The following is a 72,089-nucleotide window of genomic DNA, read 5'->3' on the forward strand; positions in this document are numbered from 1 at the left end:
GTTTAAACCCGGATCGGAACCAAAAGTCTCATAAATTGACTTTTTCTTTGACTCTCAATTCTGATCCGTGCATGCATGTTTGAGATCTGACTTAGAGCTTATTTTGGACCATTTTTATATATGTACAACTCTCTGAGATTTTACAACTTGGTTCAATACTCATCCGATGCATATGCATGTTTCCGATTTATGTTAAAAGTTGACTATTATGCCTTTTTTACTATAAAACGTGATTTTTAAAAAGTGAAAGAGTAGAAACGTTTGTTACTGATTTATAAACATGCACTTAAAATTTTATATCAGTTTGAGGTCTAGATTAAAAGTTATGCTCAATGTTAAGTAAACGGCGTTATATAATATTTTGGGATTTTTTGAAGATTTTTATTTAATATTTTGGGATTTTTGAAAGCTTTATGTTAAGTAAACGACGTAATTAGCGTATAGCCCATTTAAACCCACTTTTTGATATAAAACTTTTTACCCACTGATGTTATATAATATTTTGGGATTTTTGAAGATTTTTATTTAATTTTTGGCTGATCATATCATAGGTCTCTAAGTTTAATTCGGTAAATACCGAATTTACCCTTTTCGGCCATAAAATGAGTTCTGCAATTCCTTTTGACCCCAAACCTTTTTCTACTGATTTTATTTGTTAAATAGAATATTTTGAGCCTTCTGGAATTATAAAAATCTCATCCTTCTTTTAAAAACCCGGAAATGGCTCCAAATCGGCTTTTTAAGCGTTTTTAACGCATAGTATGCACTATAAGCACATTAGACACATAAGGTTAATACCTACTGATGTTTTTAGTACATTTTTATATAATAACAGTAAGCACAAGTTTTTGAACTCAGGTTTCCAGTTTTTACCATTTAAGCCCTTGTGAAATTACCAAAATACTCCTAAGGGGCATAGTTTGGTTTTAAATGATAAGTTTCACATACGGGTCATAACCAACTGTTATAACATATTAAATTAAGTGTATTTGCTGTATAAATCAGACCTGTAACTCAGATCACAAATTTAACTCTTTTATAATCTTTTAAATGACCAAAATGCCCTTATAAGGCATAAGTTGAGTTTAAATTCATTCGGGGCATAGTAGAACATAACTTACTGATATTATGACATATTTAGAGCATATTATCTCAGGGAACTTTCATATGACTCTTATGGTTACCCGTAACGCTCTTTGAACGTTCGGTTCGGTTTATGTAACTAGTTTGCATAAATTGACCGAAACGGGTCAAACATTATCATTTTTGTCTCAAAATCCAGAATGTATTTAGCATACCCATATTATACAAGTATCCAAACTTGTCGGGTCTAAATCACTTTCTATCCGGTCTTCGCTTAATCGTGCCTTTGAACCGTATCGTCTGTTAAACTAACCGGTCTAAGCTTAGGCTTAAATAAAGATCCGTTAGGAATCTAATAGGTTATTATAAACCTTTGTTCCAGAATAGAAGAACCAGTAAAAGCTACCTTCACTTGCTAGTTGTGATTTATACTTACCAAGGTAAATACTTTTAACTTATTTTCCCTATACGGGCTTGGGTTACGGTATATAGAATACCGCTTGATCGAGCATCAAATCTTACATCCTTGGGTGGTTAATTGAATAATTTGATCGGCTCGTTTAAACAGTCTTGTTTACTTTAAGCCTTTGGGGGATTAATGACCATGTCCGGATATCCTTGGCATCATCTTACAAGATGGCCACGACCAGAGCACGAGGTGTAGGCGCACACCTGTCAGTGTATAACTCATTATTGTGGTGTGTCTATTGATCTTTAACCCGGACAAGATCCGGGCTACTGAACGCACAAGTAACATGTAATTCGTTCACAAGATTATTATAAATAATTATCCCAAGTTATAAAAAAAATGTTTTGTGCCTTGAGCGTTCAAGTCAATTTTCAACCTTTTCAAAATGAGTCAGTTAAATTGTATTTACCAGTGTAAACTGACGTATTTTCCCAAAAGGTTAAGTGCAGGTACTACACGTAATAGGCTGGCTGTCTTCTAGAGCGTCCACAATAAGTCTCGCAAGCTTGGATGACAATAAATCTGTTGAACAATATCTTATTTTATTTTGATCCGCCTGTGGATCCATTTCAACTATTAGTGATATTTAATATTACACTCTATTAAAGTTGAAATGAATCTATCTTTGCTTCCGCTGTGCATTTATATATATTGTGTTGTTTGTCTATGATGATGCCAACTACGTCACTATACTCCCCACCGGGCCCACCGGTGATACGTGGAAATTAGGGGTGTGACAGGTTGGTATCAGAGCCAACTCTGAGTGAATTAAACACTAGCCTTTTGTGTTTAATCTCAGTTACACAATTGCACATTCCTCGATTCTCGAGTCTAGACAAAGAACTTAGGAAATATCCAAAATTTGTTTTATTTTCTAATTTTGTCTTATATATATTTTGTTGTGTCACTTGTTTGATTTTTGACAGGTTCACAAAATGCCGCCACGTATGAGAGGAAGAGGAAGGGGACAAGGAGCATATGTAGCCCCAAACGACCATGAAGCCGGACCTTCGCACAGGCGAACCCCTTCAGGCTCCCATAACACAGATGCTCAAAATCTGTGGAGGTCTTTTATGCCCTTTTTACAACTTGGTTCAATACTCATCCGATGCATATGCATGTTTCCGATTTATGTTAAAAGTTGACTATTATGCCCTTTTTACTATAAAACGTGATTTTTGAAAAAGTGAAAGAGTAGAAACGTTTGTTACTGATTTATAAACATGCACTTAAAATTTTATATTAGTTTGAGGTCTAGATTAAAAGTTATGCTCAATGTCGTAATTTGAAAGCTTTATGTTAAGTAAACGGCGTAATTAGCGTATAGCCCATTTAAACCCACTTTTTGATATAAAACTTTTTACCCACTGATGTTATATAATATTTTGGGATTTTTGAAGATTTTTATTTAATTCTTGGCTGATCATATCATAGGTCTCTAAGTTTAATTCGGTAAATACCGAATTTACCCTTTTCGGCCATAAAATGAGTTCTGCAATTCCTTTTGACCCCAAACCTTTTTCTACTGATTTTATTTGTTAAATAGAATTTTTTGAGCCTTCTGGAATTATAAAAATCTCAGCCTTCTTTTAAAAACCCGGAAATGGCTCAAAATCGGCTTTTTAAGCGTTTTTAACGCATAGTATGCACTATAAGCACATTAGACACATAAGGTTAATACCTACTGATGTTTTTAGTACATTTTTATATAATAACAGTAAGCACAAGTTTTTGAACTCAGGTTTCCAGTTTTGACCAATTAAGCCCTTGTGAAATTACCAAAATACCCCTAAGGGGCATAGTTTGGTTTTAAATGATAAGTTTCACATACGGGTCATAACCAACTGTTATAACATATTAAATTAAGTGTATTTGCTGTATAAATCAGACCTGTAACTCAGATGACAAATTTATCTCTATTATAATCTTTTAAATGACCAAAATGCCCTTATAAGGCATAAGTTGAGTTTAAATTCATTCGGGGCATAATAGAACATAACTTACTGATATTATGACATATTTAGAGCATATTATCTCAGGGAACTTGCATATGACTCTTATGGTTACCCGTAACGCTCTTTGAACGTTCGGTTCGGTTTATGTAACTAGTTTGCATAAATTGACCGAAACGGGTCAAACATTATCATTTTTGTCTCAAAATCCAGAATGTATTTAGCATACCCATATTATACAAGTATCCAAACTTGTCGGGTCTAAATCACTTTCTATCCGGTCTTCGCTTAATCGTGCCTTTGAACCATATCGTCTGTTAAACTAACCGGTCTAAGCTTAGGCTTAAATAAAGATCCGTTAGGAATCTAATAGGTTATTATAAACCTTTGTTCCAGAATAGAAGAACCAGTAAAAGCTACCTTCACTTGCTAGTTGTGATTTATACTTACCAAGGTAAATACTTTTAACTTATTTTCCCTATACGGGCTTGGGTTACGGTATATAGAATACCGCTTGATTGAGCATCAAATCTTACATCCTTGGGTGGTTAATTGAATAATTTGATCGGCTCGTTTAAACAGTCTTGTTTACTTTAAGCCTTTGGGGGATTAATGACCATGTCCCGGATATCCTTGGCATCATCTTACGAGATGGCCACGACCAGAGCACGAGGTGTAGGCGCACACCTGTCAGTGTATAACTCATTATTGTGGTGTGTCTATTGATCTTTAACCCGGACAAGATCCGGGCTACTGAACGCACAAGTAACATGTAATTCGTTCACAAGATTATTATAAATAATTATCCCAAGTTATAAAAAAAATGTTTTGTGCCTTGAGCATTCAAATCAATTTTCAACCTTTTCAAAATGAGTCAGTTAAATTGTATTTACCAGTGTAAACTGACGTATTTTCCCAAAAGGTTAAGTGCAGGTACTACACGTAATAGGCTGGCTGTCTTCTAGAGCGTCCACAATAAGTCTCGCAAGCTTGGATGACAATAAATCTGTTGAACAATATCTTATTTTATTTTGATCCGCCTGTGGATCCGTTTCAACTATTAGTGATATTTAATATTACACTCTATTAAAGTTGAAATGAATCTATCTTTGCTTCCGCTGTGCATTTATATATATTGTGTTGTTTGTCTATGATGATGCCAACTACGTCACTATACTCCCCATCGGGCCCACCGGTGATACGTGGAAATTAGGGGTGTGACAACAGCAGTGATGATGAGGAAGAAAAACACATTAACATTGCAAAATCTCATCTATCTCCTGAAAGTTTTCATTTCTATTTTGCAGATCGATTGGAGAAACTGAAGGAGAAACGAGCTGCAAAAGAGCAACAAGAAATGAAGACTGGAAGTGTTGATCAAAATGAAAAAGTTGAAAGTGTTGTTGAGGAGATTGAAGAGACTGAGCAGGTGACTGAAGCAGAAAAGGTGACTGAAACTAAGAAAGTTATTGAAGTTGAAAAGATTGTAGAAGTCACCAAGCCTTGCACAAAGTGTTTGGAATCATGCAAAGAATGTGCAGCCAAAGACGAAATGATAGCTGAATATGAGAAGAAGAAAGAGCAGTTGTTGTTCAACCTCAACTATGTAAAAGAATCTTATGATGTCTTGAACAAAACTGTAACAGGTCTTCAAAAGACAAATTCTGAAAGAGAACAAGCATTAACAATGATGAATGCTGTTATGATGACAAAGCCGAAAGCTATCAACTTCTACATCGAAGAAAGTGCAAAATGGAAGCAAGAGTTGGAAGCTGAAAAGATTGAAAATGAGAGAATCAGAAGATTATTGCAGAGTTATTCTAGTTCTGATTATCTTATTGATCGAATTTACCCAACTATTGCAGGTATGGAAGCTTTTCAAGATGAGAAGTTAAAGAAGAAGGATACTGGTAAGCAACCGACTGTTAGCAATAACAAGTGTCCGCCTCCGATCTGGGAAGGATATTCTCCTAGAAAACCAAATGAGGAGCAACTTGAAAAAGCAGTCAATATAAAGCTAAAAACCGACACAACTGATGAATTACCAGAAAACATTGACGTCACGTTTACCTCGTCTGACACTGATCATGAGTCTGAGTTAATCAAAAAGGTGGTCGATCAGGTGTTGGATACTGATGAGGAGTCTGAGTCAAAGTCTGAATCTGGAGGGTCAAATTCGTCGGTCAATGGTCCAAAGTCGTCGGTCAAAAGGGCTTATAGTAAAGAGTTTTTGATATCCAAATCAAATTTGAATGATGAAACATTCGAAGTAGTTTATACTTTGAATGATTCTGACAAATTATATTACAACAAAGAGTTTCCTATAATGAGTGTTAAAACAGAATTGATTAACAAGACTTTCAAACTGAGGAAGAACAGAAGAAACCGTTCTGGAAACAATCGAACCAGGAGTTTCTTGCTGAGAAGAGAAGGAATGGAACTGGAGTATTTCATCCAAGAGAGACTCGAACCTGTTACAAATGCAATGAAGTTGGTCACATTGCATGGAACTATCCGAAAAATGCAAAGACAAAACAGGGAGTTTCTGAAAAACTCAAAGAGAAAGTTGTTGATGTTGAACCACCAACTGAAAACTTCAAAATTTTTGAAAATTCCATTCATGAAGTTGGTGAGTGTTCAAAGAAAAATGTTTACAAAAAGAAAGCCAAAGACAACCAAGTGTGGGTTGTTAAAAAGGTTGATGAGAAAGTCGGCGATCAATCTGGTTCCACAAAGCCAGATGAGCCACAGGTTGAGGTAAAAGATTCAGTGAATGATGATGATTTTCCATCACTGAAGTTTGAAGAAGTTAAGCAAAAAGTTGGTAAAGTTGAGATCTCGGATCAGTTTTACTCCGAGAAAAATGAATTTGATGTCGAGAAAACATTCAATGGGAATGTTAAGAAATTTTTTGGAAAAATGCTTAATGGGAAAACAAAGGGGGTTAAAGATTTTTATGCAACTAAAAAGGCAACATATAACCCTACTGAGCAAGAATTGAAAACCCTCAAGTCTGAAAAGACTTGGGTGGAAATTCTCTTCCCTTAAAGTCTTAGGACTATGCCGGAGATCCCAAGTTTGTAATCGTGGATCAGGAATCGGCATCATTTTAGTTTTTGAATAGATTGCTTGAAAGAGTTTAAATGAGTTTAAATTTTACAGGTTAAAGGACTACGCCGGAGCTTCCAGGTTGGTAAGTGAGAAGCAGGAATCGGCATTTTTCAATTAGTAAATGATCTAGTGTAGATGTTCTATTCCTACACTGGATGTTGGTGATGGTATTTGTACAATTGGTACAGGGGGTGCATACTTGCATATGGTAAATCAGGGACATTAATTTGTACTTGATCTACTACAATTGATTGTGAACAATATGATGAACCATACCCCTAATTTTCTAGTGATCCTACAAGTGGTAAAAACAAACTTATTTTCCGGAAAAATCATTTTGATTAAAACAAACTTTAGTGTTTTGAAATCTAAATGAGAAAATAGTTTGTTGAAAGGGGAGTTCTGATTGTTTATGCCTAGTGGATGGCGAATTGATGCGATTCGATATCGGTTGTCAACTTTCTGTATAGTTTTGTTTTTCAATTGGGTCAAGAGTCTAGTTTGTTTTCAAATTTTCCTTTTTAATGTGTTTGCATTTTAGGGGGAGTAGAAAATTTTCAGAAAATCCAAAAACATTATAAAATCAAAAATTGAGTTTTGTTGTGAAAAGAGGAAATGATAGTATATCAGTGGACTGTCACAACATGCTAAAGAAATGGAATGTAAAAATGTGATAAACAATCTCACTGTGGATATGCAAGTAGGTTTTTGCACATTTAGTAGATTGTGACGAGATGTAAACCTAAAAATTCAAACTTGCTTATTCTGTGGGTAACAACTTCTTGGAGATATAGGTAACCCCTGAAATATTGTTTGAAAGGTCCCTTATTCTGAGATACTAGGTCTTTATGCTCAGTGATATCTGGGGTATTATCCCGAGACTTCTGTTGTATGGAAATACTGACCTAGTCCCTGGATAATGCTTTCTGCAATTGCTTTGAAATACAAGCTCGCCCTCAGCAAATTGATGAAACAATAAAATTGATAGTCATTGCTGTTGTAACAAAAGATCCTCTAAAGGGGACACACCAAAAGTCGAAGCCGTCATCTCTCTGCGTATACGGAAGTATCGACCTGAGCTCTCACTGTCACACCCCAACCGATGGCGGAATCATCGGGGCGCGGCACTAGGCGAATCAGATTGCTCAAGAGAATCCATAACAACTATATTGCGATAATATTTATTACATTTGTCATCCCATACTAACAAACAATACGATCACATAAGTTATCACAGATTTCTTGTCCTCTCGAACAATTCAAATCCGACAACCTAGATTTTATATGAGTTTCTAGACTTCCTAGCTTGATTTGATGTAAACTTCGGCTAAACCTGCAACATACGTTAAAACTTTGTCAATACAAAAGTATTGGCGAGTATACAGGTTTGATATGTGTAGTATGATAGATTAAAAGTGCTGCGAATTTCCACATGCATAAACGTAATACACGACATATATACTCACAAAACTGATACTACCAGCTAAGTCCTCGATGCTCGACTCTTGATGGCATAACTAGACCCCGTCGGGCGAAATAGTACTATACTAGTCTTGGTGGGACGTCACGAGTATAAGTCCTAGCATACATGCAACTAGCATCACGTATATCTATGCAAACAGTTATTCGCAAGTGATAAATAGTCCAATTAAATCATTCGTTTGATAAGTTTGGTTTTTATGGAACGTATGTTACACCCAAATTCGATAAAAGGGGTCAAGTATACTCACAGCGCGTTTTCGGTTAGGTTTGCGGAACCGGTGCCGGAGAATGTCCTGATTTCAGATAATTTATGTGAGTGATAGATTACTATGCGTGAAACGGCATCGATTTGCGTGAAATCGGGCGAAATTGGGTTAAAATTGGACGAAATGCTGAAATTGGGCTGGCCCAGTCGAACAGGCCACTCGATCGAATGGGCCTGTTCGATCGATTGGGCCTGTTCGATCGAATGGGCCTGTTCGATCGAATGGGCCTGTTCGATCGAATGGGCCTGTTCGATCGATTGGGCCTGTTCGATCGAATGGGCCTGTTCGATCGAATGGGCCTGTTCGATCGAATGGGCCTGTTCGATCGAATGGGCCTGTTCGATCGAATGGGCCTGTTCGATCGATTGGGCCATTCTGTTCGGCTGTTTTCGATGATTTTTCGAGCGTTTTTCGGCGTTTTGGGTTAGGACGTTACGATGAGGTGTTAAGCAACTGAAATCCCGTCAATTCCGACCTGTTTTAACGGCCGGGAATCACCCCGTTCGTCGGAACTGGTCGTTTTTGTCGGTTTTTCCGTGTTTAACTCGAAATCGATCATTTTATCACTAGATCTGATGTAAAAACCTTGATTTTACTTAGGAAATGCCCTGGATCTGAGTTGTTCTTGATGATATGAGGTCAACACTTGAAGTTCATAAGAACTTTGTGATGGGATCTATCCGAACAACCCAAATCCGTGGCCTTTTGATTAGAAAAACATTGATTTGGTTGAGATCCATGAAGAATCGTATGTAAATCATCCGAATCTGAGTTGTTCTTCATGGGATGACATCACCTTTGAAGAACTTTGTGGTGACATCACCTTAGAACACCCCAAATCCGTTGGTTTTACGGTTAAAAATAGAGATTTGAAAGATAGAAAGATGAAGGATTGCATTTGGATCAAGAAAGTACAAGATTCGGGTTGAAAACTTACAAGAATCGGAAGAAATCGAGAGATTTGAGGGCTGGAACGTCTTGGTCGGTTAGGAGCAGCAACACAAGTGTTTGGGAGTGAATGGAGGGGTATTTATAGGCAAGGAAGGAGAAAGGAAGGCAAAACAGCAGTTGGATCGGTTGGCCCAGTCGATCGGCTGGCCTAGTCGATCGGCTGGCCCAGTCGATCGGCTGGCCCAGTCGATCGGCTGGCCCAGTCGATCGGCTGGCCCAGTCGATCGGCTGGCCCAGTCGATCGGCTGGCCCAGTCGATCGGCTGGCCCAGTCGATCGGACTGGCCTATCTGATTGGGCCGGTCTGACCAATTGGACTAGTCTGATCGAATTGATCCGTTCGGAAGCCTTTTGATCCCGTTTTTGGTGCGATTTCGACGGTTTGGGCCATATTTTCATATATTCATATAATTATTAAATTATTTATTATTATTAATCACAAAAGGGCCGTATATACGTATTTATGTATCCAATTCTCAGTGCGGTGATCGAGTTACGCGTGCCTTTGAGTGCGTTCTTCGATGTGATGTGCCACAATGATTATCGGGGCACCACTTACTCATGTTGCCATCATCGTCATGACGGTTAGAGTCATAGTACTCACCCGATAACCCTCGTTAGCGTTAATTACTCACATTTTGACACCTCACGCTCATCGAGAAGGGTAGATTAGGCCTTTACTCGACATCATCGTGAGTGTTATGCAAAATAGGTTTGTAATAGCGATAGAATATGCATAATTATTCGATTGTACTTCGATTTAGCGATATAATTGATATAGTTACATTATGATCCGAATCTCCGGTGCTAGGCGTAACGAGTGTATCGAATAGTAACAACGCACGAAGGTGCGGGTTGTTACAGTATCCCCTCCTTTAGGAAATTTCGTCCCGAAATTAATCCAATAGTAGGGTCGTAAGAGTTGATGCGATTGAGAGTAGAGATTATTAGTGTCTAGATAACGAGCGATCGATTAAGATTTGACGAGTGAGAACGGAGAGAAGATACGATTCGATTAGTTAAAAGTGATAACACACACAAAAAGCAATTCCATAGCGTTTTAAACTTACCAATACTCGATTAATCTTCGAAGTTATTTAGGAAAATCTCCTCATGGCGCGGCGTTGACTGTATCGATGTCCACCCCAGCGCTATGGGGAGGGTTTTTGTTAGTTGATAATAGGTTTTGAGTTTTACATTTTAAAAGAATCAGGTGGCAAAATAAGTTTTAAGAAAAAAAAACTTTCCTACAACGTGGGTTCGAGCAGAACTCGACGGCCGAACCCTCGTTCTCGGGAAGATTCCTGTCGGTCATTGCAAAGGTTTTTAAGAAAAGAATTGGACTTATGAAATTTTCATTGGGCACGGAGCCAAACTGATTCAATGTTTTCTCCATGTTGTAAGGAATTTCATTTGTCCAACGATTTTAGTAAAAATTTTATAAAAATAGGTTTTCCTTAATATTATGGAAAAATAATTTACATCGGGCCCCGCATGGCACCTTCCCACAAAAGTTCGTTAATATGGTTAAAACACTTATATATAGGAAGTACCAGCGGCGTATCCACCATGCCTTACCCATATTAACTCTGTTTCATGAGGCAGTGTCATGCGTGCCGATAAGACACAGATAGAATTCCGATTCCCTTGATCCTAGTGATGAGGTGCTAGACCGAGTTTTGAATAGAAATAAGTTGGATGCAAACCAAGCGTAGGCAGCGGGTGCGAGTAGTTTGGTCACACAAACGCTGATATGGTATGCTTGGTTGGACAACGAATGACACGATTTTGATTCGAGTAAATGAGATTTCGATTTGATTCCACACGAAGTTCGCATGGCACGTTTCCACAAGACTTGCTAATATGACAAACACCATGTTTCCATATTAGTTTTATCTTGTGAAGCAATGTCATGCACCCTAACATTACACCACCTGCGATGACTTCCAAGTAACATTCGAACATCGATAGACAATAGATTTCAATAGGTTGATAAGCGACGATTGTTGCGTTGCGGGTGATAGACGATTGATTGAACTGATTACTCCACGAATAGTACTACGGCTAGCCCACACGGCCTTTTTCCACAAAGTCAACTAATATGGTCAAAACATCACCATGTTTCAACCTTGTTAGTTTCGTCTCGTGAAGCGAGGTCTTGTGCGCTAACATGACACGTAGAATGCGTGCATTGATAAGTAATAGCGAACCATGATAAGAGTATCGAGTTGGTGGATTAGGTGCGAGGCGCGTTAAGAGTGGAAGGCGGCGAGTGATTGTCGATACTCGTCTAGCGAATCCACAATAGGCGATCCACACCAGCTGATAGAGGTTCACACAATTGACAACAACTAGCGTTAGAGATTTCTAGACAAACACATGATGCGATTGCGATTTCGAGCCACTTGTCGACTGATTTGATTGCGAGATTGCTCCGGCAAAACTGCGATTAAGTTGCGTTCTAGACTTTACGACCAGTCTCGCGTTGCTTCAATTGCTCTTCGGGGTGAACTTACCTAAGTCCATCGATGTGGCAATTCGTGCACGCGGACTTACGAGAAGCCTCGCAGTGATGCGGTTTAGCTTTGTTACGCCTTGTGATTGATGGTAGAGTGTCAAATTAACCATAATAGTATAATAGGTCTAATAACGTCCAACTCCACATGGCACTTTCTTCACGAAGTTTCGGTAGTATGGTAAAGCGTACCCCCGCGTCACCCCTACTACTTATGCCCCGTGCTTTGGTGTCACACTTTGTTGACACGGCCTTGACCGTGCTTTTAAACGTTATGGCACCATTAGAACTTCACTACGATCTCCGTGCACTGACCAAGATAATCCCGTGTGCACCCGTGATTAGTTGTCCCTTGCACGTATACCGTAGCTCATTCTAAGAGTGTTATAGGGATAAAATACATAATATAGTACATAGTGCTAGCGTTTAGATAGTGCTCGATTATAAGAGTAATAGAATCCACACACGATGACATATGAAATAAGTTCCAGAAATGATAGCGATAAGTCGGATTATTACAACACATTAGGATCAAAATAACGTTGTTGTGGATACTTGCGGAGACGGCGGTTGCTGATGACTTCCTTCCAGGTTACGGTCTTGTACGGCACTGCGACGTATAATGCCCATACCAGTTGCAATTTGCGCAATAGCGACATTTTGCTTCTAGCGGGTGATGATACGTGCATGTGAAACACAGGGGATGAGATCCATTGTAAGCTCGCTTTGACTGAACTGGAACTGATCGGAGAGGTTCGGGTTGCGGCAGTCCAGTTGTTGAAGAGTCTGGGCTCACGGTCTTTCGTTTGTGGCTAGGTTGGGCTTCCTGAGTTGATGCAGTGTCGTCTTCGGATTCGCCTGATGATTTGACGGAGACATTGTCGGAGCAATCCTTAGAAGAATCCTCCGAGGAGCTGTCAGATGAACCACCGACCGATTCTCCAGAGGAATCGTCGGATGAGTGGATGATGATTGCTTGATGAGCTCGTGTGACAGGCTTCTTGGAGAAGAATCCGTCCACGACTCGTTTGCTGTTGAGCTCTGCGGCTAGACGGTAGGCTTCTTCGATGGTAGTAGGTTTTGCAGCTTCGACAAAATCACCCACACACTCTGGTAAGCCACGAATATACTTCGCGATAGCTTTCTTCGGAGTGTCGACTTGACTTGGGCAGATTATGCTGAGCTGTTTGAACCTTGCTGTATAGCTCGCATTGTCACCTTTGGTTTGCTTGATTTCCCAAAATTCGTTCTCTAGCTTCTGGACTTCGTGAGGGGGACAATATTCTTCCTTCATGAGTTCCTTCAGCTCGCCCCATGAGAGGGCGTAAGCTGCGGAGATCCCACGTTTGTTGCGTTCGGCGGTCCACCAATCGAGTGCTCGTGATTGGAATACTCCGGTGGCGCAAGTAGTTTGAAGGTCCTCGGGGCACCCACTCTGACGAAGGGTAACCTCGATGGCATCGAACCACTGGAGTAATTGAGAAACACCTCCTTCACCCGTGAAAGGCATTGGATCACAGGCTTTGAAGTGTTTGTAGAGGAATGCAGATTCCGTCTTGGCGTCTTCCAGGGCTCGAGAGTGGCTTCGAGAGTGCACTTGCGCGACAATTTGAGGAATCAGCTTGACCACTTCCTTGGTCACAATTGAGGCAATCCTCTTATCGGCGCGTCGCTGGGCTCTTCTCCTAGCTACTCGTCTCGAGATCGAGTTGTTGGAAGGCATCTAGACAGAAGGATTCGGAATGAGATTCGATCATAATGATTTCTGAACTTTTGATGCGATTTGATTCGATCAAAACTCGGTATAGAATTTAATTAAACACATAGGAGCCACATAGGAAAATTCTAGATTCCTAAACTCTCACATAATTGATTCGTTTTGTATTTAATACATATAGATATAGTTGTAGGTCACACATAGATATTGATTCAGAATTCGCGAGGACGCGATAAGAGAAATAGCGTAAGCGAATTCGAGTACTTAGGCGTTTGTTTTGTTGCGATCATTCGGTCTTTGTTTTAGATTGCGATGGCTGTGCAGGTTGTGCGCTTTGTAAATCGAGGTTCGTAAATTCGATAAATCGAGAAATCGGTAAATCGTAAAGCTTAAGTTTGAAAACTCATAGACGTAAACCATACACGTAAAATTTAGATGGAATGCCTTGGGTGTTTAGGCGTTGACTACCCAAGTAACCCGACTATAACCAACAGGTTCGGGCATACGCGTTGACCTAGAGGACTCGCGCTTCCACTGGGATGCAGCTCCTAACATTCGTCTCTCTAGTCTTCGCACAGCCTGAGTCATTGTTATGGTCGTGTCCCTGGTGAGAACTTTTGTAAACCATTTTATAGAGTGGAATAGTTGATTAAGGTATGGGTTTCACCCCTGGCTTAGCAACTTCGTTCCCATTTGTGGTTGTGCTCATCGAATAAATCCGAGAGTTCCACCAGAATTTCGAAATGGAGACCTTTTGTCGAGATGTGGATGTCACTCCTAGCTCAACAAAGAGTTCTCGTGCTAGAAGAATACGCTGAGTGAGTGATCCTATCGAGAGTTACTGGTTTTCACACCTGGTCTCGACTAGATCACTCGGTTTTGTTATGCGTGTAGTTTTGAAAACATGTGTATTGTGTCAGCCTTAGGAAAGGCTAAGTAACCTTCTAGCCTTAGGAAAGGCTCTTTGTGTGAAGCTGTAGTATGCGGTGTTCACACAATAGTTGTAACTTTTCAACAAATTCGATCGAGAGTAGCAAGTCGGCCCAAACAAACCCTAACGAGTTCGTAAGAGTCGGCCTGTGGGTACTTAGACTATAGACTAGGTCACTTTCATGAGACATCGACCCGGACTAGGTCGAGTCTCAAACTTTGCCTAATTCCCTATAGTTATGGCTCTGATACCAATCTGTCACACCCCAACCGATGGCGGAATCATCGGGGCGCGGCACTAGGCGAATCAGATTGCTCAAGAGAATCCATAACAACTATATTGCGATAATATTTATTACATTTGTCATCCCATACTAACAAACAATACGATCACATAAGTTATCACAGATTTCTTGTCCTCTCGAACAATTCAAATCCGACAACCTAGATTTTAGATGAGTTTCTAGACTTCCTAGCTTGATTTGATGTAAACTTCGGCTAAACCTGCAACATACGTTAAAACTTTGTCAATACAAAAGTATTGGCGAGTATACAGGTTTGATATGTGTAGTATGATAGATTAAAAGTGCTGCGAATTTCCACATGCATAAACGTAATACACGACATATATACTCACAAAACTGATACTACCAGCTAAGTCCTCGATGCTCGACTCTTGATGGCATAACTAGACCCCGTCGGGCGAAATAGTACTATACTAGTCTTGGTGGGACGTCACGAGTATAAGTCCTAGCATACATGCAACTAGCATCACGTATATCTATGCAAACAGTTATTCGCAAGTGATAAATAGTCCAATTAAATCATTCGTTTGATAAGTTTGGTTTTTATGGAACGTATGTTACACCCAAATTCGATAAAAGGGGTCAAGTATACTCACAGCGCGTTTTCGGTTAGGTTTGCGGAACCGGTGCCGGAGAATGTCCTGATTTCAGATAATTTATGTGAGTGATAGATTACTATGCGTGAAACGGCATCGATTTGCGTGAAATCGGGCGAAATTGGGTTAAAATTGGACGAAATGCTGAAATTGGGCTGGCCCAGTCGAACAGGCCACTCGATCGAATGGGCCTGTTCGATCGATTGGGCCTGTTCGATCGAATGGGCCTGTTCGATCGAATGGGCCTGTTCGATCGAATGGGCCTGTTCGATCGATTGGGCCTGTTCGATCGAATGGGCCTGTTCGATCGAATGGGCCTGTTCGATCGAATGGGCCTGTTCGATCGAATGGGCCTGTTCGATCGAATGGGCCTGTTCGATCGATTGGGCCATTCTGTTCGGCTGTTTTCGATGATTTTTCGAGCGTTTTTCGGCGTTTTGGGTTAGGACGTTACGATGAGGTGTTAAGCAACTGAAATCCCGTCAATTCCGACCTGTTTTAACGGCCGGGAATCACCCCGTTCGTCGGAACTGGTCGTTTTTGTCGGTTTTTCCGTGTTTAACTCGAAATCGATCATTTTATCACTAGATCTGATGTAAAAACCTTGATTTTACTTAGGAAATGCCCTGGATCTGAGTTGTTCTTGATGATATGAGGTCAACACTTGAAGTTCATAAGAACTTTGTGATGGGATCTATCCGAACAACCCAAATCCGTGGCCTTTTGATTAGAAAAACATTGATTTGGTTGAGATCCATGAAGAATCGTATGTAAATCATCCGAATCTGAGTTGTTCTTCATGGGATGACATCACCTTTGAAGAACTTTGTGGTGACATCACCTTAGAACACCCCAAATCCGTTGGTTTTACGGTTAAAAATAGAGATTTGAAAGATAGAAAGATGAAGGATTGCATTTGGATCAAGAAAGTACAAGATTCGGGTTGAAAACTTACAAGAATCGGAAGAAATCGAGAGATTTGAGGGCTGGAACGTCTTGGTCGGTTAGGAGCAGCAACACAAGTGTTTGGGAGTGAATGGAGGGGTATTTATAGGCAAGGAAGGAGAAAGGAAGGCAAAACAGCAGTTGGATCGGTTGGCCCAGTCGATCGGCTGGCCTAGTCGATCGGCTGGCCCAGTCGATCGGCTGGCCCAGTCGATCGGCTGGCCCAGTCGATCGGCTGGCCCAGTCGATCGGCTGGCCCAGTCGATCGGCTGGCCCAGTCGATCGGCTGGCCCAGTCGATCGGACTGGCCTATCTGATTGGGCCGGTCTGACCAATTGGACTAGTCTGATCGAATTGATCCGTTCGGAAGCCTTTTGATCCCGTTTTTGGTGCGATTTCGACGGTTTGGGCCATATTTTCATATATTCATATAATTATTAAATTATTTATTATTATTAATCACAAAAGGGCCGTATATACGTATTTATGTATCCAATTCTCAGTGCGGTGATCGAGTTACGCGTGCCTTTGAGTGCGTTCTTCGATGTGATGTGCCACAATGATTATCGGGGCACCACTTACTCATGTTGCCATCATCGTCATGACGGTTAGAGTCATAGTACTCACCCGATAACCCTCGTTAGCGTTAATTACTCACATTTTGACACCTCACGCTCATCGAGAAGGGTAGATTAGGCCTTTACTCGACATCATCGTGAGTGTTATGCAAAATAGGTTTGTAATAGCGATAGAATATGCATAATTATTCGATTGTACTTCGATTTAGCGATATAATTGATATAGTTACATTATGATCCGAATCTCCGGTGCTAGGCGTAACGAGTGTATCGAATAGTACCAACGCACGAAGGTGCGGGTTGTTACACTCACGGCCCTCGCAACTAACCCCTTTACAGATATCATATGTGGTATACTCACCTGTAAGACTGAATATTGTGATCTGGATACGGGAGTATATTCAAGTAGTGGGACACACGGATAAGTTCAAGTCATTAAGACATTAATATTGTATCTCGGATCAGTTGAACTTTGTGTGAAAATTTAAGTGGACAAATATACTGACAATCTAGGTGAACTGTTTAGAACTTAAAATGAAATCAAGCTTAACGGTGTTGATGACATGTCTCAAAAACTGATATGATCCTCTTACACAAACTCACAAAAATATTGTCTGTAATATTTCTTTACTGCATTTCTCTTATTTCAAAATCCAAAAAGATTTTAGTGTGTTTTAGCATAAATTTTTGAAAATTCAAAAAGATTTTCGACAACTGATATTGAAAAGCTGATTTTCAAAATTCCGAGTGCTAAACATGATGAACAAAATTTGAGGGGGAGTGTGTATTTTGAAATTAAATGTTTTCAAAATCTAATCCTTCAATTGGTTCATCAAAATCTTTGATTGTTCTGAGGAAGTGTCAGTGTTGGTGCATACCTCAATAGTTCAAATGTTTGAATATATGAAAATTTACTTTGAGGTAGCGGTTTTGCAGATTACCTGAGCTAGTCGAAAACCAAGTGACGATGTTGAAAGCAAGGCTGTATGCTAGTCTGAGCCAGATAAATCGATCCTAATGCCGGAAGAGAGCCAGATTTCGATCTTGGATCAATTCTCTAAAGAGCCAGGTTTCCGATTCCTATGGACTCTGAAGACAAAGTGTGAAAGCCAGACAATGATCCTGAAGCAAATGATGCTGAAGAACTAACTGAATGCCAACACATTGTTAAGGGGAGTCTGAAGATGTGAAAGAGAAGAGAGAGTGAAGCCCAGAGACTGATCAAGGCTGAAGTTTGTCAAGACTCGACACGTGCGACTCGTCAACATCTGAGGGGGAGTCTGTTAGTGCATGCATCTGTCGACTTCGTCTTGTATCGAGTCTTAGATTACATTGTATAGATCAGGGCGCGTTTTACGAGAAAACAACATGTTTAGAGTGTTGAATAGTCTGATTTCGCTCATAGTAGTGATTTCGCTCCTAATGATCTTTGGGTGATTTCGGGCGAAATCAGAAGTGTCTGATTTCGGGCGAAATAGTGTCTAGTGGTTGTTTCGAGCGAAATCACAAACCCTATATATAGTGTTCTCATGAGCAAAATCAGTAACGATTGTCTTGTATTCCATACCGAAGTGATGCCGGTGTGAAGACTCAGTGTAATTGCTGTCAAATCAATACAATCAGTAGTTTAAGTGGAGAATCAGCTGTATCTATGTCTATTTCTTGTTTTCCGCACCTGAAATAGATCAGAACCTCTCTGAACGACTCATTCGGGTCAGCCGCACCGATCCTACATTTGAAACATAAACCAACCTAATTAACTCTAAGATTAGTTTCATGTTTCTTCATTGGCGCCCATCGATTTTTACAATCACTTTCATCTTCTTTTTCTGAGTTTTTGCTGTTCTCTTGATCATGGATGGTCAAGGGATAATTCCTGACTTCGGTTTCGGCACGAACTCCAACGTAGGATTGGGGGAGGACAATCACAATGTCCAAGTCCAACCTGTTGAGGAGATAGGTGAAGTCGAAAAACAAACACTGAGAGACCTCGCGCGAGCATCACTCGCATCACTCCAATGGGAACCCCAGGAAGTAATGTTGCTGGTCCTTCAAACCCAGCTCCAAACCCGAACATTTCAGTGCTACTAGGGCTACCAGAAGGCGAAACTTTAGCCTCTTGTTACGCCAAACAAATTGCTACCATAAATGCTGTGTACCGGTCTTTGAGCGCAAAACAAGCAATTCTGCAAGCTGAACGATCCTTGGTTACACCTCCGGGTCCAAGCCAGGAGGCGCGCCAGACACCCCCGCAGCAGAATATCCAAGGAAGACCCAACAGACCTCCTCCCCTGAGAAGGCCAAGCGTGCATGACACGCGCGACACACACGGGGAGACAGACAGTTATTATGACCATCCGTCAAACGTTCAAAGGGGTCCAGTTCATAGCCGGCTCGAGTCGCGCAACATGAAAAACGAGTGGGATGACATAGACCCAAATGATCCAACTTGGCAAGATGACGAAGGGTCTTAAGTCTTCACCCGTTTGCAGAAGAATGATGAATATTACAAGCCGAGGCAGCGCATCGCATACAGCGAAGAAGCGGAACAAGACTTCAGCCTCGCCTATAGACCAGCTGAAGCTGCAGAACATTCGAAGTTCATTCCAAAAATTGCTCTAGCCCCGCTATCAAAGGAGAAATTGCCTACAACAGTGGGAAAGTTCAATGGTCTAACTGATCCTGACGATCATGTCCGAGTATTCACAAGCGTTGGTTGTATGGGAAGATGGAACATGCCAATGTGGTGCCATCTGTTTATCCAGACTTTCACAGGGGCTGCTCGCGCCTGGTTCAACAGCCTTCCCCCTAGAAAGATCACGTCATGGGTCGACTTCAGAACCCAATTTGTAAATCATTTCAGCCAGCAAAGACGTTACCAGCGTGACACAACGGAGGTAACAGACATCTGGCGCAGAGGCAACGAGGGGCTAGAAGATTTCATCACTCGCTTCAACAAGGAGTGTTTAGAGATAGGTGGTGTAAATGAACAATTGATGCGCGCTCACTTCAAGAAAGATATTCGCTGTGATAGCCTCATCAGGACTACCACGGGAAAGGACGGTATGACCAAGGAGTGGGACAAACTCATGGAAGTCACGAAGATAGTAGCACAAACTAAAGAGTCATTGGCCGGTACCAAAAAACTCTTATACTGAAGATCGTTTTTCCAAAGAAAGCGCGCGTGATAGCAAACAGGAGAAACAAAAACAAGAACCCTGGATGGAAAGCAAAGCAAACCAGTCCAACGGTTACGATGAAAGGCCTCGCTTCAGAGAGGATGCGTGAGACACAATCGATCGCATTGGTTATCGAAAAGTAGTCAGGAACGAGAATCGAGAAAAGCACTGGACTCCGCTCATCAAGACACCGAAAGAGGTGCTCATGACGGAGAACCATGACTTCAAGGCACCAAAGCCTATGACGAACAAGAAGGGGCAAGATCCAAACCTGTACTGCGATTTTCACAAGGATACAGGCCATCTGACAAATGACTGTATCAGTCTAAAGCAAGAGATCGAGAAAGCGCTGAAGAGCGGAAAATTCAGCCATCTGGAAAAAAACGTGCGCAAGAAGACGCGCCAGATTCAGAGGAATGATGATGGAAACCAAAAGAAGGTTAGACGCTTGGAGACGCACATGGTCAATGGACCAAGATACAGCGCGAGAGACAAGGGCAAACGCCCATTCGAACCAGCATGTCAAGAACAACAAGTCATCTTCCCGTTAGTGCGCGGAGGACCACGCACCACGCTCCCCGTTGTCATTACCGGCATCATAGGCCACTATGAAACAGAATACATCTCTATCGATCCCGGGAGTATAGCTGATATCATCTATGAACAATGCTTCAATCAGTTCGATGATGAAGATAAAGCGCGCCTTGAGCCTGTCGATTATCCTCTTTCAGGATTCTGCAATGAGATGGTCTTCCTACTAAGCCAAATCAGTTTCTCCGTCACGCTATCTGACGGGAAACATTCAAGAACTATAAACGTCAACTTCATGGTGATGCCAGTCAAATCAAGGCATGAAGTTTTAATTGGAGAGACACCCAAGGAGAATTGAACATGGTAACCTCCACACCCCACTCAGCCATTGGCTTTCCAACAGACACGGGGGTGGCGATTATCTATGCAAAGAAGGAAGTGATGGTAGCTGAGGATGCGCGACTAGTCAAAGCGCCAAAAATTTCAACAACTGAACAAGAAAAATGGGTATTGAACCGCAAGTACCCAGAATAAACGGTGACGATAGGCCATGCAATCTCACCAAATATCAGAACGCACCTCAAGCAGTTACTGTTCAGAAACATGGACATCTTCGCCTGGACTCCGGCCGACATGACCGGTGTCCCGCGTGACGTTACTGAACACTGTCTGAACACTTATCCCTCCGTCGAACCGAAAGTCCAAAGAAGGTGCAACCTAGGGGCGGATAAGACTAAAGCGATGAATGAGCAAGTTTGCGAGCTGCTAAAAGCGGGAATTCTAAGGGAGGTGTGCTATCAAAGTTGGGTTGCAAACCCTATTATGGTCGAGAAGTCTAATGGAGGATGGCGCACGTGTGTTGAGTATACTGATCTCAATAAGGCCTGTCCCAAGGATTGTTATTCACTGCCTGAGACCGACAAGAAGATAGACTCTCTCGCGCCATACATGTGGAAATGTTTCTTGGATTGCTACAAAGGGTATCATCAAGTTCAGATGGCCCTAGAAGATGAAGATATGACAGCGTTCCGCACAGACATTAGAATCTTCTGTTACACAAAGATGCCCTTCGGGCTCAAGAATGCTGGCGCAACATACCAGCGATTGATGGATACGATCTTTGCTGAAAATATCAGGAAGCATATCGAGGTTTACATTGATGATCTTGTGATCAAGAGTCCCGAGGAGGACCAAATGTTAAAGGACATAGAGAAGACATTCAACTCTCTGAGAAGCGTGAACATGAAACTGAACCCAGCAAAATGTTCTTTTGGTATGGAGGAAGGCAAGTTCTTGGGCTTCGTGGTTACAAATGGCGGCTTCAAAGTCAATCCTGAAAAGGTTCAAGCCATAGAGCGGATGCCGTCACCGCGCACGATCAATGAGATGCAAAGATTGGCCGACCGCCTAGCCGCGCTTAATCGATTTCTATCAAATCACGCTGCAAAATCGTACCCTTTTATCAGTACTTTGCGCAACTGTGTGAAAAAGCAAGAATTCAAATGGACGCCAGAAGCAGAAGCTGCCTTCCAACAAATGAAGGAGTGTTTGATCAAGCTCCCTACTCTAACCGCGCCATTTGAAAAAGAACCACTCATTCTGTACTTGTCTTCTTCGGATAAGGCAGTTGGGTCGGTATTACTGGTGGAGAGAGACGGAGTTCAGACTCCTATTTACTATGTTAGTAGGGTGCTTACAGATCCAGAAACAAGATATTCAACCATGGAAAAATTAGTGCTTGCGCTGCTACACGCCTCTAGGAGGCTGCACAGATATTTTACAGGGCATGTAATCACAGTACTCACTAACTTCCATATCGAAACAATTTTGCAAAAGCCAGAGACATCAGGTCGCTTGGCAAAGTGGGCAATTGAGCTCGGGGGTCACAACATTCTGTATAAGCCGCGCCCAGCCATTAAAGGACAGGTACTAGCGGACTTCATCACAGAAGTCCCAGAGGATAAGATCAAAGATTGTGAAGTTGTTGACACTCCCATAAAAAAACACATCCGATGGATTATGGCTGCTATAAACGGACGGGGCCTCACACGAAGATGGCGCTGGAGCTGGATTGCGCCTTGTTAGCCCTGAGAAGCACGAGTTTACATACGCCATCAAGTTGGATTTCAAGAATACCAATAATGAGGCTGAATATGAAGCATTCTTGGCAGGACTGCGCCTGGCCATCAAAATGGGAGCTCAAAACTTACAAGCACACGTCGACTCTCTGCTGATCGCAAGTCAAATCAACGGGTTATATGATGCGAAAGGCGAAGTTATGGCTTTGTACTTAGAGAAAGCAAAGGAGTTGCTTCAGCAGTTCAAATCATACAAAGTTGTTCATATTAATAGGTCTGAGAACAAGCCAGCAGACGCACTAAACAAGCACGCTTCAACAGCATTCCAACATCTCGCCAAGGATGTTAGAATCGAAGTCTTAAAAAACCCATCTGTTTTGTTGCGACAAGTGAATGTAATCGAGATAGGACCACTGTCCTGGATGACTCCTATCATTCAATATCTTCAAGAAGGAATTCTCCATGAAAACAAAGCAGAAGCTAGGAAGATATAGAACAAGGCGTTGTTCTATGAGATGAATGGTGGAATCTTGTACTGAAGATCCTTCTTGGGGCCGCTTCTGCGCTGTGTGGACCCCTAGGATGCGAGTTACCTGATCATGGAGATTCATGAAGGCATATGACGCATTCATGCGAGCCCGCGCATGGTTGTCGCGAAGATAATGAATGCTGGTTACTATTGGCCAGGAATGCACGTCGACGCTTTAAAGGAATTGCGCAAATGCGACTCCTGTCAAAGGCACGCCCTGAAATCCCTACGCCCAAAAAACGATCTTATCACTGTGTCCACTGCCTGGCCCTTCCAGCAGTGGGGGATTGATATGGTGGGACCCTTCCCTGAGGCTCCCGGAGCAGTGAAGTTCCTAATTGTTGCCGTTGATTATTTCACCAAGTGGGTGGAGGCCAAAGCACTCGCTTCAACTACTGCAATGATGGTTCGCATGTTCATATGGGAACACATTATTTGTAGATTTGGTCTCCCACTCAAGATTGTAACCGATAACGGCACCAATTTTGCTTCTGAAGATCTTCAAGAATGGATGAAAGAGATGAATATCGAGCACACTTTCTCTTCCGTTGCGCACCCTCAGGGCAACGGCCAAGTAGAAAGTGTTAACAAGAGTATCGTTGAATGGACAAAAGCCCGTTTGGGCACTAAGAGAAGAGGCTGGGTAGACGAGCTCCCGAGCATCTTGTGGGCTCATCGAACCATGCCGAAAACGAGCACTGGCGAAACCCCCTTTAGCTTAGTCTACGGCTCAGAGGAGGTTATCTCAGCTGAAATTGGCCTGCCCTCACCGCGCTTGACAGCGGTCAACAAAATCGATAACGAGGCAGAGCGCCGTCTAGATTTAGACCTACTCGAAGAGAGGCGTGAAATAGCGCGAATCAAAGAGGCCAAGTATAAGACACAGTTGGAGAGGTACTACAATGCAAGAGTGCGCATTTGTACCTTCATTCCCGGAGAGTACGTCTTCAGAGACAATGAAGCCTCCAATGTCGAACGCCCCGGGAAACTAGCACCCGAGTGGGAAGGCCCATACTTGATACATGAGGTGCTAGGAAAAGGGGCATACAAGCTGCGGACACGGGATGGATACATCATCCCGTGCACGTGGAACGCGCAACAATTGTGCAAGTGTTACATGTGACTACTCTCGGCCATGCGCCTTTATCCACTTATGTTAGCCACGCGCCTTTTTAATTACCTATGTCGGTTATACGCCCTTTATTTTATTTCCATGATGTAAGTTGGCCTAAGCGCCTGTTTCCTAGCTAATGAAAGCATTGTTTATGCCTTATGTTTTTTCTCATCATGACTTCTACATTACAAATGCATGTTAAACTTTTGATTTGCACGAAAACACTTTAGTAAATTACGAGCTCTTGAGTTATGCCTCCAAGGTCCTCCGCGAACATAGCACGAGACCTGGCAGTTACACTCATACAAGAGCCACACTTACATTTATTCGCGCTAACTTAACCAAAGTTTCTAACAACAATGCAATAATTGTAACTTCACAAACAGAAAGCAAACATAAGTATTATATCCAAAAAAGCGCGATTGCGCAATGATTACATAATATAGTAGCAAAACATCACCAGTTCGATTCAGGAAAGCGCGACCGCACGATAAGTTACATCTAACATCTAAGCAAAAAATACAAGGCACAAAGCCTGTCAACATTATCAGCTATTCATAACCATCACCGCCATCGCCATCGCCGCCACCACCAGCTGCTTCTTCTTCATCAGATAACTCCACAGTCTGTGGAGGGTCTAGGATGGTCTTTAGCCGCTGACACCAGTTGTCATGCTTCAGCGTTTCTGCGACCAAATCCATCACAGGCAGTGACAGATGGTCATAAACCTCTTTAGTGCGGGCTAATGCAGTATCAGCCTGATCGGTCACTGAACAATGACTAACATCAAACTCCTGTCCGAATGCTTCTTCAACATGTTGTGCACACTCTAGATAACCTCCGCAGTGCCCAACTGCGCGGGAGGCATCTATGAGAGCGGCAACAGCCGCATCCAGCTCAGAAGCATTCAGAATGGAGTTAGCCATCTACAAAAAAAAAAGAGAACGGATAAGAACCAAGACAACACAAATAAAACCCAACTAAAAGAGTAATTGTTCTGTGCTACGTTGAGGGCAGAGCTGTTGATATCCCGCGCCTCTTCGACCCTCTGTTTGGCCTACTCAGCAGTAGCAGCCTTTACTCTCTCGGCCTCCAAATCAATCTCCAAGGACTCACTCTTGTCAGTTTGTTCACGCAATCTGCGCTTTAACTCTGTAATTCCACGTCCTTGGCATGAAAGTCCTTGTCCCTGCTGCCGACCTGTGCCTTTAACTCAGCCTGTGAGGGATGAGATAATAACTTAGTCATATTTTCCAAGTAAGAAACAACAAAGAAGAAAGGGCTAAAGATTGTTGAACCTCAATGCGCTCTTTGTCAGCTTCAATGTCTTCAACCTTCTTCGTTAATGTAGCATTTTGAGCTTTAAGGTCGGTAATCTTGGCGCGAGATGCATACAGGCACTGATTGTCCTTCTTACATACTTCTTTCCAATCAGCGCGCTCTTTCGACAAGAGCTCTTCCGCAGCACGTAGCTTGCCCCTAAGGCCCTCGTGGCCCCACTCCTCTGATTTCTTATCAGACTCGAACTTAGTTTTCTCTTCGGCAAACACAACCTTAGCCTTCTGAAAGTCCTTAACTTGCCTCACAAGGCGCTCACGGTACTTTTCCCATTCAGCCCGCTCTTTAACCATCGTACGCTACTCGCGCACGATTTGGTGGTTAGCGGCGCGGGTGTTGGCTTCCCCAACAACATAAGCATGGTATAGCCCATTGTGAGGTCGCGCCCTTTGCCGGTTGACCTCACTGAGGGGGAAGGAGTTCAGGAACCGATCGCGACATGGGGCAAACTCCAAGAATGTGTCCTTCCGTTTTAAACCCCAGTGAGCTTGATGCGGAGCATCACCACAAGCCTCCTCGGTGTAAGTTTTGTAATAAATATCGCCTACAGTATCCTTAGGACCGATAGGAGTCTGTGGCATGGACCCTCCAGCACCACCAGCTGCGCCTGCACCACCTGCAGCAGTGGTAGTTTTTTTATGCGCAGCAGCAGCTGACCCCCCAGTAGTAGAAGTCACTTGAACAGTCTGGGTGGGGGCATCAACCTGCGCAAGCTTGGTTGGCTTCACAATCTCGGGTCCCTTACCTCGAGCAGTTTCTTTCTTTTTCTCATTAAGGGGCTGGTCAAGCCCCGTAATATGGACGACCTCCGGACCCTGCGCCTTCTCATGGGCAGTAGTAGCAGCGGCCCCGATCTCCTTCTATTTATCGCCCTCAAGCTTTTCCACAACCTTCTCCTTCTCTTTCTTTTTTTCCTTATCAACAGGCTTCTCAGCCGCCTTCTTTTTCTCCTTCTCAGCCTCCAACCCAGCAGACTTAAAGGGCTTGATCACAACCCTGGTTCTCTTCTGCGCCGGTTCTTGGGGGTCTTTAAACTCAACACCTTTCTTTTCAGGGGTCGTCTTCTTGGCCTCTACAGAAACCAAGTGTTAAAAAGAGATTTTATTAAGGAAAAACATGAAGTCACAACTAACCTGGAGAGAATTTGTAGAGAGAGCGCAGACTGCTCTGCTTGCCTATTACTGGGGCTTCCCCAGTCTTCAGCGCCACCGACGTGCCCGCAGTAGTCTCCTCTCTGCTTCTCTTCCTGCTTATTAACTTGACAGCAGGCTCTTCTGCATCTTCCTCTTCTTCCTCATCAAGCGTAATGGAAGAGGGAGTAGCACCAGCATCTAGGTTCCGGGAACCCGCGCTCCACGAGCTCTTTGAACCAGCGGCGCCAGTCTTCTTCTCGCCTATACGCGACAAACCCTCAATTGAGTCACTGGTAATAACGTAATCCTCCAAGTTACTATGACGAAATCGTAGAGTACCTTTATCAACAGCACCGGCAGTCGCGCGGCTACTCCCACCCTTCTTGCTGGTCACCTCAGCATCGATGGTAATAACCTTCTTCTTCTTACTTGGCTTTTTATTCTTCTCCTCTGGGTCAATTCCAAGGTCGCGTAACACACCTGCAAAGATGTTAGAACGGGAACTTAGCTCCCCATTTGAAGACCCTACAGACTTCTCGCTGGAAAGATAAAGAATCTCTTTCCCAGCAGAAGTCATAGCTCGCAAGGGCCTGGGGTTAGGTATATGCGCACCTTCAGTTGCAGTGGGAGAGTTTGGCAAAAGATCCAGCAGCAGGATACAAGAAATGTCCTTTGATCCGTTCATACCAGTATTGCTCGCCTGGTTCCAGCGGGCGTACACCCATGGCCCCACCAAAGGTGGGGAAAGCAGCTTGATAAAGGCGCGCTTCTACATTCAAAATCGGCAATTAAGCGCAACTAAATTATAAAAAGAGGGAGTAAATCAAAGAAGTAACTAACCCCTATCTTGAAACTTCAACACGGGCACCTCAGTGCTATCTTCCGGCCATTGGTCACTCATCTGCGCCGCAACCAAAACGTTTTCACCAAAAACTCGATTAGGTGTGGCAGTTAGCTTCACGTACCAGTCTTCTTTCTTGGGAATCGCCAGTTCCTCCTTCTCGATCGTATCTGGCGCGCGGAAGATCATGGCAATCGGCATGACCTCCTCTCTAATGAAGAAGAACTTCTGTTTCCAGTCATGGAAACTCTTTGGAGGATTCAGAAGGATCTTCTTGGCAGACCCCTAGTTGCCAAAAGAGTAGAATCCCATGTTCCTAATTAACTGATAGTATACCCTGAATTTATCCACTGTGGGCTCTATATCATGGGATCGGCATAGAAATTCAAAGTGTCTCACCCTCACCATACCAGGTGGACTCATCTATGAGATATGAAACCCATAATACTGAAGTATGTGGGCCATGAACTCTGTCGCCGGCAACCGGAAGTTGCCTTGTAAGAAGAAATCTTCAAAAAGGGTAATATACCCCAGCGGTGCATTGGCGGCTGTTTGGTTTTGACCGGGGTATCGTGCATCCCACTCCGGTGGAAACCGGAATCCTCTCGTAATTTGTTCAAATAACCCAGGTCTCATTTGAGGACACGGAGGGGACCTTCATCACTTGGGTTCTCTTCTTCAGCCATAGATAATCGAGTAGAAGACTTGAATATTTTCTAGAGAACTTGAATATCTTCAAGCTTCTGGAAAAACTTGAAGATCTGCTACTACAACCTTTGAAGATTTGAAGATTCAAAGAAACGGAGAGAAACTAGAGAACAAGATGAAAGATTTGTGAATACTTCTCTCATCTCATCGACTATTTATACTCATCGCATTTAATGCCATGGGTAAACGTGCCGGATTCACCGTGCGCGTAGCCAATCAGCAGACGCCACGTAAGGCGGAATTCTCGGAGTGACGGTTACCACGCGCGTGTGGGCCTCACTCGCCTGACGGAAATCCGAACCGTCAGGGACAACTTGATGATGGCCGTGACAACAGTCAACTCAAACGTTGCCATCAACGACATTTTGCACCAACCTGTCAGAATTCAAAATTCGAGGTTTTTCCCGCTTAAAAATTACTACAAACTTCATGCAGAAGTTACTCAAGCCGCGCAGCATTCACAATTATCCAATGGAACTGCGCGCCTACACCCAAAAGCAGAGAATCATCATCAGCCAAATCTGGTAGTCACGCCGTAGAAACTGACAAACAATTACACGCGCGCCGACTACCAAGATCAAGCAAGCATTTCTCACACTTAGCACTTTTTTTCTAAGTCTAGAGCTCCAACCATTTACTTCGCGCATGGTAAAGCACTGTACTGGGGGGACTTGAAGGGGTATGGTCCCAAAAAGCCGCGCAAACCTTTTTCAGGTCGCGCGCTGGACCATACTCCTTATTCAGCAAGCTGGTCAATCTTAGACTCGCGCAGCTTACTTGAACAAAGGCTTACCTCGCGCGAGGTCCAAACAAGAGAAAGCATCAGTTTCGGCACTTAGCATTCTGAATAAAAGCCTTCAACATCCATAACCCTGCGCGGGCTAGTGACGCGCTCAGCAAGTGACGCGCAGGAGTTAAAGCGCAAGGCCACTTCAGAGAGTACACAAGGTACAAGTGGCAGAAGAAAGAGCCAATCAGCGTCCACCAGGCTGTGGTCTATCGTGCTCCACGATCGTCTGACGTGCAAGAGACAATAAGTACACAAGGACGTCTACGTGGCACCAATCAGGGGGTGGCGCCACCTGCCCCATGATCTCCACTTACTTGCTGCTGGCAGAGGGACAACAAGGCCGACAACAGGGACACGTGGCTCCAGTAAAGGTGCGCCAGCACCGGAGATCTTCTAGAAGGCACTAACGGTCGATACTTGTGAGACAAGATGGATATTCTCTGTTGTCGCCTTCCGGCCCAAGGCCCATCAGCCCATCTCTTCTTACACCTCTCCGGCTATAAATAGAGAACCTTCATGCACAGGTTAATTCATTCTGCTATCTTCATTCTCACTCTTAACACACACTTATTTTCTTAAAGCAGATACTTATTCTCATGCCGGAGTCTGGTTAAGAGGGAAACCCCCATATTCCCCTCTTAACGAGCTAACGGTGTTCTGTTTTGCAGGAAGATCGGACCATCAAAGAGCTCAGGAAAATTATAAGAAGATTAACCCTCATGTTTGAAACATAAACCAAACTAATTAACTTTAAAATTAGTTCCGTGTTTCTTCACAAATCTAACTCAATATCATTATATAAATGTATTATAAAGGATCAACTTGCTTTTACCGGAAGTTTAACTTCTTCTTTCTTAGTTTTTTCAACTATAAGTGTAACTTTTAAAGAAAAACATGTACATTGAATCGTATATAAAGTATGACACAACTTCGTTGTCTCATTTTAGTATGAAAATGATATCTCGAAATTGGATAAAGAAGCGACAAAATATAGAATGAGGTGTACGATATTATTTTCGAAGGCTACATGATGTTTATCGGGTGTGTTTTTGTGTGTCTATCAAATTATTTGGTTCACTGATTAAGAAAAAGTGGGCCATCTATATCGACAGATGTTTGATTGCAACAATATATCAAGTTTGATAAGAAACATGAATTTTCAAATATTTAATAATAATCTTTTGAGCAATAATAGAATTTTCAAATATTTAATAATAATCTTTTGAGCAATAATAGAAAATAACTATTCTACACAGATTATTATTTAATTTAAAATTAAAATTCACTTAATAATAAATATACGGGTATGTATGAGCACTTAATAACAGAAAATAACTATTCTTATATATTTTTTAATTTAAAATTCACTTAATAATGAATATACGGGTATGAGCACTCACAAAATATTCAGAATTGATTTTAAAGAAAAAACTCTAATTCCGATCAGAGCTTAATTAGCTCGAGAACGAATTAATCGAATTTATTAGTCTTGCGAGAAAAAAAAATAAATATTGTACATGATCTTGTATATATTATAACTATATACACAAAACACAAAGTTAGTATAGGAAAAAAAAAATAATATATAATGTACAAATTGATCCCGAACTAAGTCCAATTTTGTAATGTAACTCATGAGCCGGACTTAGGGTTTAAACATAGAGCTTAAAATGAGTTACGATCGAGCTCAAGCTTAGTTAACCCCACTGCTAAAATAACAATAAACCTAAAAAGGGTACGAAGACGGTTGATGACCTTCTGGTCTAGTAACATTAGTTTGAGCAATTAACCCACTAAAGCGGTGTATGTGGGAGTCCACAAAGTAAGTAGTAAGTGGATTTTAAAAGTATTTTTAGAGGGTGTGGATTTTAAAAGTATTTTCTTCTCATTTGTAAAAGAAAAAAAGGGAAGAAAGAAACGAAGGGGGAACGACTGGAATGGGTCTAGGGCCAAAAGGCTTGCATGGGCCTTTACTTAGTTTGGTACTATAGAAAGGTGAGACTTAATTCTTAAAGCATTGGGCTTGAACATAAGATTGGAAGGGTTTTTTAATTGTAAAGCAAGAGAAAAAAGATTTCGGGTATGTTTGTCATGGAGTTTTTAGAAGCTTTTAAAAGCTTCTAGCTTTAAGCTTTTAAGAAAAAACTTCTACTCAATAAAAAGTCTTGTTTGGTTGAAAGAGCTTGAAGCTTTTAGGTTAGGAGCTTGAAGTTTTTGGTTGAACGCTCCTACTAGTAGCGTTTAGAATGAGCTACAAGCTTTTAGGGGAAAAATGACTATTTTAACCTTTAAAGATAATGAACTTTTTAATGTACAAGCTTTTTAAATTTTTAGTTATGTCCATTTTGGTCATTTTATACATTTTATTAAAAGCTACAGCTACTCTGCCAAACACCAAATATATCTAAAAAGCTACAACTACTAGTTACTAGTTACTAGTTACCAGCTTCCAGCCACCAGCTACTTTTACCAAACATACCCTTCAACTTTCAAAATAAAATCTACAAAAATACAGAATAACTCAAATAAGAATCAAATAATAAGAATGATAAAAGTAAATTACATAACTTGTCCTTGTGGTTTGTTAAACTTACGGCTTCCATTTAAGATAGGAATCAAGAAACAATAATTTGGCTAACTTCGAACGATTATTCCTAAGAAAACTTTTCAAAAATTTGATTATAATGTAAAACCCTAACACTGTTTATATAGGCTAACCTTAACTTAGTGGCCAAAACATTAACATTTCTAATTATATCATAACTAGGAATTAGTACCCGCCGCAATGCGGCGGGGTTCTTACATGCGAGCATCCGTCCTTGTCTTCTTCTCCAACCTTCCGACTCGTAGTTATCTCATCGCACCGAAAAAAAGCCGGATCTAAACGACATTGCTTGGTTGATTTCAACAAAGAGCTGCTTCAATTGCCTGCAAATAAAAGATGGTGAATTTATGATTAGTGGAGTCTTATCAACATCAAACAATTTATTTATGAAGGGTGTTTGGATGGGTGTGTTGAGAGTGACAATGTGATATTGAATTAGTAAAAGCATATAATCAATTGCAATAAAACGAATTGTTGGAAGCTTATGCTATTAAATACTTGTTATAATAACTTCGAATCACATGATGGATTTTAAAGCACAATATCTAACTATTACAAAAGGGTGTACCTATCTACACACCATTTTGCCTATTAACACACCAAAAAAGGTGTTTTTTGTCCTTATATGCTCACCCTGCAGTGTCGCACTGCGACCAAAACGCCGTGTTTTAGCCATAGTTCGACACTGCAATGTGTGCATATAAGGACAAAAAAAACTTTTAAAGGTGACTATCTACACACCAGTGTGTAGATAGTTTGGCCCTTACAAAATGCTACGACAAAGAACTTTCTTACCTCGGGTGTAACATCAATATCGAGATCCGTGGGATCAAATATGAAATTATCATCCACCGGATAAACCAAAACCCCTTCAGTTGTTGCAGCAGCCCAACTGCGGTCACCAGGTGCAATTCTTACGATTTTTTTTCTAGCTATGGGCCTGTCATGGTTAGGCATTGACCCTGGTAGATCATAAGATGACTTGGCCCGTCTTTGTTTGTCAACACCATGGTCTACACTATTACCGTCATCAATCAGATTTAATGGCCAGCATCAGTCATGTTCTTGGAGTTTAATACACAAGAACTCCATCTAGAGATATTAATTTCCCAGTTGTAGGGCGTTTAATGAGACCACTCTCTCCAATGATTTTCCATTACCCAACACATAACATGATAAAAAGGATTCTTCAGTGCTCTGTATATCAAGAAAATATTTGCACTACCTGGTGACAATTGATAAAGCAACAAAGAACTTAAGTCTTGATCATCACACTATAGTTCTATAAGATGACCTGAAAACACCCTGTACAATCCAAACCTCAAAAAGCTATAAAACATGGACATCCTACATAATGCAACTTATGTATTGTTACTTGTTATCATCAAAATAAAAAGAAAAATTAGTTTTTTTTCCTTAAAAACCAGCAACGTCTTAAACATAGTTAAGGGGCAGATGATCTACCAAGCTCTATAACTACACCTCAATACCTCATTGATAAAAAAAAATACTGTAACCTAATAACCTACTTGTGTTCAAACCCCATACCATCACTAAACTAACGAAGTACACAAAACTAACCAAAGTTCACAAGAAGCACTCATTTATCACAAACACCACAAAACACTCACCAAATTATTAAAATTCAAAACATCACATACCACATCAACATCACCAGACCCAAAACTCCTAGCATAATCCTCCGCCACCACCGAAGCAACCACCGCCTTCTTCTGCATCACTAACCGCTTACCCTGCACCGACACCGCCGCCGCCGCCGCCACATCACCATCCCCGATCACAGCCACATCCGGAGTCCCGATCGCCCGCGACGACGCCGTCACCGTCGGATGAGGCATAAACAGCACCTCCACCGTCTCCGATTTGCCATAAATCAAACTCCGATTATTAAAAATCGACTCATACGTAGCCGTTGCAGACCCCCTATCTCTGACTAATTTTCTTTCTACGAATGTGAAGAAGGAAGAACTCAGGAGCAGAGGGCATGTAGTTTTGTAGCAGATGAAGGGGTGGAAATACAGATCACCACACACGTGTATGAAGCACAGCCATATAACCCAATTATTTTTAAAAAACACCCAAAGCCATATGTACAACTAACATATGCACAAACTTGTTGCTTCTTCATATAGGTTTTAATTATGAAACTAATCTAAGTTTAAGCGACATGTCAACTTAGACCGATTGCATCAACTTTTGATCCTTGGTTCAGTAAGCTTGATAACCTAGGCATTAAATCTTTCATAACATATCCAACTCGATAGTATGGAAAGGGAGCTGCACTGGATGTTGAAGGGGAGAGCCGAGGGCGAGCGAAGGTTGTCACAATCAATGATGAACAGTGGCGAAGCTTGTAATCTCCTATCGGGGGGGGGGGGGGGCGAAAACGTATATACCCAAAAATATTTATACGAAAGCTACATATATAACACTACTGAGGGAATAGTTCGTGGGGTCGGGCGCCTCCGGCCCCTTCTAACCTGTGTCCCTGATGATGAAGCCAATGTGAGCCACAATCCATATAAAACGGTTCTCAAAATTGGAGGATCGATGACAATGGTTCCATATTCATGGTGATCCCATTCTAGACAATGGGTATGTAAACGAAGTCAATCTCAAGTAAATAAGTTATTTTAAGAAAGTTAACTTTATAGTTTTTACTAAGATTAATTATGATTATGATGAATTTCAAATGTTTTACAAAACATTATGCGAATGAAACGACTTTTAATAATACAAAAAGTTCGTACAACCTATATTTTTAATGTTTGTTATGGTCGATAACGCGTCAATACATGTTGGAAAGCAAACAAAAACTTTTTGAATCATAGGGAGAAAGCCCGTGCGATGCACGGCATGCATAATAGCTATTGTTTGTTCGTGGTAAGACGTCTGACACGGCCGGTGCATAACATGTAAGACAATACGCCTACAAAGGGGCGTGCTTAAACTTTATTAAACCATGGACCATAAGTTGTTTCCTTGGCGAAACTTGCCAGCAAAAAAGAAGTGAAAAAAGATGTCTTCCAAGAAAAAAAAAACATGAAACAGAAAAAGGAAAAACGCATAAACTCTCGCACGCCTTCCTATCTTATTGGATAACACATAGACCAAACTTAACGCATGCCACCGCCATCCCCAATCCCATCACCAGCCAACTGACTGCAGTGAAATAACGAAAAGAAAACTATTAAAAATGGTATACTATGTTTAGGTATATATGCATCGAAAAGTAGTACGGGTTTTCATTACTAACACTAAGTGCAGACGGTATACCTTTCATGTGGGTCACTGTCAACTGTTTCTTCTGAATCCGAATCTGCATAAGCAGGCCTACGAAGGAAAAGCACGAAACATTTATGTAGACGGTTATCTAAAAATAAATATGCACAATTACATTGTTTATGGAAATCAATCAATTATAGTTGAAAGTTTTTTTGTTGCATTTCCATTTATAACGACACTTATTAAACAGGGCACGAATAAAGTGTAAGCCGATATATACCTTACGACCGCTTCAACGCGCTTAACTGGTGTCGGTATGGGTAGCACCCCCTTGTCTTTAGCGGGGATCGATGGAGGTGTCGAAGAACCAAAGGGCTTACAAACATCCCCATCTAGCAGGACATTCTTGCAGTTGAAGGATTCAAAATGGCCATGATCATAATACGTACACGAATCAAGCTGGAGGGTCTGAGTGCTGCCCACAAGAGAGTGCAAACAATTCGGCAGTGTTGAAATGCTTCCATCAGCGTTCCTTACCATAACCGGAGTGAACTTATCCTGTATGTCAGTGGAATAAAGGCTGTAGACGCGTGACAGGCCAGACTCTGCTGTGAGTATACTATGAGCAATGGTCTTTGTCAAGCGTTGGGCGGTGTTATCAAAGCAGACAACGGCAGCTTCGGCTGTTGAGTCAAACACCTCGAGTTCTAGCCTGAAACTGTGCAAGGTTTGTAATTTATTTTCAGTTATAAGTCTGCATGAGAATGGCTACAAATTAATACAACTAAACATTTTTAGAAACAAACCTTCCTCTCGGGAAGACAACGGGGTTTTCGCACCCATCACACCACATATCGTTGTCTTCACGCCCCACACCTTTCATGCAATTCCCACCGCCACATGTCAGCCTGAACCACTCTTGGTGCTATTGCGTATGCGTTTGACTTCAACATGACAGGTGAATTCAGCACTCTGCATATATTACCAGCATAACTATAAACTTTAACCATTTGATTCAAAAATGATAACCAATATTGTGCTTATCCAAAATGACATATCCTAAGTGTATATTACATTCTAATGCAAACCTGATTTGACCTTAACCAAAATGACCAACGTTTACATATGCTTGGTTCGCCACGAACTACGTACACTCTTTATCTACCCAATATTTAAATTACATTTTATGTTTTCAATAAATATTTATAAACGTGAATTCGGTATTAAAAAAAAACATTACTTTTTTTCGGTATTAAAAATGTGAATTCGTATTAAAAAATATTTATAAATATTTATAACTATTTAAAAATATTTATAAATATCTATAAATGTGAATTCCGTATTAAAAAATAGATTTCGGTATTAAAAAAAACATTAATTTTTTTTTTTCAACCGCGATATAGTCCTCCTATGTGATGTGGATACAACCAACAATCGGGTGGGGTCAGCTTGGTCGTCACAAACTATACGAATTTGGATTTGGTTATTGCCTGTCAAACTTGTAAATTGACTGTTAGGTTTTAACATACGAATGTAAGTCCAAATAGATGTTTGATTTAATGTATTAAAAAATAAGCCTGTGCCTTCATATAACAATCAACTCATACATGCATATGAAAATTGTATGATCATATGTAATAACAATCAACCTGTCACAAAGTCATTTCTTGATTTATAATAATACCATAAAAGGATTAATGTATATATATATACTGAACATATGGTTTTTTTTGAGTCTTAACTAATAAAAAACATCCATATTTATGATAGAAAATCTAGCACCAAGATCCCACTAAATGCGTTTTTGGTTGTTGGGTTACCTTTGTAAATAATCCTTCAAGTATCCTTTTAACACAATTAAATTAATTAACTTAAGATCAAAATAAAAACTATATAAACTCATTTGGGTAATCATATTATAATTATCCATAATTAAATATTTAGCATATATAGTTAAGTTAATATTAAATTTAAAAGTATATATTTCTTTAACATTATAATTTTATAAAAGAGACAGTCGAGATAACAAATTACGGAGGCTGGAATCGTGTCATGCGTCCTCCATAATATTATGTGTAGAGATAGAGATATATTGTCCTTTACTCTTCGATTTCGATAAATATACATAATCTAAAATGAATATTCTATATATACAATGTAGTTTGTAGGGGGCATACCATGTGATGCTTGTTTCTTCAACCGTGGGTCAAGATGGCTTCTAGTGTGGTCCATTTTTCTGAATACCCAGCAACAGAATCGTTCCTTGCCATGGCCACACGTGTAGACATTAGCCAAGATACCTCAGCCTATGTCCATAAGCTAAGATATCTCAGCCTGGAACTCAAACTTCTCACCACTGGTGCAAAGATATTTCCCTGAACCATGAAACTAAAACCTCTTAAAACTATTTAATAGCAAAACAATACAATCTTTATATGAAATTAAAAAAAAAAGCGATGTTATATTCAAGAGTATCAACTCCTTGCCAAAAATTCTAATTTGTTTGCTATATTCAGGTATATCTGGAGTTATGCAAAAAGGTAGAATTGCAAACCAACATAAGAATCAATGGATGAACCATATGGAACAGCACCAAGCTTCTCTTCAACCTTTGGTGGATCCTCCAGTTCATCCGCATCAAACTTCGTGTTGGCATGCAACTTTCGACCTATAAATCATAACCAAAAAGATTATTACACCACATTCATAAGATAAGTAAAAATATACCAAAACATGAACTTAAACTCATCATCTTACTCTTCCCCTATCCTCAAATATCTTAAAAATAAGAGCAAATCAATGACCTTTCTACCATTTAACCAATTGTCCTTTAACTAAATTGTAATTTCTTCTACTGGAAGGTCTTTCACTATATCAAAGTTGGACATGTTTGTTTCATTTTAATCACCACATAACAAACAGTAATACTAATACCGGCAATAATCACAATCAACTTGAATAGTTAAAAAACAATCCATGCTACTCTTCAACCAAATTACTAACAGAATAAATAAATGAAAGCTGTCGGTACATTATAAGGTTGAGAACTTGATACATTGAGCAAGCAAATATAAGATATACATCTTGAAGGAGACGTGATACGTTGTTGTATGACATCTTTACGACGGCTTGTGGGTGTGGACACAACTGGGCAAATTCAATTATCGTCTTCAATCTTTGATTGAAACATCAAATCATCAATCAAAAGGTAGAGGAGATAGAAGTGAGATTAGTACCTTAGCTATCATCGATATCACCGTCGTCGGAGGGCCCTTGCTCCCCTCTCTTCGTATTCTTCGGTCTTCACTCTCGCTCCCTCTTTAAGTAATACATTGAAGGAGGGTACCATTAATCGCATATTCATGAATTGATAACGCATGACCTCAGTGGAAATTCAATTGACATTCACAACTAATTGTAATTCAATGGACATTCAATTGGCCTTTAATTTGAGATGATTGAGTTCAAGAAACTGATAAACATTGAAAGGAGAAGGGAACGACTTAAGAGAACTTAACCAAAATTTTAGTGGGGATTGGGTAATATAGGGGCTTAACCAGTAACCACATATTCTTTTCCTTTAATTTTATTATTTCAGTTATGTTATCTTTAATTATTGTAATTCTAAATTCTCCTTTAATTCCATTAATTCGGTTACGTTATCTTTAATTTTATTTTAATTGTAATTTGTTAGAATTATAATATTAATTTTATTAATTTGAAGAAAGAATGTATTTAATAGGCTCATAATGAAGGTTGTAAAATAGTTGATATAACTAAATTTTTAAGTATATATAGATATTTGAAAATCAATAGAAAAAGAAAACGAATATGATTCGTTTTCTACACGGAAGACCATAACCAAACTATTAAAAATATAAAAGAAAGACTAATAATAAGCATGAGATTACTTTAACGATAAAGACATAATAAAGTCCCACTTTTTTGGATACGTTTATCATATTAATATAAAATCTAATCTTTATTAAACTAACATTAAAGTAACAAAAGCAAGAACAAACCAATGTTTACAAAAAGAGAACAGCTCATATGTTGATGTATGGGAGCGGGCACAATTATAGAAGGTATCAAAGTTTTAAATACCGGTATCGGCCAGTTATATCGGTTAAATCAGATATAGGACAAGGGCCAGGTACGATAAAGGCCGGTAAAACTCGAATATGGTATGTCTTACGTACCGATATTAAATCCAGTTCTACCAGTTCAAACCATTGAACCGATTTGTATTATCTTAAAATCTAATTTTTTTTTTAATTTTGATAAAATACGATATTAAGGTAATACTGACCTTTCATATTTCCAGTAATTAACCTAGTGCCTTCCATTTTACAAGAAAATAATGGTTTTTAGATAAAAAAACTATAATCAATTACATAAATTCTAATTAAGATCTATACATATAATAAAGTAAATCAATGTGTGACACGTGTCATTAATTGGATGCATCTATTTTTGGGTTTTCCCGCCTTTCTTTCATATTTATTTTCTAATAATTTATCTTCTAATTTGTAGATAATATTAAATAGAAAAATGTTTATCTGATAATTGTAACCCTTTTATTGAAATTTTAAAAGGGTTTCACGCTATTGAAATTTGAAAAGGGTTTCACGCTTTTTTGGATTTTATTAAAATTCATGACTACATTATATAATTATAAGTTTGAATATATATGTCAAAATTAAAAATTATTCTTCAAAAATTCGGTAACATCCATACTCTATATATACATTTAGAAAAATGTTAATAATTGCAAATAATACTAAATAGAAAAATGTTAATTGAATACAAAAAAAATATAGGATATCATCAAATGTATATCGATTACTTAAATGAGTATACACATGCATGGGCGGTGATAAGAGTGTGCGGGGAGGACCACCGCACAGGGTCTGTGATTTCGAGGGGCACGTGTTTTTTATAAAAAAAAAAAACCCGATATCTATGTTATTTTTTTTTTAAATAGCATACCAAACATGCTCTTAGTGAGCCCAATACCCATTGGCATCTACAAAATGATGTTTGACAATACGGGTGTATCTGAGAGGAAAAAACCAATAAGTCAATAAGTCACTCCATACTATACTGACTTTTCCAAAACCCCAATAAGTCTATAAGTTGTTTCAAAAAACATAACCAAACATGCTCTTACTAAGCCCAATACCCATTTTATTTTAAAATTAAATAATAATATTAAAACATAACGAAAGAACATATTTTTTGGAGAAAAACAGGGTACATGAATTCTTACAGATGACTCTGTACACATGTATGAGATTTTTTTACTATTATTATTAGTTTCATTATTTATCAAATATATATAAATGTCCCCGTTTTTAATTTGCATTTACAAAAGATATTTATTATATAGTTTAAATTATTCAACCCGTGTAACACATGGGGAACTAACCTAGTTAAATTATATTTTGAAATGAATTTATATTTTATGGAATTCTAACGTTAACTAATGACCTGATTCGGTTCAATCGATTGTATCATTTCAAAGTTTGATTTAAAAATTGATTTTTAAAATTGGATGTTATGCTGCATCACACTATAACCGCTACACTACACACGTGCCCACAAGTGATGACTCACCCTCATTCCATGCCACGTGGTTGTTTATCCCTCTATTATGGTTCAGTTCAACCGACTTTAAGAACACCCGTAATGGAGTTTTTTTTGGCATTTTTTTTGAAAAAAAAAAAAAAAAACGCTTCATAATGCACGTCTAGTGCTTCATGGGCGTTTTCTTTGAAAATTTGGGTTGGGACATTCCAAATCAAACGTTGGGTCAAGATATTTGGGCCAATCATGCCGTTGACAACGAAATATTATTGGTCTTATTAAAAAAACAAAAAATTATAATAATTGGGTAATCATTGATGAGGTATTATTAGACATTATACCACTACACTCATTTTAGAAAAACGCCTCATAATGTTCCATTACTAACTGAACCGCCACATAACAAAAAAATGCCTAAAAGTCTTCCTTCACCACTACACATGTTTTAATGTAATTTCAGATCGAATTCTTAAGACTAGAAGGTATAGGGGCCGGCTGAGGCCCGGATAGGACCGGCGCCGGTCCCCCACACCGCCCCCCTGGGGCTCGGCTCGGCACAACCGGCACCCCACAGCCGGGGTAGCCGGTTCTCCCTTCTCCTTCCTTCTCTCACATATACCTATACATACATACATATATATACATAAAGGGGTTCATCCCCCACCCCCTAGATCCATCCCCTTCAAGCCGAGTCTACGTGGCGCTGATGTGACAACCCATCCCCTTGGGGATGAGGCTCTTCATACCCACTAGTCTAACTAGGTTTTACAAACGACAAATCAAATAGGTCTTCTTGGGTGAGACGACATACCAATCAGGATCAACGATTTGACAGTTAAGTTTAACTGAATAAGTCGTGTTAGATGAACGACTGACCAACCGGGATTAACGATTTTGACGGTTAAGTTTTGGTTGTTTTAAGTCCATGGCTTTATAGCCTAGTGAAATCTTAGGGTGAGATAAATTTTAAAACCAATAGGTTTTGGGTTTGATTCTTACAAAAAGGGTTTTCACATATTTATTAGGTTTACCCCTGAATTAGTGGATAGGGATTATATATAGTGATGAAGATGGGGTTGCTTCACAGTTGCAATCAATTTTATATCTACCGTTTTTCAAAATTGATAGTTTGCATTAAAAAGTAAAATAAATTATAAAGGTTAAACCATCAAACTATCAAAATCAAACAAAAACAAAATTTAGAGGCTCGTAAACACAAAATTTAAAGGCTCGTGTGGATAAAAATCTGACTTGCTTCGGTTGAACTATTAATAGCTCGAAAAAGAAAAATATAGACAACAGTCTAGCCAGTGGCGAAGCTTGAATTTTTCGGCCGGGGGGGCGAAAACGTATAAACCCAAAAATTTCTATAGAATCGGGGTGAGGGGGGGGGGGGCGAAAACGTATATACCCACAAATTTTTATACGAAAACTACATATATAACACTCCATAAATCATAATCAATGCTAATGCATCATGATCCTTAGATCCAACAAAATAAAAGATGAAGTTCGATCATCATGAAATCACATACATAACAATTCTTTTTTTTTTTATTATTATTAAAGCACCATTAGTTTCACGGTATCACTCATAATTGCTTTTGTATCAAAACCATGTGTCCGGTTAAATCGACAACAATCCTGAGATGTTGGTCCAGTGGTTAAAAAGCATGCCCTCCCTAGCGGAGATGCATGTTCGATTCCCGTTTGAGTCATTTTCGAGGGACGGGTGAAAGGACGAATCAAGGCCTTAATCCCGGGTTCGAACCTAACGGGGGTGAGGGTTTATTCCATCTGGTTCCCGCGCATCAGGGGGCACGGTCTGACGGTCAAGGAGTCAACCATGAACATAGTCCGAACAGTGTGAGTTTACACGTGAGATTCTTTACCGTTCAACAAACAAGAAAAGAAAAAAAAAACACATGCATCAAATAAAATCAATGCCCGCTGAGATAGTAGTAGAGTGGTTAGGGAAAGACTTGGTGTTCCTTGTGACCTAAGTTCGATTCCCACTCTCCCCATTATTTTATGCGGTATCCAGGTGAAGGGCGAATATGGATGGCGCCGATTCGTCTTGGATGGGAGGCGAGATTTTACCGATTATTCCACTGACGTGCCTTCAGGCGGGTGGAGGTCGGGTTTCCGCACATCTGGAAGAGCCAAGGGCTATCGGCGGTCGAGTAGTCGACCTTAACCCCAGTGTCCGGTATCAGGGTGTGTCACGGTGATTGACACGTCATTCTTTGCCATCAAACATAACTTACTTGATGTAGAACCCTTCTCTTTATTAAGTTGATGCAAATCTTGTTCAAGAAAATCCCCATAAATAAAACACAAACTAAATTATTATTATCAAAGACTAATATTTAATCAAGAAACTGATCCAAAAACTTAACACTAAAATAAGAAAAGTCATGGATCAATTCATATGCACCCCATCTCAAAAAAAAAAAAAAAGCATCTCCTAAAACAAAACAAAAGTAGAAACAATCGGTCGAACTTGATATCAAACATGCATCAAACGATTTACAGATCTAAAAACACGATCTAGACAAACAAGCATGACGAAATCCAAGATCAACAACAATAGTAATAACATATGATCAAGAAACAACCAATTCGTTACCACCAGAATCCAAAACAGAGAATCTTGAAGGCTTTGGCTCAAAATTCTTTCTCCTTTGCACATCATGACTCGTGGGTTTAATAATCTTCATAAGAAACTCCTTGATAAGATTCGTGTTCTTACTGTCCAACATATTTAGCTGCTCCGAGATCGATTTTCGGCCCGGTTTTGGAGCCGAGGTGCGGTGGCGGGCGCAGCGGAAGGAGCCCGGATGGTTCGTCGGAGAACAGAGGCATGTTCGCCGTGACGATGACGCAATTTTGCGGGAAGGGTCCATCACTTTCGGTGTGTGTGTGCATGAGATTTTATTTTGATTGATCTGGAGTTTATACAGGGTTGTTGGTTAGTATTCAATGCGAAATATGAGGAGATGAAGTTATAGTTTTGACCCTTGTAGTATGGTTTATTACCAGTGAACCTTCTACTTTAAGACTCTTATTATTTATAGTAAAAGCTCGTAAAATTTCTCGTGCATTGATGCGTCGGCGTACAAAAGTAAATTACCTTGAATTTATACCGTCTAATAAAAGCGTATTATATTTCACATAACCCGTTTCTGAACAAAATTTACGTTAAAAAGTAGACAGACAGGAAAACTTACATAAAAATAAGCATGAAACTGTATAATATTTGACCCGCTTATTTGCGAAAGAAATTTACGTCGAAATTCAAACCAACTTGAATTTATGTTGACATGTACATAAAATTAAGGACGTAAGAAAAATGTTTTTTTTTTATGTTAAAGAATGGTACGACACGTGGCGGCAACGTCAAAACGTAAAGCAACTCGAATTTATACCGTCTAATAAAAACATGTTATATTTGACCCAAATTGTTCTCGAACAAAATTTATGTCAAAATGTAGAGCAACTGAAAGCGTACATAGAACTAAGCACAAAAACGTATTATATTTGACTCGACTAATTTCCAAAAGAATTTTACGTCGAAACGTAAATCAGCTTGAATTTATACCGAACGCATATAAAAATAGACCAACCGAAAAGGTACATAAAAAAAGCACGAAATGTATTATATCTAACCCGGCTCATTTCCCAAAAATCGTCAAAACATAAGTTTGCTTGAATTTATACTGACATGTACATAAAAATAAGCAAGTAAAACTCGATTACTAAGTCTTTAAAAAATTGACGGATTATAAGTGTTAATGCTCTAATTAAGCGGTAAATAAAAAAAAAACAAAAGTCGCGAAAAAAAGAAAAAGAAAATGTTGGTAGTGTACATCCAACTTCTTATTATAGTAATATTAAATTAAATGTTTTGAAAGAAATAAAGTTGCTTCAAATGAATACCTTTAATATTTTATTTTTGTTGTTGGTTATTTATAGTAAAAGTGTTTTGAAAGAAAACTAAGTTGTTTCAAATGAATACTTTTGTTGGTTATAAATAAAAACGTATGTGACAAAAGAATAGACTACTAACTTAAAATAAGTTTGTAAGTTTAGCTATCAAACAATTTACTAGACATACGGATAACAAAAGCAATAAGTACAAAAGGTTAATTAGATGATCAACATCACATTACTTAAAAAGTTAATAAGATGCCTCCTTAACATGCCAATTTGTTATTCATACCGCTTTTGAGTAAGCCAACGACTTATTTGCAGTGGCGGATCTTGATCTAAAGCTCAGCATGGGCCGATGTTTTTTGGAGATAAAATCAGCCTGGGCCGAACCAATACACATTTAAAAAAATTCTCGAAAACCTGAAATTTAACACTACTGGGCGAAAAAACCGCACGGGCCGAGGCCCGGTCCGGCCTCCTCTAAGCTCCTCCCCTGCTTATTTGGTCATACCGAGTTTCGTTTTCGCAGGCTAAATTAGTATAACCTGATGGATTGCTGGATTGTCAAATTGACGATGTAAGATTATAATCCATTTGAATGAAGTTTTTTAGGTTACATGTTCCAAACTCAAAAACTTTCATACACATGCGCGTCATTCTCTAATCTAACCAAATACAAGCTTTAACTCTAGTAATTACTTGATATTTATATAGAAAAGTGTCTCCTTTTAACCAGTTTAATGTTTGGTTTGGTTTTTAAAACATTATTAGATGAATTCGAATAATGCTTCTTTATCACATATGACCATGTAAGACTACTATCCACTTGAATGAAGTCTTTTAGGTTACATGTTTCGAACACATAAATTGTCATAGAATGTGTTCACCTTTGGCATCTAATCAAACCAAACCAAATGCATGTTTTAACTTTAGTAATTACTTGATTTTTCGCAATCATCTTTAGATCAGATGATGGAAGGCTGACATTTCTCTAAGGAGATGTAGGTTTGACTATCATTTGGTGCAGAGTGAGACACTAGTGGGCAATAATAGAAGACCTAGAGAAACCTGGGTTCGATTCTTGAGCCAAACGGGTTTTATCGGTAATTCCATCATCGTGTCTACGAGCGGGTGGGTTACCAGGTTTTCCCTGGAATTGGTGGTGGACTCGGGTTATTCTCAGAGTACTCTGTTTGGTCCAGTGGATTCCCCGAGAGTGCTCAGGATTAATTTTGTTGACAATTCAAAAAAATGTTTGACTTTAATTAGTTTAATATCCGGTACGGTTTTTTAACTATTAGATGAATTCAAAAGTTATATAACTTATTTAGAGTATATATAAACAGGGGCGGACCCACATAAAGCGGGTCAGTGTCTCCGGACCCTAATGTTTTTTAAAAAATTAGCAGATCCGATATATTAAATTTTATAAGGACCACATAAATACAATTAGGTGAACGCTATAAGATAAAAAGGAAAGGTGTTGTAGTTGTAAACCCCCCACTTTACCAACAAGAGGTCATATGTTTTATCCTTGTATAGCTTATTTTTTCTGGTTTTTTAAATCTAATTCAAACCTCACTTTGACCCGACCTGAAAGAGGACCAACCCGAAAATTTTAACGTTTTGTTATGAAAATTTTGAACACCGAAAAAAATGGACCCAATTGAAAAAAAAAAATATATATTGGGGAAAAATGGTAAAAAGAGAAAGGAAGGTAACCGAAAGTTGTTGGGACCCGTATCCTTACCCACCACCCACACATGCACATACGTTGTGCCTCGTCATTCCTAAGTCATTGCATACTCAGTTTGCTTTTCTCGTCTTCTTTTTTTTTTTTGGTTGATTGCGATTATTAAAATTGGAACTAATATTCTGAATTGCTATGTTTCTATAAACTAATATAGTATTTATGATATTCACTTATATACATAGCAATGATGTCACATGATATGATATATTATCATGTAATCTTTGTAGGCGATATATAACATCTGAAGAGAGACTCACTGCTCAATTGACCAGCTTGTATCTAAATCAGTTGAATGTGGAAGGGAAGAATGGTGAAGTAACGTCTCTATAACTCTTCGAATATAGATAGGGTTGTAATCGAACCGAACTAACACGAACAAGGTGTTTGTTCGTTAAGGAAATTTACGTGTTCGCGAACTGTTCACGAACACATACCCGACATAAGTTTGTGTTCGTTCGTTAAGAAAATTCAGTTGTTCGCGAACACTTTTCTCGAACAACGAAAGCAAACGAACATTTAACTTGAATATAAAAATAAAATATTGTTAACCTTTAAGCATTGGATATAAGTAGTTAAATACAACTATCAAATGATAAATCAAAACACAAGAAGTCTACTACAACCACCAAACGATGAATCAAGTTTAACTAACTTCGACATAATTATTCAAAGTTTAATTAACTTATATAATATTATCCCAAGAAAAGTCTTGGATGTCCAAACTTTACCAAACTTAGAAAAAAAACAACGTTTCAAGTTTTCAATACGTTTAGATAAAAGGTTTATTATTTATTATTTTTTAAATATAATCAAACGAACACAAACAAACGTAAACGAACGAATGTAACCGAACAGATTACCGAAGTTCACGAACGCAGTCAAACTAACGAGTCCTTTGTTTGTGTTCGTTCGGTAAGCTAGTTGAACAAAATTTTTAGTTCGTGTTCGTTCGTTAAGCTAATCGAACGAACATAAATGAACTTCCCGTCGAACAATTCATGAATTGTTCGTTGAACGTTCGATTTGTTTACGGCCCTAAATATACACAATATTAAGTTTTTTTGGAATTTTGTTTTTGATTGTTGGTTTTTTATTTATTAAAATAAGGTTTATAGTTAAGTTATTATTTTTTTTTTAACGGTCAACAGAATCAATCCCAAGTATTCTCGGGGCACCCACTGTACCAAACGGAGTACTCCGAGAGTACCCGGGTCCACCACCAATTCCGAGAAAAACCCTGTAACCCATCCGCCTGTAGGCACGACGATGAAGTTACTGGTAAAACTCGTTTGGCTAAAGGATCTAACTCAGGTTTCCCTGGGTCTCCTATCATTGCCCACCAATGCCTCACTCTACACCAAGTGAGAGTTGAACTTGCATCTCCCAAAAGAAATGCAAGTCTTTCACCACTTAAACTAGAGATCATTGGTATAGTTAAGTTATTTTGACTGAAGTAACTTTTGGTTTCATCTAAAGTAAATGTTTTGGTTACATCTATTTCATTTAAGCTTATAGTCAATATTCAAGTTGTTTTGACTGAAGTTAATGTGCATATTAATAGGCTAACCTATAAATAGAGACTTATTTGTAATGTTTGACACTATTTTAATGTGATAATAAACTCTTATTTGGGTGCTAAAAGTCGAGAACTTATCTACTCTTTTTATGTGCGAGAGTGGATTTGAAAGATATGGAGGCAGAGACGTCTTTCAGAAATTATGTATTCTGTTCGAGCTTGAAAAAATATGTCCTTCCATAATGTTTTATATTATTTATAAAATAATATAATCAAATTAGTATTGGGCTCAGTAAACCTAATGCCAAGTGAGCTAAATTCTAAACCATAAAAAATTATTTGTAAATGGGCCTATATTGGAATTGATATGTGTTACTATTTAAAAAAATAACATATACATATCTCGGTCTTACGGTAGGAGCGAATATGAACCGGATTAACAATTGGAGGCCCGTGTATGGCATTTTAGAGAAACGCTTGTCTTTGTGGAAATCGGCGCTCTTGTCTTTCGGTGGTAGGGTGACTCTTATTCTATCCGTGCTTGAGAGCCCCCCTTAACTAACTTTTCTTGCTTTATTGTGCTCCGGTTAAGGTTGTTGAAAATTTGGAAGGATTAATTACGAGGTTTTTGTGTGTGTGTGGGGGGGGGGGGAGTTGTGTTAATAAACTCATTGGGTTGCTTGGGATAAAGTAGCGCCCCCTAAGAAGGTTGGGGTTTGGGTCTTAGCAAGCTTCGGGATATTAACACGGCGTTGTTGTCTAAGTGGGCGTGGAGATTTAAAACGGAGGAAGAGAATCTTTGGGTCAAAGTTGTTTCGCCCCTTCACTCGGGTGGTTCGGATTGGATTTCCTTCCGTCTAAACGGTCTCTAGGAGGGGTGTGGAATAGCATTGTCTCGGTTATAAAGAAACCGATAATAAATAATGTTCCCATCCGGGATTTTTTTAGAGGTACAGTGGGCAATGGCGATAGTATTTTCTTCTGGCTTGACCCCTAGCTGATTGACATTCCGTTGAAGTTAAAATTTACAAAACTTTTTCGGATCAAAATAATCATGAACGAGAGGTATTGCCAAAATAATGAAGTTCATATCAATTTGTTTCAGTAATTTTGGTTTTATGGCTAAATAATTGATTCCAAAATATACACATAGTATATGTTTATTATGTGCAGATGAAATTGTAGAAATGATGAAGATTGTTGAGTTGGAAGAATCACATGCTAATACCTCAGGGGGACTTCATGAGATCATTGAAAGGTAGCTAAAGGTCCTTAATATATATATATATATATACACACACACACACACACACATATAATTTATTAAATTATTAAAAATCTTGGTTTTAAAAAAAGCACACCTATACATCCACACCCCGTGCACGCGCACATACACCTATATTTTGATCAACAACTATTGTCGTGATCTTATGTCTAACTTTTTGTGCAAGCATGACATAATAGTCTCAACCAATGATGATTGATGAGTATTCATTCATTTGAATTAAGGTAATAACCGGTATGGGTTGAAATTGGTCGGGTCGGATGGACCTGAGACACTTTGTCCAAAACTCGATGTGTTTTATAAACAGTTAGCGTGCTTCATATTAATAAGAAGTTATATTTTTTTTCACTAATAATTTGATTTCTTAAGTAAAAACGATGTAAGAGGTTTTGTGTACTAGTAAAACAATTTAGGCAAACATTCATCCGTGTTTGACCCATTTTCTTTTTAACTACCTTTCTCTATTATTTCTTTTATTTTACCGATTCGGCATGTTAGCTTGCAGATTATCAGTTAAAACAAGATTCTACAAAGTCATCAACATTGACAAATACTTAGTTTTTACATCTGGGGTTAGTAAGAAAAATACTAAAGTAGTGTAATAGATCGTTGTTACAATATTTTAAAAGACTAGAATAGAAATAAGAAAAACAAGTTATATATTATATTAAAGAGAATAATGATCTAGAGTAGTATACTCCCATTGGTCCACTTGTCACTCTCTAATTAGTTCACGTAGCAGTAATTTTTTCTACTTTTTTTTCTTTGCTAACTCTCTCAGTTTCACTCTCTGATCTATACAACTCGTTTTAACCTCTCAATGCGTTTCAGTTACTCAATTTCACGTATCAAACTCCTAAGTTTATGTCGTTTCACCCGCTTTCTTTTATATCCGTATAAAAGTAGCCTCCAAAGCAAAACCATCGTCAAAGTTGATGGTATTAAAATTCCCAACATAAAAGAGTACATATTTTCTTTTTACATTTGAGGTTAGTCTTACGTGTACATGAGGCCTATATTGTTGTCTTATTTCACATATGAAGCTCCTAAGCAACTATTGGTGACATCAAGTTGCCAAACCAGAAGCACCTTGACGGACTATTGTCGCAACTAAAGCAATGGAATGGATATTGTTGCAATGTTTACGATAACTCTGAAAATAGAAATGGGGAGAAATTTGTAATATAAAATGTAAACGTATTGCTCTAATGAATAAAGACTTTGATTCAAGGATTAACGATTGTAATTCAAGTTTTGAGATAGTTTCTTGACATAAATAAAATTTGGGTGCTTAGCCAAGCTCTTACTGTTTTCCATTTTCGTTCTTGTTCTATACTAATTCTATGGTTGATGTATGAAGTAAAAAAAGGTTAATAGTTGATGCTCTTTCGATATGAATTGTTAAGCATAGCTTTTGTATTTTAGATTACACACTACATTTGGGTGCAGTTTGTTTTTTAAGAGGTAAAATGTTTGCAGTCTACGGACCATATCTGTAAAAGAAGAGTTGGACCAAACCTCTACAGTCTGCAATAAGAAGGCTGTTTGTTTTTTTAACGTATGTAGACTTCTAAAATAAACTGGTGGTGGTGTACGGACAATGATGGTGGCGGTGGTGGTGGTGGTGGGAGGTGGATGTGGATGATGGGTGGTGGTGGTGGACGGTGGTGGTAGAAGGTGGTGATGGTGATGGACGGTGGTGGTGTTTAACCTTCTACAGACCATAGAAGATCTTAAAAGTGGTTGGTCCAAGTCTACACCAAGAAGAGCTCGCGCAAACGTTTTTTAATGAAACATCTTTGAAAAAACAAACAGTATGCAGATGGAAATGTCTGCGTGTGGTATGCGCGGAGCAGACAAAAGAGCCTGTGCAGATATTTTTAGAAAAACAAACACCACCTTAAAATAAGATGTGGACAAAAACTAATGATCATTTAAGAACACACTAACATTGAAAAACCTAATTAGTGTATAGGAAAACAAAGACTCAACCAAAAATATAACTCAAGACAAATGTTTGACTCTTTTTTTTAACTTTATGATTAAGTAAGAAAATTGTATCTTTAAGATTTAAAAGTTAGCATCTAGGAGAGATACTATAACAACTCTCCCAAAACCCTTAAACATGTCCTATACGTCCTAAAATACACCCCGTATACGTAAACGGACCCGAATAACCTTCAATTTAACAAAAATCAAATAAAACAAATTTTTAATGCCTGTGGCGGCCCGCGACGGACACACCTTCAGTGTGTCACGGGGCGCGACGGCTGTTACTTGGCGGATACTGCATTGTGACACGTGTCACAACGTGTCAAGTCTATAACTCGTGACCCAGCAACCCTAGACCTAGCTACAAGTTTGTGGCGGCCCGCGACGGGCATAGCCCTGGGGCATCGCGGGGAGCGATCGACTCCGAAAACACCTATAAATGGGGCAGGGGTGGCACAGTTCACCTCCGCTCAATTCTCTTTCTCTCTCAAGACATATAGTGCGAAATTAACGAGTATAATACCCCCTAAAAAGCGAAGCTCTGCCTCGTTGTAAGTATTATAACCCCCGGTTACGTAGTAGTTACTCTGCCCGATTGATTTAGAGCTCCGTAACGCATGCCAAGGCTCTGCCTGACTCAGTCGTTGGAGTTTTGTCTCGGGGGGAGGGTATAGCTAATGTAAATTGGGTTATCTTACTGACACGTGTGCATTAGTTTAATAGATTATAAGCAGGAAGTCACCAGGAATTATCTAAAATAGCAAAGTGAGTTATTCCCCTTTTTACAAAACCTCAATTGTTTTTAATTGTAATTTAGCAGTGATTGAGTATTTGTGATTCTACAATTACTGTCGATATATTGGGGTTTTATATACATTACTTGTTACTACATTGTGAGTAGTAGCATGACCACAAGTCAGGATTGACAGTACCGTGGGTAGTAATTAAGTAGATGTAAACAAATGTAATTGCGGATGCCCTCAATACTGTAAAATGATAAAACTTGTTTTGATTAAACTGAGATTCACTCGCCAGTATTTCTTGCTGCTAAAACTTTTTAAAACGCGTTTCAGGTAACAAAATATGAAAGCCAAATAGAAGCCAGCTGGAGAGCACTGAAGGCTTGGAAAAGTGGCTATAAAAGTTACCTAAACAAGAAATAAGTTTTATAAACATGTTGTAATGGAAACTTGGGTTTTTCCCATGTATTTATTATTATAAAAGTATGGTATTTTACTCTGATAAACTATTTACTAACTACGGTCTTGATGTAATTTCCGCTGCCAAATTAATAAACACCGATACCACTATACTGTCCACGCGGCCGCCCGCTCCCGGGGTAGGGGTCGGGGGTTGCGACAGAGAAAGTGGTATCAGAGCTAGAGCCACTGATTTAAGCCACGGAAGTGTTATGCTGACACCAAAATTTTATCAGTTGTGTTAGGAAATAATCTATGTGATTATGTGTATACATGTATATTATTGTTTTGTGTTATTTGACAATCTGTTAGTTTACAGTATGAGTGATCAAGGTACGTCTGACGCCTATCGTCACCTAGCTAGTTTTCCCAAAAGTGAAGGAACTTCATCACAGCCTACTCCTTCGGGGTATTCTGCTGACACAGAAGAAGGAATTTTCATTTTTAAGGCGCAATCCGAAGAACCATTCCCTTAGAAAAAGAGAGCATGGTTCAATCAGGGAGCACATGAGCGAAGGAAGCGAATGAGAAAGTTACAACAACAAAGGGAATTAGCTGCAGCCACTATGGAAATAAACGCCCAGACCCAAGACATAGTTAATAGACGGCTAGCAAACTTTCATATACTAGCCACCACTGCACCAGATCCAAACCTAGATCAGATAATTGCACCACAACCATTGCCACTATTCCCCACCCAACCAATGGAAATCAGATTCCCGTACCAGCATTCGACCCAAACGAGATACCTAGAATCCCAGCGCCTAATCCTCTAATGTATGATCCATGGGAGGATGACCATAGGGATTATCAGGAACTCTATCCACAGGGAGAACCGATACCAAACCCCATACCACAATATACCAACCTTAACCCTCTAGATCCATATTTGAATGTCGATCAGTATGTCCTGGAGATACTAGACAACCCATACCCATATGGAGAATCTATGCCTCAGTACCCTGACCCAGTACCCGCACCACTACCATCCATGAGTGAAGCAAATGTGCAGGAACTCCGCACATTTGGTGAGGAATTAGTTGAAGAAGGAGAGAGGATAAAACAAATAGGAGAGAAGCTCGTGTGGAAATACGATGAGCGAGAGATGCAATACTGGGACCACCCCTAGCAATAATATATATATATATATATATATAAATGTGTGTAGTTTGAAAAAAATATATATATCAACTAAAATAGAAAATCTAATACCTACTGATGCATAACTAGTAGTGTGTTTCAATTCCAGTTGTAGATTGCAATATATATATATATATATATATATATATATATATATATATATGAAAAAGAATAAATGTCGTAATGTGATGCGCGTGTGGTGTCGTATATTTTTGTATATATTTTTAGCCCTTTTTACACGTTAGTCAAGTTTTAAATTTATAAAACACGATATTTTACTAACACCAAACACACATATGGGCAAGTGCACCCATCGTGAGCGTAATATAGTGTTGGTAAGATACCGAGGTCGTCCAAGCACACAAGAGCTTTTAATACCGGTTTATCCTCAACGTCTAATCAAATCAAAAGTTTAGAAAAATGTTTTAAACTAGAAAATAAAAACTAAAAATGCTGAAAATAAAAATAAAAGTAAAAACAGATAGACAAGATGAATCACTTGGATCTGACTCGTGTTTAGTGTAACCTTTGATTACTTTCGCACTTTTGCACTTTTTAAGAGATTATCTTAGTTATTGTAGTAGGCCCCTCTTTTCAAGGTGACGTTACCCTCAACCCAATAGATTGAGTCAGCAAGGATACAATCCTAAGGGGTTGGATTATTGAAAGATAATTAATTAAGTTATTAATGCGTAATGTGGTAGGCCCCTCTTTTGAAGGTGACGTTACCCTCGGCTAAGTAGTCTGAGTCAGCTGGGATACAGTCCTAAGTAGTCGGGTTAAAGTTTTAATAGTAGCTTACATATGAGGGGATCAAAGAGTTTGGACCCCTGCCATCCAATACCAGTGGGTATTGAAGGAGGTCCTACTAAATTTGACCCAGGTCCTTGCAGGATCTATACAATGAACAAGGCAAGACTCTTACCAAACCATTCCCTTAACCCCTAACCAGGTAGCCAACATATCTCCATATAGACCGTGGAGATATGAATGGTGAAAATCTTTTATTTTATATAAACAGTAAAATAATGCCAAGACACCACGGGCAAATGATAAGGAAGATTCACCTTCAACATAAGAAACTAATTATTAAAGTCATTAATACATAACCAAATAAAAAGTGCGAAAAGATTAAAAATAAAAAGTATTACACTAGACACTTGTCTTCACCAAGTGATGTAAGAGCCTTAGGCAAACATGGCCTTTGATTGTCAAGAACTCTTACGATCAATCTTGGATCCCGAGACTACTCACACACTCTATGATGGATGATGGATGATAGTGGTGGATGTGGGTTGTGATGGTGGTGGTGGTGGTGGGTGGGTGAAGTGTGAGAGAGGTGGTTTGCCAAGGGATGGTTTGCAAATAAGCCAAGCACCCCTATTTATAGTCTGCATAGAAGCCCGGACACGGCCCCGTGTCCATTGGGCACGGCCCCGTGTCCACCCATCTTCTCTTTCTTCATTAATTGCAGTTTGTCTGCATTAGTTGACCACGCCCCCGTGTCCGCTGGGCACGACCCCGTGTGAAGAAGCGTATCTGTACTATCAAGATTTCCCTAGATTCTGCAAATCTTAGAGTTGACCATGGCTCCGTGTCCGCTGGGCACGCCCCCGTGGTGGGTGACAGAAGCTTCTACAACTTTGTCTTTTCTGCAGACACTTGGCCACGCCCCCGTGCTCATTGAGCACGGGGCGTGTTCAGCCTTTTGTTCTCTTGTTTTTGCTTGGGAAGATGCTGTCGGGGGGTTGGGCATGCCACGTTTGTTCCTTTTCTTGTATTTATGTTAGATTTAGCTGTCTTTTTGCTTCTTTTGTTCATTTGAGCTCATTTAATCCTGAAAATACAAAAGGAAGACAAAAACACACTTTTTTTCCAACATTAGTACTAAAAAAGGGTTAGTTTTATGCCACATTTGATGTAATTTATATGTTGCATTTTGCGCATATCAAATACCCCCACACTTGAATCTTTGCTTGTCCTCAAGCAAAACTCTTTATAATGTGGCTTACACTCCCAAATGGAACGGGTAGAAGAGAAGGTTTTTGGGCTTGTCATAGAGTGTCGGGATTTCCAAGATTCTTTATTAAGTTTTATTTTTATTTATTTACAATCCTATTCGTCATGATTTATTTAAAACATTACATAAGATAAATTACTTATTAGGGCATAACATGCCTCTTTAAAATTACATTTATATACAAGTTCACATACCTCACGGGGGATCACTCAACACTCGGCCGAAGATGTATTTTAGTGAAACACTCGAGAGCGGCATGGAACTTACTCCTACCATAAGCTTGCTAAGCAATCAATCATCCTCCTTTTTAACTATACACCTTTGTAAATATCAAGAGGACTTTTGGGGGAAGGGTTAGGCTTGGGTTAAAGGTAGGTGATTGGGTTAGTGGTTAGTAGAAAAGGGCGAAAGGTGTAAAAAGCGTCGGTTTTCATAAGACTTTTTATTTTTGTAACTTTTTATTTTGATGAAGCAATTTCTTCAAACAAAGTTCTTTTTGATAAACTTGTTTGTTTATTTCTTTTGCCTTCATCATCATTCTTTTTTTTCTTTTTTTTTTCAAGAAGTCATAAGAAAAAACCAAGCTTTGTTACTAAAATAAAGGGTTTAAAATGAAAAAGGGTTTTGGTGGGTAAAAGGGTTTTTGTTTTGGGTTAAGAAATGAAAAGGTTTAGGCTCAAAAGGGGTTAACTAGGGGGATTTTGGGTAGGTGGTAAAAAAAAAGAAAAAATAATGGTGTAGAAATAAAAAGGGTTAGTCCTAATGCCTCCATCATTTACTTACTCGGGTTTAAGTTGGTAAGGACTGGGAATGTATTGTCGTGGCGAGTTCTAGATTCGTAAGAACCAAGCGGCTATTCACACAAGAAACGAAAAATGAGCATTTAGTTTAAAGATGTGTATTTGTGTACTCAATAAAGGCTCAAAGCTCACTTTTGTTATGCCGTTTCATAATTTTCTTATGTTGATTCTTTTTATCACGAGGCTATCGGTTGTAAATTTGTAAAAATATAACCTTTTAGAACTTGAAATTCCCAAATTAAACCTAGACAAGTAAAAAAAATGAAAAAAATTTTGAAAAAATTTGGGGTGATTAGCGGTTCCAATAGAGTTTTGTGTAAGGCTTGTAATTAGGACTTGCAAAATTCAAGGTTTTAGCATCCCCCCACATTTAAATTACACATTGTCCTCAATGTGTCCCAAAATTAAGTTTTTAGGTTGACTGAATGTGTAAAAAGATGTGAAACAGCAAAAAATTATGTTACTGGGCGTCTGGACACAGCCCCGTGGTGTCCGGGCACGGCCCCGTGTTCAGATTGCCAGTAACAGAAACTAGTAAAAAGAAACAGAAGCCTGGGCACGGGGGCGTGTTCAGCGAGCACGCCCCTTGTCCAGTTACCTGAACTGGGCATTTTTCTGCAGATGGTTGAGCGCGGGGCGTGTTGGCTGAGCATGGCCCCGTGCTGAACTTGCTGTAATGAAGAAAAATTGTCGGGTGGCCTTGTTTTTGTGCATGGGATGCTGGTTCAAGTTTCCCTTGGTATCCTTCACCATCCCGAGTGCGTTTTAACCATTACAACATCATCCAAACACCAATTTATTGGTAAAACCATCATTCATTAAAACTAACACATTACATAAGTCCTAAAAATGCAGAATAATAGAATTTAAAAGTCCTAAGATAGATAGGTCAAGTGATACATAAAATCATCCTAGTGAGTTCTACTTTTACAATAGGGATCAAAATTCTGGAAATAGCTTTCAGGTATCTAAAAGCTTCGTAGAACTTCGGACCAAGGGGTATTCCCTAGATGTTGTTAAAGCCATTCTTCTATCTCCCTTGGGAGAAAGAAGGCGGGTTCATTTTCCTCAACATCTTGTGGAGGGGGAGTGACACCAACCGGAACCCCTTGTAGTATGTTACGAGGGGGTTCCGGGTGTATGATGTACCATTTGGCCGGTATGATGACTTCCGGTACCACATTCCATTCCCTTTGGGTGATAATTGGTACCAAAGGAGGAGAAGCGAGAATGTTCAACCTTTGGTGCAAAAGGTTGACCTCTCGAAGACATCCCTCTAGTCCCACCGTCAAATGATTAATACGGTCGACCAATGCTTCTTCCACCCCCGTCATCTCATCAATGGTCTCCCTTAACGCGTAAACGTAGTTTACAAGAGAATCTTCAACCGTTAATAACCTCCTCCCTTGTCGGTTGTTCCTGGAGTGCGATGAAGATGTTCCGCTAGTTCCGCTCGCCATTCTGAGAAAACAGATCGAAAAGAGTTCAATTTTTATGGAACAGTACCTCGGACACGGCCCCGTGCTCATTGAGCACAGCCCTGTGTTCAAATGTCTGCAGATTTTTGGGACAAGGAATCTTGAAGTTTTAAATTATTTTTAGGGGTTTTAGAGCATTTTTAAGCAGAAATAACTTAAAACACTGTTGCAGAACTTATTTTTAACAAGATTCCTTGAGTTAAAATCCATCAAACATCACCTTAAAGCTTGGAATCATGGTGATTTCAAGCTCTAATGGAGGTATTGAGGAAAAATTGAAAGAGAAGGTAATGGATAAAAGTGGAAAAGACAAGATGGTTGTTGAGAACCTTCTTTAGAATATACCTAGGATGGTATGTGTGAAGATCCCAACAAATCTTTGTCTTTGGAGTGATCCAAATGAGCAGGAATCTTGCTACCTTTATAGAAAACGACAGCATGCTGCACACGGCCCCATGTCATAGAACTAGCCAATACCTTGACTGATGAATTAGTACGTACGCAAGAAGAAAACCAAAGAAAGAACCTAGCCCAAAAACTTACCCAGGAATTTCGCTACGGTAATTCCAACCGTGGGAAAAATACAGGTTCTACTTCTGCACCTTACTGTAAGTACTGCAAGAAGAAGCATTCAGATAGATGTACCATATATTGCAACTTCTGCAAAATATCGGGACACAAGGAAGAAGACTATAGGAAGGAACCCAGTAATGGGATATGCTTCAATTGTGGAGAAAAGGGGCATGTCAAACCGAACTGTCCGAAACTAGCTCCAGCCACAAACAGCAAAACTACCAAGAATGCTAGAGCATTTGCTCTGACTGCTGAAGAAGCCAAGATGATTCCGGATGTGATTACCGGTACGTTTTTAGTTAATGATATTTTTGCTAAAGTATTATTTGACTCTGGTGCGAACCAAAGTTTTATAAATACTTCATTCTACAAACTTTTCAGTCAACCGTTAACTAAACTTCAACAAGAATGTCTGGTAGAAACGGCAAACGGAGAATCCATTAAGATCACTGAAATCTTGCAGGGAGCAAGAATAGAAAATTTAAACCATAAATTTATTGCTAACCTTTATCCAATGAATCTGGCTGGATTTGATATCATATTAGGAATGGATTGGTTAGTAGCCAATCATGCCAGTATTTTATGTGATCAAAAGTCAATACAATTAAGTTCACCAAAGGGTGAAAAGATCACAATTAAAGGAGACAAGCCAACTAGGTCCACAAAATTCATCTATGTGATGAAAACAGCAAGCTATGCAAGGAAGGGATCACTAGTGTATATGATTTCCATAATCATTAACACTAAAGGAAAAGAATTGAAAGATATTCCCGTAGTATCTCAATTCTCAGATGTTTTCCCAGAAGAATTACCTGGACTGCCACCAGATAGGGAGGTTGAATTCAGAATTCACCTATTACCAGGGACAGCACCAATTGCCAAGGCACCTTACCGTTTGGCACCAGCAGAGATGCAAGAACTAAAGAAGCAATTGGACGAACTACTGGAGAAAGGTTTCATACAACCAAGTTCATCGCCATGGGGAGCGCCAATCTTGTTTGTCAAGAAGAAGGACGGATCAATGCGTATGTGCATTGATTACCGATAATTAAACAAGGTAACGATTAAAAATCGATACCCATTATCGAGAATCGATGATCTGTTTGATCAACTACAAGGAGCTCGATTCTTTTCTAAGATCGATTTACGCTCAGGATATCATCAATTGAAAGTACAGGAAGAGAACATTTCTAAAACTGCTTTCAGAACAAGGTACTGTCATTATGAATTTACAGTCATGCCATTTGGTTTAACCAATGCCCCAGCCGCATTTATGGACATGATGAACAGAATATGTAGACCATATCTGGATAAATTCATAATTGTCTTTTTAGATGATATTCTAATTTACTCTAAGAGTAAAGAAGAGCATACAGAGCATTTGTTTATACTTCTAAATTTGCTGAGAAAAGAAAAGCTTTATGCTAAATTCTGAAAATGTGAATTTTGGTTACAAGAAGTACAATTTCTTGGACACCTGGTTAATCATGAAGGAATTCATGTGGATCACACAAAAATCGAGGGGATTACTAAATGGAAAGTCCCTGAATCACCAACGGAGGTGAGAAGTTTTCTTGGACTGACAGGTTATTACAGACGGTTTTTCCGAGATTTTTCTAGAATAGCTATTCCTTTAACAAAACTGACCTGCAAATCAATTAAGTTCGAATGTGGACCAAAACAGGAAGAAGCCTTTAGGATTCTTAAGCAAAGGTTAACCAACGCACCTATACTCGCGTTACCAAAAGGAACTGAAGACTTTATAGTCTATTGTGATGCGTCTAAGTTAGGATATGGATGTGTGTTGATGCAACGTCAAAAGATTATAGCCTATGTCTCTAGACAACTTAAGAATCATGAAGAGAATTATACAACCCATGATCTAGAGTTAGGAGCCATAGTTTTTGCCCTTAAAATTTGGAGACACTATTTATATGGAAATAAATTTGTTGTCTTCACCGATCATAAGAGTTTAAGGTACATTTTTGGGCAAAAAGAATTAAATATGAGACAAAGACGCTGGATGGAAGTTCTTAGTGATTATGATTGTGATATCCAGTATCATGTTGGGAAAGCTAATGTAGTAGTTGATGCTTTAAGTCGAAAGTATCATGAAAAGCCAAAACGAGTACGCTCTCTCAGATTAAATCTGCAGATAGATTTAAATGAGCAAATTAGAAAAGCACATGAAACAGCATTAAAGGGCGATGCTGAAAAATTAAAGGGGATGATTAAGGAATTAGAACAAGGAACAGATGGAATTTGGAAGTTTCATAAGAAAAGGATATGGATACCTAAACAAGGAAACCTACGCCACCTAATTCTAGAAAAAGCTCATAAGTCTAAGTATACGATACATCCCGGAAGTGATAAGATGTATCAAGATTTAAGGAAGAATTTCTGATAGATAGGAATGAAAAAGGATATAGCTAACTATGTTGCTAAATGTCTAACTTGTTCACAAGTTAAAGCTGAACATCAGAAACCCTCAGGACTTTTGCAACAGTTAGAAATGCCAATATGGAAATGGGAATTGATAACAATGGACTTTGTTACCAAATTACCCAAAACACGGAAAGGTAATGATACTGTCACACCCCGACCACGTAAAACAACAAAACGTGGCGGAAAAGTCGGGGAGTGTTGTAACAGAATCATTGTTTCACAACCATGGATTAAACAGTTTCGTTTTATTGAATTAAATGTATTACATTACATCTGAATTAGAAACAAAACATGAACAAATAGACTTCCATTATTATTAAGTCACTAAGGCCTCGTCCTTTCCTATGTGAGCGTACACAAATATCATCATCAAACATCATCAACTATGGTACCTGAAACACATGTGAAAATACGTCAGCATAAAAATGCCGGCGAGTACATAGGTTTTATATGAGTGTCAGATTCATGGCTTGTTTTACATGTTGCAATACTTATTTAAAAAACCTTATTTTGAAAAGTATAGTATTGCGACATAATTAACCAACTCAAATCAAGTTGGATATGATTTATAAAATCTCGTAGCCATGATTCTTAACTCCAAAACATTTGTTTTATGAAATCAAATTGTAAAACATATCATAGAAACTAGTTAACAAAACTCGTATGGTTTATATTGTTAGAAAAACCTTGTAATATAACTTTGTTTTGATAACCTTGCCCAAGTGATCTAGATAACGCAACGATATCTAATGTGTTAAAAGTACTTATATATAGGAAGTACCAGCGGCGTATCCACCATACTTTTATCACATTACACCTGCCCCGTTACCTAATCATTTCCCTAATCCCAATGGTTCAAACAGTTACAAATGGTTCACATATATCAAATGATTACCAATGGTTCACATACATCAAATGGTTACAAATGGTTCGAACAGTTCAAAATGTAAAACAATGGGCTAGCATGTTAAGTGAACATACATAGCAAAACATAATGAAATCATGTACTAATAGTGTACTAATGAACATAGCAAGTATATGATATGAAAACATGGAAAGCATGAAAGTAACAAGTAGGCTCATGTGTTCCACCCCAAAACAGTTGAAAACAGTAAAAGAGGGGACTATGTACTCACATGAGAATGCTTAAAAGTCTTGAATAACTACCAAGCAATGCTAGAGGGATCACGGAAATCAATCGGCACCTAATATAAGTAACTACGTAAATAAACCGGACCTAAATCGGAAGATCGGATAGGATGAGGTTTCGTAAACCAAATGAGTATTGGAACTCATATGATATGGTTTAACAAAGCCTACATACTAAATCGAAACCTAACCTAAGTGCTTACGACCCATTACGACCCGTTTAGGTAGCTTACGCAGTTACGCTACTTTAACGCGTCATTTGCGTAAAACGCGTTCGGACCGCCTAACTAGTCCTATGACAAGTATTATATGCCTTATCATGTCTAATAATGTTACCTAATTAGTTTAGATATAAAAATTTAGGTTACATATGCTTAAAATTAATTTATGCGTAAAAAGGGCATTTTGGTCATTTTCCTAAGGCATATAAACTACCTATCATACAACTAACTAAACGAAGTGACCATAAGGTATAACCTCGGAAGGTTATTCCCTATACAACTACGGTCACTAAACATGCTTGGTCGGATCCTAATGATCGACCAAACGGGTCTAGTTCGAAAGTCTAAGCGGTTGATAAGGGTTTTGATACCCAATAGTAGTTTGGTTACAAAATACGCATGAATACGCATTTTGGCCGAAACTACGACTCGTCACTACGCCTAATCAACGTGGTAATCAGTAGCTTTAGTCACATGGGACTAAAACCATCGTGATTACGCTCACGTTGCGAAGTTCAACGAACTTCGTGTTGACCAACTCGTGGTCAAAGCAGAAAGTCAAACACTGTTTGACTTTCGTGCTAAAAACGCATAAAAAGCACGAAAGAGACTTACAAAGGGTCCAAGCTAGGAAGTTTTGATTCAAACAACTCAGGTATGAAGTAATAACTTCAATTTAGAGCTGATTGAACCAAAGTGTGAGTTGAAATGAAGTGAAGGCATGGGTTTATATATGATTCGGTAAACTGTTAGGATCGTTCCTCGCATTTCGTGCTTTGATCTTGGCCCTCCACTTGGGCTCATGGTTTTCAAAACCATGGGAATGTTTAAAACCAACAAATTTGAGCCCATAGCATCCAAAACCAGCCATTAAAACCATCAACACTTCAAAATTGGACTAGGTTCATTGAATCTGGTCAGAAATTTCAAAAATGGTCCCTGCACTTGTAAAACTTGATTTTTGGCACTTTTAAGCCCCGTTAACCCCATTTCAAAGCTCTAAAATGATGTTAAAGTATAGGGAACTTAAAATATGCTCAAAAACATCTCAGATGTCGGTTCGTTTGGTCATACGGTTGCGTTGTTCGGTTAATTACGACGGAAGTCGTAACGAATGCAAAAACGATCCAAATTAAGCGACGAATGGAATTTTATCATGCCAATCACTAAAATAAAATATTTTAATGATTACATAAATTTTTGGATGTCCGGAAATATTCAGAATGTAAGATATGCGCGAAAATGCAAACTTATGCACTTTTTGACGCTTTTAGTCCCTGTTGATCAAATAAGTTTATTTTTGTGCACCAAACACCTCAAAGCCTATTTCTAAGCTATGTAAAGGATATTTAGGGCATATTTAACTTATGATCAAGTTCCGGAATGTTCGTTACAGTACAAACCGGCATACTTTCACAGTTTGTCGAAAGTAGTCCCTGTAAGCGAATAAACTTGATTTCGCCACACCAAACCCTCCAAAACTTATTTCTAAGTTATGTAAAGGTTATTTAAGGTATGTTAAGCCTATTTCACTATTCCAGAGTGTTTGTTGCATTAAACTGGTTATATTTACGCATCAGTGCGCGTATAACCTTCCAGAAAGCGATTTAAAGCTTGAAATCGAACATGAATTGATATGTGCAAACGAGACACATATTTTTTACAAATCCCAAGAATAAAACACAATATTTCATAAATTTGGTATTTTTTTGATAGTCGTAGAGGCATAGGTGTCACAAATACAATCTAGGTGATTGTAGATAGATTAACCAAGTTTGCTCATTTCTTACCGATGAAGGAAACTTTCAGTATGGAACAATTAGCCAAGTTATATGTAAAAGAAATATTTCATTACATGGAATTCCTTTATCTATTGTTTCTGATAGAGATAGCCATTTTACTTCTCATTTTTGGACTAGTTTCCGAAAAGCAATGGGAATCAAGTTAAATCTAAGCACTGCTTATCATACTCAAACGGACGGACAAAGCGAAATGACAATTCAGACAATGGAAGATATGCTTAGAGCTTATGTAATTGATTTCGGAGGAAATTGGGACGATCATTTACCATTAATAGAATTTTCCTACAATAACAGCTATCATACCAGTATCAATGATGCACCATTTGAGGTACTTTATGGACGAAAGTGCCGAACTCCAGTCTGTTGGGCAGAAATTGGAGAAAAGCAACTGTCTGAACCAGAAATAGTACAAGAAACAACGGATAAGATTATTCAAGTCAAGGAACGACTAAAAGCAGCACGCGATCGCCAACAGACGAAAACCATTGGAGTTTTAAGTAAGAGATAAAGTGTTATTAAAAGTTTCTCCATGGAAAGGAGTGGTCAGATTTATTAAGAGAGGAAAGCTAAGCCCCAGGTATGTTGGACCTTTTGAGATTATTAGAAAGATAGGACCAGCAGCTTACCAGCTACAACCGCCAGAGAAAATGGCAGGAATACATGATGTAATTCATGTATCTAATCTCAAGAAGTGCTTAGCAGATGAATCTTTAGTGGTACCTCTTAAGGACATAGAGGTAAATGAGAAACTTAAGTTTGTAGAAAAACCCATACAGATTGAAGACAGAAAGATCAAGAATATCAAACACAAGAGATTAGTTCTAGTCAAAGTGAAATGGGATTCCAACTGTAACACCTCGAAAATTCCTATCCATTGAAATGAGGACACGCGTCATGAGAGACAGACGTGTTAGGAAACCGGATCAAATAAAAGATGTATGATAGGATTTTTAATAAAAAGGGCGTCATGTTATTAAAATACCTCTGAACGACCCAAGGGCGTCATGTTATTAAAATACCTCTGAACGACCCAAATTTATAAATCCCAAGATCCTTAAATCATTTGATAAACATCGTCTATGCTAACCGGTTGTTTCCAAATAAATAAAGTTCCATCTTCTATATGGACTTCGGATTTGGCAGGATTATTACTACTGGAAATGCTGAATAAAATCTTGTAAAAGGGAATCAAAGATAGTTAATTAAATTGTCCAACTAATATGAGAATCCAAGACTTGTTCTTGGTAATTCCGTCAAATTAAGCATGCCATAAGAATCCAAGGTATCAATGTTCATGCAAGCATGCAAAACCTGAAATGGTGGACCCTACACCACAGTAAAAGCCTGATGTTTCGGCACTTCAAAGTTGCATGGTCAAGACTTAGAAGTTTTAAAATTTTTGTCCTCTGACCATCGGTTACGGACCACAAGGCCCCAGGCTTACGGTCCGTAGGGAGGGTACCTGGGCATTTTCAGCAAAGGTCGGTTACGGACCGTAGCCATTTCAGCATACGGTCCGCAAGAGGTGCTTACGGACCGCAAGGCCTTACGCTTACGGTCCGTAAGGCTGTCGCTGGCAGCAGATTTTGGACAGCTGCCTGTTCAGCCCGTTACACCAACTTAAAAGGATGGTTTTCGAAATCAGGGGCTTGCTAGGCAGTATTTAGCCTATTAGGGACACTTGGGTTGATCTTGTAACCATTATAGGCTAGCTTGGCATGATCTTGGACCTTGTAGTTCACTATATAAGAGCATGAAGTTGTAACCATTTCATTTGCTCATTTGAAACATTGGTTCAAGACTTCTCTGGAGCTTCCCTGGACAGCAACCAACTTTCATTAGGTCCCTAATCCTTCTTAGGACTTTTGTAAGTGTCCTTAACTTCCTTTAATTCGTTTAAGCATAGTAATTAGCTAAAAGTCAAACCGTCGTAATTAAGGTTTGACTTCGTGATTAATTAAAATGTGCTCTGTCAAATCACGAATTAAAAGTACCTTTAAGTAGGTAATTATGTGGGTAACAAACCCTTAAAAGGGTATTTCCAGATTCCCACTCTAACTATGTTAATTGTCGAGTCAAAGCTTGTTATAAAAAAGTCAACAGAAAGGTTATTTGCGAATTAATACATAATTAGCAATGTAGGTTACATGCAATCTGTTTGATCATTAAAATGACTTGATAATTAATGTAAGAACATGTTCCAACATATTCAACTCGACAATTTTCAGTTTAGGCTCGGGTTGGAACCGAAAGTCGCAAAGTTTGACTTCTGCTTTGACTTTCAGTTCTGACCCGTTTAAGCCGAGGTTAGGATTGCCTTAGAGCTTCTTTTGAACCTATTTACATGTTAATATAACTCTCTGAGATTATACAACTTGGTTCATTAGATATCCTATTCACATGCATGTTTCCGTTAATCGCTTATATGTTGACCATTATGCCCATTTGACCTTAAAACATGATTTTTGAGAATGTAAAAGGGTAGGCACCTTAGCTACTGATTTATAAACTTGCACCCAAAATTTGAAGTCAGTTTGAGGTCTAGATTAAGAGTTATGCTCAATAGCGTAATTAAGAGCTTCTTTACTAATTAAACGGCGTAAATTATGTATAGCCTATCAAAACCCAAATTTTTATACCAAACTTTTTACCCACTGTTATAAAATAATATTTTGTGATTTTTGATGATTTTTATTTATTTTTAGGCTGAGCATAACTTAGTATTCTAAGATTAAATCGGTTTATGCCGGTTTTGCCCTTTTTAGCCATAAAATGAGTTTTACAAATCCTTTTGACCTCAAACCAATTTCTACTGATTTGTTATGATAAATAAATTATTTTGAGCCTTCTGGAATGTTAAAAATATCAGCTTTTTACAGAAAACCCGGAAATGGCTCCAAATCGCCTTTTAGGCATTTTTAACGCATAAGTGTGCACTAGAGCCTTATTAAGCTTAAAGGATTGAACCTACTGATATGATCAGTGAATTTTTATATTTTAAACAGTAGGCAAATGTTTTGAACTCATAATTCCAGAATTGACCTTTTAGGCACATGTGAAATTACCAAAATGCCCCTACGGTGCATAGTAAGGTTAAAGATAATAAATTTCACATAAATTTGATACCCTACTGTTTAACTTAGTAAATTAAGTATATTTACTAATGTAATCAGGCCTGTAACTCAGGTTATCATTTTAACCCTTTTTTTTACCTTATAAAATGACCAAAACGCCCTTATGAGGCATAGTTTTGGTTTAAAATCATTTGGGGCATAATGGAAGGTATCATTCTGATATCACAACATATTTTGAGCATATTGACTTCAGAAACTTGTATTTGACTCTTATGGTTACTCGTTACGCATTATACGCGTTCGGATCGGCTTATGCGGCTAGTTTAGCCATTTTAGCCGAAACGGGTCAAACCATATCTTTTTGGTCTCAAAATCCAGAATGTGATTATGTTACCCATATAAAACAAGTGTGCAAGCTTGTTGGGACAAAACCACATTCTAAAACGGTCTTCGCCTTATTGTGCGTTTAAAACCGTAATCTTCATATAAAACTAACCGGTCTAAGCTTAAGACCCGTTAGGATTCTAATAGGTTATTAAAACCTTAATTTCCAGATCTAGGAGCCCAGTAAAAGCTACGTGCACTCGTTATATTTGGTTTATACTTTGCTCAGGTAAATACGTTTAACTTATTTTCCCTATACGGGCTTGGGGTACGGTATATAAAATACCGCTTGGTCGGGGAATTGACCTTAACCGGTCTTGGTTATGTGCAGTCAAATTAACCCGTTTGAAAATGCTGTTTTGTTTGTTTAACGCCTTTGGGGGCTTAATGACCATGTCCCGGATATCCTTGGCATCATTCAAAGAATGGCCACGACCTTAGCACTCGGGTGTAGGCGTACACCCGTAGTGTTGTACAACATGTATAATCGTCGGTACGAGAGAAGTCTCGCGGCGGAATTATATTAAGTGGTGTGTCTATTAATCTTTAACCCGGCATGCCCCGGGCTACCGAATGCAGAACGAACATGTAATTCTTTTACAAGATTATTAAGCAAATAATTATCCCAAGTTATAAAAAGTTTTATGCCACGAGCATTTAAATCAATTTTAAACATTTTCAAAATGAGTCAGTTAAATTGTATTTACCAGTGTAAACTGGCGTATTTTCCAAAAAGACTAAGTGCAGGTACTACGCGTAATAGGCTGGTCACTCCTTAAGCATCCATAGAAGTCTCGCAAGCTTAGGATGCATGAAGTCTGTTGAGATGAAGTTTCCTTTTTATTTGATTCTGCCTGTGGATTCTATTTCGACATTTTGTGATACTCGAATATTACAATAATTTAAGTTGAAATGAATCTATCTTTGCTTCCGCTGTGCATTATAATTTGTGTTGTTTGACTATGATGATATCAACTACGTCACGTTAATCCCCCACCGGGCCCACCGGTGACACGTGGAAATTAGGGGTGTGACAGGTTGGTATCAGAGCCAACACTGAGTGAATTAAACACTAGCCTTTTGTGTTTAGTCTCAGTGCACGAATTGCACATTCTTCGAGTTCCGAGTCTAGACAAAGAACATAGGACAAACTCTGTTTTGCTTTACTTTTGGGTCTTATTATTATATGTTGTTGTTGTTATCTAAAACTTGTATGCAGGTCAACATGCCACCAAGATTTCTATGCCACCAAGATTTCTTCGCGGTCGAGGCAAAGGACCAGTCACGGGTCACGATCACGAAGCCGGGCCTTCGCACCGGCGTACCCCATCCATCACCATGAGCACTAATCCACAAGAGCCGTGGAGGCTCTATGTTGAACCCGAGAGACGGTCAGTTTCCCTCAGCTCTTCACCTTCTTACGAGCACTCCTTTGGGCCTCAATCGGAAAATGAGCCCAATGAACAACCACCCTCTTTCATACCTTTGCAGAGATCCAACTCTCACCACTCCTTTGGTGACCCAACCCCAGTTTTCCAAAGCCGATTCAACCCGACCAACATTTTTCCAGAACCCGGGGGTTTTAACCCACTAGGACCGGAAGACCACTTCTCTGGGGAAAATGACATGGACGAGGATACTGATCCAATGGAGCCTGCTACAGGAACGCCGAACCACCCCATCGAAATCTCGGATGGGTCATCTTTCCACGGATCACCGTACCGCGGTCCGGATAGTTATCAAGAGAGGTTCAAGCAGTGGGACTGGTACTTCACGCCCTCTGAGCACTCGTCCCCGTATCAGCAACAGCAGCAGCAAGATCCTTTTGAGGATCAACGATTTGTGGCAGTCACTCCGCCACCACCACCACCAGTGGAACAGCAACCGCCTCCGGAGCCACCGAGGCGGAGGAGGTCGAACGCACGGATGTCCGTGCGAGGGGGTGTCCGCATCAGCACACCCCAACCATCAAGTGGCAGCCATTATCCGCCACTTCAGGAGGAAGAGGAAGAACCACAAATGGGGGGTCCATCAAACCCCATACCAGAAGTCAACTCAGTGCCTGTGGCACCTCCGCCGGGTTTTGACAACCCAATCCCTGCTTATGCCGGTTCCGCGGCATACAACCCGTTTGAAATGCCGGGCCACAACAGCTTTAACTATGCCAACGTGGACCCATATCAGGAGGCTTGGGATTACAACGCTCGACACCCTGAAGGGCCCTATGGTGGTCCTTGGACTACCGGGTACCCTCCATATGTGTTCCAGCAGCCACCACCTCCTCAGCCGTTGTACCAGCCGCCGCAGCCACAGCTTATTCCGCCAGAGCGTCAGCAGGAGGTCCTTGAGAGACTGGACCGTTGTGAACGGGAAATCCAAACTGAGCACAGACACAACAGAGGTTTCTTCAAAGGACTATCAGATTTGATCAAAGGAAAGTCCAAAAGGAGGGACCATTGAAGATCTTAGTATTTTAGTTGTAATCAGTCCCTGCGTGGACATGTTGTTTCTGTATTCAGCTCCTGCGCGAGCTTGTCTTTTTGTATTCTGCCCTGCGTGGGTATGTCTTTCAGTTGACCCCTGCGTGGGTTGTTGTTTGTTAGAGTGTTTATTTGTTTGTTGTGCTTCGCCCCTACGTGGGCATGTTGTTTGTAGAAGTCCCGTTTAGGGCAAGTATTGTACTGTTGAATCTTTATTAATGAAATGTTGCATTTAAATTTTCATGATTATTGCTATAAATAAGTATATGAATAAACTTAAAATAAAAAGGTGAAATGAGAATAACATTTCCTAAATTAAAGAAGACCTACCATTAATATAAAATGGCAAAATCTAAAAAGGGACAAGACCTAGCCACATGTCATTTTAAGACAAGGCCAAGATGGTATCTCCATAATTAGATTCAGGTCCATAATTAACGTCTCAACTTAGGATTGATCTGCGTTATAAAAAGAATCTAAGGGGTAAAGCCTAGCCACGTGTCGTCGCAGACATGGCCAAGATGGTAGAACCTGTCTAGAAGATTCCAAATTCTGTTAACATCTGTAAGTATGTTAACATATTGGGCAAATTGTGACCCAGTAGAAGTCACATAGGCCATCATTGAAAATTGGGTTAATTTAAAATTCCCTGTAAGTAAATGTCCATTCCTTGAGAATGAAATGCCTACGGGTAATAATTAGTGTCCTAGGGACTAAGAGACAGTTTAAGTCTGTAACTCACTGTCTAGAATAAGGTAATGAACTGTGATTCAGACCCTAATACCTCGATTCTGTAAGAATCCGGGTTATAAACTAACACTATCCTTGTGACTAAGTTATATGTTAATTCTTAACTATAATATAGGATTACAATACAGATCCTGAATTAATATTTGATTAATAAATTAACCTGCAATGGCTATTTAAAAACCATGGTTAATAAAATACATAAAATACTGTATTACCTGTTAAATAAAACCTTGCCCATTATTGTTCATATGTAGCATTTGAAGCTACATGGCGGGGTCGGATGAAGTGAATAGTCGTCCGGTGGAAAACCACGATAATGCAAAGATACAGTTAACTGGTGCGGAGTTGAAAGCACTGGTAGATGATGCGGTTACTAAGGCATTAGAAAGACAGTACAGTGAGTACAGCGGGACCTATAGTAGAACCTTGTCTACACCGCATAATAAGTCTAAGACTCATTCGGAGGCTCACAGCAAGCCACCTTCTGTCCAACCCAAGTCTAAAAAGGAGGAATCTAAGAAGGAGGATGATAGACATTCTTCGAATGAGAATGGTGATCATTCCAAGAAGATCGTGCTTTATGGTGCCCCACGTGCCAAGGGTTGCACGTATAAATACTTTGTGTCTTGTAAACCCCGGGATTTCACTAGGGAGAAGGGGGCAGTGGACTGTATGACTTGGCTTGATGAAATGGAGACAGTAGTAGATATAAGTGGCTGTGCTGAAAGAGATATTGTGAAGTTTGTGACACAATCTTTCAAAGGTGATGCACTTCAATGGTGGAAGTCGCTGATTCAAGCCACCGGGAAGATACCTCTTTACAACATGTCTTGGGAACAATTTGTTGCCCTAATCAAGGAGAATTACTGTCCCCAACACGAGGTGGAAAGGATAGAATCTGATTTTCTGTCCTTAGTCATGAAGAACCTGGACTGCTAGGCGTACCTCACAACCTTCAACACCTTGTCAAGGCTAGTTCCCTATCTTGTAACACCTGAACCGAAGAGGATAGCCCGTTTCATTAGGGGTCTGGCCCCAGAAATTAAAGCGAGCGTCAAGGCCTCTCGGCCCGCTACGTTTCGATCAGTAGCTGACATATCTCTGTCCCTTACGCAAGACGCAGTTAGACAGAGATCCCTGAGAGCTGCAGATGCCGAAAAACGAAAACGCGAAGATGATGGTTCGCGACGCTCAGATAAAAAGCGAAAGGGCAATGACGACCACAAGAAAGGGTCGGGATCCAGGAAGGGGGATCAACAGTCGAGTGAAAAGCCTAGGTGCAAAGTTTGTAAGAAGCACCATTTCGGGAAATGCAGGCAGGAGTCTAGATCCCAATCTCAGCAGAAACTATGTGGGATTTGCAAGTCCCCGGATCATAAGGCATTAGATTGCAAGAAACTTAAGGATGCCACCTGCTACAATTGTAATGAGAAGGGACATATTAGACCCAACTGCCCAAAGCTTGCCAAGAAAACAGAAGAGGGAAAGAAGACTAATGCAAGGGTCTTCCGCATGGAT

The 72,089-nt window shown here is 39.4% G+C and overlaps 1 protein-coding gene and 1 long non-coding RNA gene across 5 annotated transcripts; both read right to left on the bottom strand.

Moving 5' to 3' along the window:
* Nucleotides 1-31,553: 31,553 nt before the first annotated feature.
* Nucleotides 31,554-33,718, bottom strand: LOC118492358. 2 transcript variants are annotated; one of them, XR_004893362.1, is made up of 4 exons: nt 33,407-33,718; nt 32,541-32,970; nt 31,944-32,068; nt 31,554-31,641 (listed from the first exon to the last, which is right to left on the bottom strand). It is a non-coding gene; the product is annotated as an uncharacterized LOC118492358 (long non-coding RNA). The 2 variants fall into 2 exon arrangements; XR_004893361.1 differs by lacking the exon at nt 31,554-31,641 and having other exon boundaries at nt 31,687-32,068.
* Nucleotides 33,719-34,652: 934 nt separating this feature from the next.
* LOC110939396 lies at nt 34,653-38,486 on the bottom strand. Of its 3 annotated transcripts, none has more exons than XM_035990280.1 (7): nt 38,228-38,486; nt 37,570-37,659; nt 37,169-37,366; nt 35,798-35,963; nt 35,272-35,709; nt 35,043-35,099; nt 34,653-34,928 (listed from the first exon to the last, which is right to left on the bottom strand). In XM_035990280.1, exons 4-7 carry the CDS (start codon nt 35,872-35,874, stop codon nt 34,883-34,885), a joined length of 618 nt encoding a protein of 205 aa, XP_035846173.1. In that variant the 5' UTR covers nt 35,875-35,963; nt 37,169-37,366; nt 37,570-37,659; nt 38,228-38,486; the 3' UTR covers nt 34,653-34,882. The 3 variants fall into 3 exon arrangements, with proteins under 3 accessions (XP_035846173.1, XP_022036730.1, XP_035846172.1); XM_022181038.2 differs by having other exon boundaries at nt 37,550-37,659; XM_035990279.1 differs by having other exon boundaries at nt 37,546-37,659.
* Between the last annotated feature and the right edge of the window lie 33,603 nt (nt 38,487-72,089).

This window comes from Helianthus annuus, chromosome 5, assembly GCF_002127325.2.
Source record: "Helianthus annuus cultivar XRQ/B chromosome 5, HanXRQr2.0-SUNRISE, whole genome shotgun sequence".
In the NCBI taxonomy this organism is placed as follows: domain Eukaryota; kingdom Viridiplantae; phylum Streptophyta; class Magnoliopsida; order Asterales; family Asteraceae; genus Helianthus; species Helianthus annuus.

Excerpts from the sequence above, each read along its gene's own strand:
- LOC110939396 (XM_035990280.1), bottom strand. The coding sequence starts at position 35,874 with ATGAAAGGTGTGGGGCGTGAAGACAACGATATGTGGTGTGATGGGTGC. Across the intron at positions 35,100-35,271 it reads CGCGTTGAAGCGGTCGTAAG|GCCTGCTTATGCAGATTCGG; the intron begins GTATATATCGGC and ends TTTCCTTCGTAG. Across the intron at positions 34,929-35,042 it reads GACAGTGACCCACATGAAAG|TCAGTTGGCTGGTGATGGGA; the intron begins GTATACCGTCTG and ends ATTTCACTGCAG.